Here is a 71,612-nt window from a genome sequence, read left to right as displayed (position 1 = left end):
CGAGACGTCGGAACTCCCGACCCATGCCGGGACTCTCGACCGTCGGAACTCCCGACCTACGTTGGAACTCCCAACGAACCAACCCGAGAACAACAACTTTATAGCTGCTGGTCAAATACCGGATAAGTCCGGTATGAATACCGGACATGTCCGGTATTACTAGACCAGCAAGAAATCAGTTAGCTCTTTTGTCGCTCAAATTCTCAAAACTCACATGGATTGGCTTGAGCACTTATGAAACATTATCTATCAACATGATGCATCCCTCTTAGTAGTACGGCATACCTATTAAACTCAAGATCAACACAAAAATGAATTTATACCACTTGAGTTGATTTCTTTTTGAATTGATGCCGTCCCTTCCAATCTTCATCAAGTAAAGGTGCTAACATGTTGATGTTGATCTTTTCACTTGAGCATAGCCATCTTGAGCATGTGACTTGATTCCATTCATCAAGTTTGAATAATCTCAAATATATCAAGTCACTTCCATCAAATACTTTATTATAGATTTGATCCTTCACATCAATATGACCATCTTAACTTGATTAGTACCTCAACTAAATGCAAGTACTTTCTTCTTCACCCTAGCTAGGTTCTTTGGCCGCCAAGCCGTCGCTTGCCCTTCACCCTTGCTTAGTACCTCGAAGCCTTTCCTTGCTATCTTCACCATCTCAAGCCATCAAGTCACATCTTGTGTTGAATCATCCATTCATATGTATTGTTATCTTTTTCATTTTAATTTAGGAAGCTTCAAATATGAGACCATTCCAAATGCAATCCCTCATGTCTCATTAACTAATAATCATGAGCTTGCTTTCACATAGTACAAGGAAATCCCATAAGAAATAAGCCTTCACATGAATTCCATTTGCATTGTTGTTTTATGCTTGAACTAGATTGTTTATACAACAACACATCATTTTGGCTTTCATTAAGCACCTGTGAGATAACCTATTACCTGTTCACACTTAGCAAATGGGTTAGTCCTTTAATCACGTTGTCATACAATCATCCAAAACTCACTAAAGGGCTAGATGCACTTTCAATCTCCCCCTTTTTGGTGATTGATGACAACTTGATTAAAGCTTACAAAATGATATAAACATTTAAACTTTTGGGTTCAATGATTTATGAGAGGCTCCCCCTTAATATGTGCTTATGATTAGAATTCACAAACTGACCTCAAATGTCAATTGCACATACTAAAACAAATAGGAGACTCCCCCTAAATCATTGCATCCTTGGGGTGCATGTGTGTGTGACAAAGAGAAACCGTGATGCATATGACAAGATATATCATACAAGAATAAATATAAAGGCATCACATCAAATATTTTCATTCTAGCATGCATAGTCCTTATGAAAATAAATATGACACATGTAATTCACACATAGTACTCATTACAAATTTTCTCAAGTCTAGAAACCACTGATATATAGATAAAGATCATGTCTCAAGAGATACATAGATAAAGCATAAGTCTCATCTCTCACAAGATATAATCAATGAAGCTCAAAAACAAACTACAGCCTGCAGTACATATCTTCAGGTACAAAGATAAGCAAACGAAACTAAAACTATCCTGAAGCTTTAATCAGTCTCTCTCCCCCTTTGTCATCTATCACCACAAAGGTCCAACAATGACATACTAAGGACAAAGGGGCTACAAGCTGTCACTAATCTCTGGCATCACTCAACATCATCATCATCATCATCTCTCCCAGCATCCTCATCATCTGAGCATGCAACACCGGCTGGACGAGAACCACCTGCACCAGACGGGTCATAGCCACCAGACCCATAGAAGCCACCACCACCTGTCAGGTCACTCCACCAATCTATAGCATAGTCGTTGGCAGTGCTGGGACGTGGCTGAGAGTGAGTAGGCACACGAGCCTGAAGTGGTAGAGTGTCAGGGTGCTCAGGTGCCTGCTGCTGCTGCTGTTGCTGTAAGAACTCAACATACTCTCTATCATATCTAGCCTGCTGCTGCTCCTCAGTCTCAGGCTCACTGGCTGCCTCATCTGATAGAGGAGACCTAGGAGGATCAAGCTCAAGATTAGAAGCAATTTGCTTCAAAGTCCGAGTGTCCTTCCTCCTAGCCTCCTTCTCCTTCTGCTGCCTAGTCTGGATGTCACGGCACATCCCAAATATGGAGCTGAAAAGCCTGCGGATAGGCGAAGGAGGACTGCCATGGCGTGAAGTAGAACATGAAGGAGCACATGGTGAAGGTGAAGCTCCTGCTGGTGCACCACTCCCAGGTGCATCTGCCTCTGGTGCTGCTGCTGCTCCTCCTGGTCCTGCTAGAGGTAACCCTGTCTCAGGCAGATCTGCAATAATCTTTAGGGCCTTGTGAATCTTATCATACTCAAATGTGTGCCCTATCACCTGCTCAATCATATGCATGATATAAGGAGCAAAACCATAGCCCTTGAGGGGTCTCTCTCCAACACTCCTATTCTCGGACCAAATAAAGTCAAACATGTTGAAGGGCCGAGCATCAGGTGCCATCCTGTGGAGTAGGTTCCTGGAATAATCTACAATGTTGCCCTTGTCTCTACCCTTGCAGTCAATAGTCTTCCTGAACATCCTGTCCAGGTATCTATAGGTAGGGTGAAGACCTAGAACCTTCCCCATAGCTCCTCTCTCACCACCTGGAGGATACATGTAGGCGAGCTGCTCAGGAGGTAACACCTGCTCGGTGTGGATCATGTCCCTCTGGAGATCATCCCCTGAGAAGCCAAGATGGGCAGCAAAAATATCATAGTCAACACTATACCACTGGCCCTCAAGCATCCAGTGCATCCGCCGCTCATCCTCCTCAACAAACAGAGTAGCATAGAACTGAGCTACTACCTCTGTGTTCTAGTCATGCTAGAACTCCATGATCTCGTAAACCCTAGTTCGCTAGCAAATGGCAATGGCATGATCAACTGAGGCCTTCTGCAACTCTGTAACGTACTGCCAGTCAATCCACTGAGACCTGGCAATCATAAGGTTCCTTGTGAGAATAACATTGGAGTAGAAATCCAGGTGAAAGGCTGTCTGGAAGCGGTGATCGTACTGAACCTTAGGTAAGCCTCTCGGATCAACCCTTCGCTCATCTCTAGCTCTCCTGGTCATACCCTTTCCTCTGTAATCAACCCTGGAAACATAGGAGGGTACATTGGGCAGACGTGTCTCAAGGAGACCATAGTGCATCCCCTGACCAGGCTGGTGCTGAACTAGAGGAACTGGCTCCTCCTCCTCAATCTCCTGCTCCTCATCTGAGCTATCACCATCTAATCCTCTGTCAGTGCTCTTCCTCTTTCTTTCATCTCTAGACTCCACTCTGAACTCATCAGTGTCTGTGTCAGAAAAAGAGCTCCCAGACCCCTCTGCATACTGAGCCGCTGCACTAGAGGCAGCCCTGGTGGACCTCCTGCTGGTCGGCTAAAATCTAGGATGCATATCCTGTCTCGCCTTCTTGTACTTCTCAAGTGCTAGATCATGCCTGTGCTTGGACCTCGGCTCCTGTCGTCCACTCATGGCTGCTGTCCTATATCCAAAGATTTCCAAAGAATTTTAGATACATGCCCATAGCTTATTCTTGAATTGTAATTAGACATAGATTCTTTTATCCAAGGTTTTACAATCACCTCGACACACCATTGTCACAAGGTTTGCAAAACATAGATACCAAAGAAATTGTGCCTAATAAACAATTCTAGGATAGCATTGAATCAAAGGAAGCAGAGAGCCTGCTCTGTTGGGTCATATCGGACACGTCCGGTAGCATACCGGACACGTCTGGTATGGGCGACCAGCAACCCTAACCAGGGTTCCTTGATTCAAACCAACATGGATTAAAACCAAACTTTGGGCATTGCTTCTTCATCACCAATGCAGCGCAATCACCGAAGGAATTTTAAAATCATGCATTGACTATGTAGATCAGACGAGGTTTGTGATTAGGGTACCTTGAGAGGAGAGAAGAGAGAGCGATGTGAAATCCAAATCCACGGGCCTTCAATCCTTGATCCAAGCCTTCTCCAATGCAATCTCCCTCTCTCTCTTTTCCTTGGTGAAATCCTTGGTCGCCCTAGGTGGGAAGAAGGGCGTCGGCTGGTTGATTTGGAGGAGGCAAGTCTATTTGGGCCGAAGGGGTATGCTCTGTTTTTATAGTCCCACTCATACCGGACACGTCCGGTATACACGGGCTGGCCCAAATAATTCCAAAATGTGTTCTCACTCTTCCAATCCCTTTCTCTGTTGTTGCTCAGTCCAAAAAGGTGTATGATCTTGATCCAAACCGAGTACTATCACTTTTCTTATCGAATGCCATCAATTTATTTTCTCTTTTCCAAATATATGGCATAATCAATAATTTGCTTGCTTGAGAGAGATAAAGTGAGACAAAGTAGATTGTGGACTTAAGAGAGCCATGTCATGTGTGATTAGCTGATCAAACAATCAAGGAGAGCTATAATCATCACATGGCAAGGCTAGGTCACAAAGACCAAGATTCAAATAGTTTTTCAAATTCACACTTCCTACTCATGCTAGTTAGGGGTTTTGAAAAACATCTCTCCTATGTCACACAAATGCACATTCTAACATATAAAGGGCCTTAGATGCACTTACAATGTATGTATGTAACCACATACCTTTGCCTTGAGCCCACAAGAATATCACTAAGAAGATACATGGCATGATAATCTTTATGTTGACCTTGATTGCCAAGTAATCAAGCTTGATACAAATTCAATTTTTCATCCAAAGGACTACAAAGAGTGCTAGATAAATTTGTTAGTTCACAATGGTGCAAAATAGAAATTTAGCTCCCCCTAAATAAGTGCTTCAAGTATTTTGACTGACTTTCAACAAGCACTTTTATTCTAATAAGAAATTGAGAGCCAATTTTCATTTTGACCATAAACCAAATAAGATTGCCATAGTTAAAAGTGAGTTTAAGAGATGCTCACAATCCACTTAGATTTGATAAAACACAAGCTTCTGAGTAAGTTAGGGATATATAAAAAAATGTATGGATCGAATACTCAGTTGCAACACAATTAGTGTTCTGGTCCATGCAATACCGAACATGTCCGGTAGTATACCGGACACGTCCGGAATACACAGAACAGGAACACTGACTTTCTGTCCCTAGCCATACCGGACACATCCGATAGTAATACCGGACACGTCCGATAGGTGCAAGACAGAACCAATTAATTTGCTGCTTGTGATTCTTCGTTTTAACTGTAATATTTATTTATTGTATACTTGCATCTCAACAAATAAATTACTCTACTAGAGAGCTAATAAAAGCATCATATGGCAAATATGATAAACATCAAGTAAAACTTATTAACCACTTTCAATATTTCACAAATATGTCTATTTGTGACCTTTTGTACACAAACCGAACAAAGTGGCTATGATATAAAGTTTAGGTACTTGTTACCAATGATGAGGATGAAATAGATGATATATTTATTGAATTATCTTCGGGTCAACCATATAAGAAATTATGATAAGAATTGGTTGATAGATTGAGTGAATATTATCAAATTGCTTGCTCAACCACTCCGAGGATTTCATCTCATCACCAAGTACCTACATCATTAACTTAAGCACACTTTGGTACCCAACTCTTGTTGGGTCCTTTTAAGTTAGTCAACAAGTGCTTAGGCACCCAAATGGTTTTAGCATTAGTTTGTGGTGAACACGTCACCTTACAAGTGCTAACTCCATTTGTGGTCTTCCTAAGCATATCATTATAAACAAATGTATTTGGCTTAGGAGTTTTACCATTTGGGAATTCATAGCTTAGATGCCCCTTTCTTCTACAAGCATAGCATATGCGGCCTTTGTGTGCTCTATGCTTGCTTTGCTTGTATGGACATCTATCAACCTTGTGGCCCATCTCATTGCACCCATAGCATCTTCTAGTTGCAACTTGGGCTTCCTTTCTTGCTTCTTTGTACATTGGGCATTTCTTGGTAGTATGCCCCAATTTCTTGCTCATGAGACAAGCACTTTGTCCATGACTCTTTACTTGCTTGGCCTCCTTGGTAGAAGCCTTTTCATTGGTGGCTTCAACCTTGTCAGCCCAACTCTTGTGTGGACACATAGCCCACTCATGTCCATACAATCCACAACCATAGCACATCCTTTTTCCATGTTTCTTGCTCTTGGTTGTGTTGGCCTTGCTTGAGATGTGATTCTTTTGTTGGGCTTTGGAGGAAGCAAGGTTTGAACCCTTCTCAAGCTTCTTCACCATGTTATCACGGTTATCTTGAGAAGGTTGTGCTTTCTTCTTACCCTTCAACCGAATCACATCTTTCTTTAATCTTTGCACTTCTTCTTTGAGCTCTATGTTTTCTATAAGATTTAGCTCAATCGAAGATTGGCTTGCTTGAGGAGCACACTCATTAGTACAAGAAATATTTAATTGAGATGGTGTACTAGTGAGCAGATGTGTGAGAGGTTGACAAAAATTTACCGATGTAATCACAACCTCATGAGCCACCTCAAGCATAATGCTTGATTCTACTACTTTCTCATGAGAGCACTTTAGATGAACATAATTTGCTTGTAGCACATTATACTTGCTTGATAGTTCATCTAGCCTTGCCTTGAGCTCGAAGTTTTCCTTCTCTAGTTGTGGAACACTAGAAGAGGATTTAGTAACTAAAGTATGCTCAATTGACAATTTTTCATACCTTTCACTTAGAGCCTTTAGTTCTTCCATCTTGGAGATGAGAAACTTTTCTTGATTTTGAAGCGATTGCTCTTGCTTCTCTATCTCTTCTTCAAGCTCATCATTCTTTTCAACTATCTTCATGATAATGAACTTGTCTTTATGGTTAAGATGATCAAGGTTGTAGTTGTCTTCAACTTCAACGTCACTCTTATCTTGATCATCTACTTGTGCTTTCTCCTTTTCTTGATCTTTCTTGTTATTCTTCTTCTTGCTTTTCTTGGCCATGAGACACAAGTGATGAGTATCATGAGATACTGAGGTTGACTCATCACTTGGTCGCCATCGGGCTTGAGCATCGCTGCAAATAGCTGCTTGCTGGTCTGCTGCCTCGGCCATACCGGACACGTCCGGTATGTGCAGGCAGATAGCACGTCATGTGCTGCTTGCACTTCTTGCTCCGGCTCGGTGCTCTTAAGGTCTTATGAGGCTTCTTTGCTGCATGAAGACACAATGGACATACTTTCCATTGACTCGACCTCAAGTGCATCATCGCATTTGGATTCTCCATATAACTCAACAAGTTTGGTCCAAATGAGATGAGCACTCTCTGGAGGTGGTTGTCCATTGAATATTGCCTCATCTTGAACCTCTGCACTCAATGTACTCAACATGATATTAATAGCTTGAGCATTGAGTTGCACGCATATCTCTTCCTCTTTTGATAAATTCTTATAGTTGCTCCAATCAACTATAGGAAGAGGTATGCTTGCAAACACAATATGCTCAACAATAGGACTAATATGTCTAAAAGCATTGAGTACATGAATTGACCAAGGTAGAAAGTTTGAACCATCATTTTGGAGAAGCACCGGCTCCAACTCGATAGGCGTCGACATCCTTTTCTCACGACGGTGAAGCTTTAGATGAGAACCTAGCTCTGATACCAATTGAAAGGACCTAGGATGCCGCCTAGAGGGGGGTGAATAGGCGTTTCTGAAAATTAACACCTTTAAATGCGGAAACAATTAGAAAGGGGAGTTTCCAAAATGGAAACTCCAAATTAAGAGTACTACCACCCCTCACAAGTTAGCCACAAAGTAAACAAGGTATAAAGAATATATCTAGAAGCTACAACCCTGCAACACCAAGTTAGCACAAAGAATAAATATTTTCAGTGCAGGCAGGAAATACCGGACGTGTCCGGTATGAATACCGGACATGTCCGGTATACATGATTTCTGCAGATCGGCCCCGAACTTGCTCCTTTCGATTTCTATCTTCAAACCAAACTGCAGGCACTTAATGGAGATGACAATATACACAGAGAACCTGTAGAATAGCTAGAGCAACACAAATATCAAATGAAATGCGAATTAAGACACGATATTTGTTTTACCGAAGTTCGGACTCGTTCGAGTCCTACTCTCCGTTGAGGGGGCTGCGGGTGACCCAGCGAAGGTTAGCCCTAGAGGGTACCACGAAGGTCACTCTAGCCAGAGTCTTTTCCAACTCCTTTTCCTCCTTCCACTAATTTGATTCCGAGGCGGCAGAATCGACCGTTACAAACTTTCCGAGGCACACCACAATCTCTTGGGTGCTCTCCGGCGACGCCTAACCGTCTAGGACCGAAGAGTCTAAGAGTAACAAATGCAAATCACGAGATTGACAATATGCATAAGTGCTCAAGTGGTGGCTTGCTCTCTTTTTTAAATTCTCTCTTAACCCACAAATTGATTTTGCAATTTGAATCACACACTCACTAAGAGAGGGTTTAGGAGAGTTGGCAAGGCTCAAAAACGTGTGTCTATCTCAGCAGAATCAGCAGCCTCCAAAGGTGTAGGCTTGGAGGTATTTATAGCCCCCTTAGAAAACTAGCCATTTTATAGCCGTTGCAATACCGGACACGTCCGGTATGACTCACACTGCACCAATGGTAACTAAGTTACAGTGATGTTGTGAAGCGTCGGAACTCCCGAAGAATGCTGGGACTTCCGACCGTCGGAACTCCCGACTCAAGTCGGAACCCCCGACCCTCAGCAATTTTGAAAAACATGTAACTGAGTTAAAGTTAGTGAGGTGTCAGAACTCCCGACGTATGTCGGAACTCCCGATGCTCAAGGCTTTTGAAAACTAGCCATTGGCTTCTGGTCATCCATACCGGACACGTCCGGTATGACCAGGACAGTGAAACCTCCAAGTCTGTTGAAGTGCAAGACGTCGGAACTCCCGACCCATGCCAGGACTCCCGACCGTTAGAACACCCGACCTACGTCGGAACTCCCGATGAACCAACCCGAGAACAACAACTTTACAACTGCTGGTCAAATACCAGACACGTCTGGTATGAATACCGGACATGTCCGGTATTGCCAGACCAGCAAGAAATCAGTTAGCTCTTTTGTCGCTCAAATTCTCAAAACTCACATGGGTTGGCTTGAGCACTTATGAAACATTATCTATCAACATGATGCATCCCTCTTAGTAGTACGGCATACCTATTAAACTCAAGATCAACACAAAAATGAATTTATACCACTTGAGTTGATTTCTTTTTGAATTGATGCCGTCCCTTCCAATCTTCATCAAGTAAGGGTGCTAACATGTTGGTGTTGATCTTTTCACTTGAGCATAGCCATCTTGAGCATGTGACTTGATTCCATTCATCAAGTTTGAACAATCCCAAATGTATCAAGTCACTTCCATCAAATACTTTATTATAGATTTGATCCTTCACATCAATATGACCATCTTAGCTTGATTAGTACCTCAACTAAATGCAAGTACTTTCTTCTTCACCCTAGCTGGGTTCTTCGGCCGCCAAGCCGTCGCTTGCCCTTCACCCTTGCTTAGTACCTCAAAGCCTTTCCTTGCTATCTTCACCATCTCAAGCCATCAAGTCACATCTTGTGTTGAATCATCCATTCATATGTATTGTTATCTTTTTCATTTTAATTTAGCAAGCTTCAAATATGAGACCATTCCATATGCAATCCCTCATGTCTCATTAACTAATAATCATGAGCTTGCTTTCACATAGTACAAGATAATCCCATAAGAAATAAGCCTTCACATGAATTCCATTTGCATTATTGTCTTGTGCTTGAACTAGATTATTTATACAACAACACATCATTTTGGCTTTCATTAAGCACCTGTGAGATAACCTATTACCTATTCACACTTAGCAAATGGGTTAGTCCTTTAATCACGTTGTCATACAATCATCCAAAACCCACTAAAGGGCTAGATGCACTTTCAAACACAATCAATAATAATAATTAAATGAATATATAGTGTATTTTTAATGTACTTTGAGTCTCTCTGTAGGAGTTCTTTGGGAGACCACCTTGATAAACTTGCAAACATAGTAACCACAGTAGTTGTTCCTCTGTTCCTGCATCAAACACCACTTTACGAGAAAAAGATTTGTCATCCAATCTGGTGATCCGATGAAAGCTATATGTTTAATTAATAAAGATGATGCGATTTAGGGGACTTACTTTCAAAGGGATTACATTTAGTGGCGCTTTGCATTTTCCCATGTGTTGCTTCTCAATAAAGGTTTTCCAAACACCGCCCAATAAAAAATTTGCCATGTCATCAAATATAGTTAATCATCATGTTTGTGTGTATATATAGTTGCTAGAGATACCAAAATTACCTCTGGATAATATCTATCATATCTTGGTAGTCTTATTGTGGTTTTCTCATCGAGTCATAGATTATTAAGTGATTTTCACCAGATCGATGTCCATCAATATCTAGTGATTGCTGCATGTGTTTATAGGATATAACGCATAACACTCATTAATTAACTAGAATCAACATATGAACCATTAAGGATGATCGACATTATTAACACTCACTTGAAGTTATAGGGAAAGAGTATATCCTTCTTGTGGCGTTGGTTCACTAAGAAGTTCATGAGGTTACTCTTTGACTCAGACTTCCAATTAGTCTTTGGAGTAACTGGGTCTTTGAATACTATATGGGGATCAACAAAACCAATTTCATTGCAGCCTTCCTTTCTGAGCTCTATCATTGTAAATCTGCATATATATAGTACTTGTTAGGATAATTTATATGCATATACACACATATGATGAGTTTAATAATAGATCAAAAGAATTATTACTTATAGGCAATAGCAGCTAATGATAACTTTGTCCAGAGAGGCCAGGTGGCATAGTTGGTGAAATTCTGCAAAGTCAACATACATAACATCATCGCCACGGAACCAATGTTCGTCTCTAATTCTAACACCAACGCAGAAGTCTCCATCGGTAGACGCCTGCATGTACCACTTGTTTAGCAGGTACATTTGCGTCCCCAGATCAGATAAGGCTTGAGGGTTGTATAGACTCTGGTCTAGTATAAATTTTTTCTTCCAAATATCAACCTCCACCGCACTCTCAATGTTTTCATCACCAAACATCTGGTAAAGGTCGAGACCAGTCTCATCAATAAATTTACCAAGGTGATCCAAATCGACATCCGGAGGTATGTTTGCTTGATGCATTAATCCTGAATTCGAACCATATTCATTACCAACAACTAGCGGGGGGACTGATTGGTGCGCTTGTTGTCCGAGTTGGGCAACTCCTTTCTTTGCCCGCTTCTTTTTCTGTACCATCTTAATTGACTTGGTGAGAGTGCGGTCATAGTCCGTTAACGTTGATTTAGACGGCTTACGAGATTCCCACAGTTGTTGCTGGTAAGAAGCCGCCCTTTTTCTTAGAATATTTGGAGCTACGAAGAAGTACGGTTTCTCCGGGTTTCTCCTTGCTTCTTGATTCTTTTTAAGTTTGTCATAGAATCTAGACATATCTTTTTTATATGCATCAGTTCCTTCTTCCTTCTCTTCAGATATTATTTTGGGAATAGCCCTTGGTTTCATGGTGGCTTTCTTTGCCGGTGGGGACTGGTTCTTCATTTGCGGGGCTAACCTCTTGCTAGGCTTCTTGGTAGGCGGGGGCGGGGGAGGCGTTGGAGACCTTCTTGGAGGTGTTGGCAGCGGCGTTGGAGACCTCCTTGGAGGTGGCGGCTGCGGCATTGGAGACCTCCTTGGAGATGGTGTGGATGCAGCCTCGCCTTCCAACACAATGTCATCGTACAGAGCACTATGATGATCTGGCGATTGAACAATTGGATTTAGGTTGGGTGAGGATCTGCTACAAAAAAAGGAATGACATATTATTATGAGCAGATTGTTAATTATTTAAGCCAATACAAATTAATGATGTAGTGTTTTCATCCGCACGTACCTATGGTGAGGTAGTTCAGGAGGAGGTGGAGCCAACATCCTGGGAATGATGATGTAGCGCTTGCGCCATAGAATGAATGTCTTCTCTGCTTCTCCTAGAGTCCTCTCACCATCACCTCCAGGAATGTCAAGAGGCAAATCACTAAAACCTTTTTCAGCTTTATCTACTGAGATGGTAGCATATCCTTCTTGGATTATATTCCTATGAATCCTTGGTGTCTTGGTTCGGTCGATAGGATTAACAAGACCGATAGCCACCTTGATTGTGGAATTCCCCTTCAGAATGTGTAGCTCACACGATGTACAAGGTTCAGTGATGTCATCCATAGGGAAGCGCAGTCCTATGTCCCCTTGATTTGGTATTTCCGTAGAAGCGCAGCTGCTTTTCAACTGAACAGATTGGCTAATGTTGATTCCTGGCTCTGATGCCTGCTTGCTTGCACTCACTGCTATTTGCACTTGCCTTCTGATTTTCTCCTGCATTCTCGCTTCAAGGTTTTTTTCCCGCTCCTGTGCTTCACGCACCGCTTCCTCCAACCTCTGGAGCCGCTGTGCCTCTTCTTCCTTCTTTCTCTAGTGGCTTCTGTAGGAAGGTCTGTCCTGAGGGAATCAATGCTCCCACGAGACACTTCCTTTGCCTCTAGTTTGGCCACCATGTTCAATAGTCCTAATGGCGTATGTCAGCTCATCCTTCTCTCTGTTGGGCCTGAACGCACCACTAGCAGTAGCTCTCTGAGCATAAAACAATCTTTCTGCTGCTTCTTGCAGTCTTGCACCATAAACGCACTTCCCTGTCTCCTGGTCCAGTGTTCTCCCATGAGCAAAAAACTAATTCTTTTCACGTTCTCCCCACTCGAGTGATTCTAGTGTGATACCCATGGCAAGAAGGTCTGCTTCCATTTTGTTCCACTTCTTAATGGCAGTCGGGTAGCCATCTGATCCCAAGTTATGGTGGTATGTCTTCTGCTGGGCATTACGTTGGTTCTTTATCACCCGACTCACACCCTCTTCCAAAGTTTTGTACTGTACAAACTCATCCTAATAGGGCCTCTGCTTTGAGATCGGGCCTAGGACAGTAAAATCTGGTGCTATGTTCTTCTTGATATACGTTGTGTATAGGTGTTTCTTCCAAGTCTGAAACTAGGTGGCCATCTTCTTCATTGCCCAATCCCTAACTTGCTCCTTCAATTCATCACCATATATTATATCATCATAACCATCTGTTTGGAGCGTGAAATGTACCAAGACATCTTTCCAAATTAACATCTTGTCACGATCGGAGACAAAACTGATATGAGGAGCATTGGTCTTCTTCTTCCATTCGCGGGTACTGATCGGGAGCTGGTCCCGTACAAGGTAACCACAGTGGTGCACGAATTTCATTTTATTCGCCCCCCCCCCGGTTCTCCTGTATCCACATTGAACTCCGAGATGATGAAGCGGCCCTCCAATGGCTTTTTGGGACCTCGAACATTTTTACTCTTTGTTGTAGTTGTTGATGTCGATCCAGAGGGCTACAAAACATAAACATTATTTTTAATGTCATGAGCACACATAAGACATGATAATATATATAGCTAATAATAAAAAATATATACTTGGCCAATATGTTGTTGCTCATTTTGTTCAAGAGCTAAGTATTGACTCCCGTCATCTGCATCCTGTTGCACGTTATTTTTAGCACCATCATCGTCGGCAACTTGAGTGCCAGTGTTGATCAAATTCATCATCAACTCCTCCTCATCCATGTTTCTCGGGTTGGCCATCTAGCTTCAAAAAACAAAACCAATATATAGTACGTCAAATCTTTGCTTACATGCATAAAATCTTCCGCCGTATAAACCCTAAACCCTAAATGAGTAGGTTTTGACGGGTGAAGGTTGGTTTGTATGATAAGAAGAATCAGGAAGCGAGTAGGTTTTGGCGGCGGTCCCGCCTGAAACAAAAGGGGGGCGTCGCTACGCATTAGGTTTTATTAAACGGAAAATAGCGAGCCTCGCCTGAAAGAAAGGGGGCATCGTTGCGCGTCAAGTTTTTGAGAACAATAAACGATGAGCCTCGCCTAAAAGGAAAGGGGGGCGTTGCTGCAAACCAACGTGATAACAAAATCGCACTGCATCCTGACTCGTCGAGTAAACAGCTCCAAATAATGTTTACAATGATTGGAACCCTCGAAGAGGTTCACAACAACACGCCAAATTTACAACAAATACAACAACACACGTTACATCGATAAAAAATAGACATCAAGTCGACCCTTGGCGTTGGAACTCCCAAACATCGGGAGCATCCTCTTCAAAACACACCTCGCATGCCATATCCCTCGCCATCTCCATAACTGTATTTTCAAGCACACTCTCAACCACTTCATCTGCTACACCCTTCATAGACTCAGCTATATCATCCACAACCACCTGCAAACCAACCTTCACCCACCAAAAATGATCGAATGAGGGCGGCATAAATCTAAACCCTAGGGCGAACGAGGGCGGCGGTGCTCCGCCGTATAAACCCTAAACCCTTGGGCAAACGAGGGCGACGGTGCTCCACCGTATAAACCCTAGGGCGAACGAGGGCAGCGGTGCTCCGCTGTATAAACCCTAGGGCGAACAAGGGCGGCGGTGCTCCGCCGTATACATAGAAACGCATGGCGCTTATAAATGGCGCGTATACACTGGAATTTTTTTTCGATCTGTTCCTTTGGCGCTTTCTTTCTTATAATAGTTAGCGCGATAGAGAATAATGCCTGTCTGAACATCGTGTGCGACATGCCATGAAAATTAGCTAAGTATACATTTGGGTTTGTGATCGATACACACATTTGTTGACGTATGTACGTATGCAAGTGACAACCAACAAAGTTTCGCTACTGTATCAAAGCATGCACATAGGAATAAAAGAAAACATGAACAACATGTACGTACGGTTACCATGATCGTTGCCTAAAACATATGTGTTTTCATGCATGGAGATCAATGGAATAGGATTGGAGCAAGCACAGCTAGCGTACCTCGATCGGGGTGGCCGGCGGTGTGGCCGCGCGTCTGGCCAGGGCGAGGGTACCGGCGTGGTGTGGCCACACGCGTGTCTGGCCACGTGAGAGTACCGGCGGTGTGGCCTTGCGTCTGGCCAGGGCGGCCGGGCGGCAGCTGGCACCGCGAGGTCGTCGGCGCGCGGGGTGGCGTGGGGACCGCGGACGCGCGCGAGGCGGTGGCGATGACCGACATCGGGTGGGGTGGCGACGGCGTCCTCGGTGTGGCAGGCCGAGTGGCGTGGGCGCAGGGGGAGAGGAATCGGCGAAGAACGCAAGGAAGAAGATGGCACTGGTATATATATGCCATGCCGCTTTACTCCCGGTGCCATCCCCCTACCGGGAGTAAAGGTCCTTTACTCCCGGTTGGTAATAAGCACCAGGAGTAGAGGTTTTTTGGCGGGCCACGAAACTATAGGCCACCTTTACTCGCAGGTGGGCTTCCAACCTGGGAGTAAAGGTGAGCTGTAGTTTCGTTTCCCGCGTGTTTTAAGCAATAGTCTTGTTAAATACAATAGAAATGCAATAGTTTTTGTTAAATACATAGTAAATTAAATAAAAGGCATAAAATTATTTTGTTAAAAATATAGATTTTCTTTTTCTTTATTGCACATAGGAAAAATCTATAACCTAACTTTTTTTATTTTTTGTTACAATTATAAAACATAATGTAACTAATATTTATTATTTCGTTAATGCAAAAATGTAGTGTTTAATTAAAATTATTAAAACTATTGGTTTTGGACAGGAAATTTGTTTTCACATCATTTTAACGTTAATATTTTAATTTTTCATCACTCAATATCCTAATTTACCTTTTTGAGAGAGAAATTCCACCAAATCAAACATTGATTTAATTTGAAACATGACATAATAAACATTTGAATTCACAATTATTACATAATATCTCAAACACACACTACATTAAATCACTATATCATCAAGTGGGCACAGCAGTGAACTCTTTCTTTACGTATGTCCCTTGGTTATGATCGCGTCGTAACTATGGAGTACCCTTATCATTTACCAAGATGCTAGGGTCTTTGTTCACTTTGAATGGCGGAATTCGGTCATCCTTTTCATAATCTTCTGACATGTCCGATTTGTCCTCAATTCCCACGATGACTCTTTTCCCTGAAAGAACTATGTGGCGCTTTGGCTCTTTGGTTGAGTCATTATCGTTTTTCCCTCTTTTTGGTTTGGTAGACATATCATTGACATAGAACACCTGATTCACATCCTTGGCAAGGACGAATGGTTCGTCTTTATACCCAATATAACTAAGGTCTACTATTGTTATTCCATACTCGGCGAGCATTTCTCCATCGGACGGCACCGTACTTGGCCACGGAAGAGCTCCAATTCTACGAGGAAGGGAACACGGTCTTCCACAACCGTTGCCGCTCTCCCTCGTAGAATCAAAGCTCCTCCTTGACGTTCGTTACCGCTCGGTAGAGAACATGCTCGCCGAAATGAACACGGTCCGCTAGTTCAACTAGTATGGATTTTCTATAATTTTCTAACTATTTTCTAAGTTTTTCATTTCATAAAAAGTTAAAATAAAAAGTACGGTGATTGACAGACTACTGCGACGATATCGGGACATGTGAATAAATAACCATCCGTACTAGTTGAACTTGCTTACGTGATCATCTCGGCGAGCATTTCTCCACCGGACGGCACCGTACTTGGTCAAGGAAGAGCTCCGATTCTACGAGGAAGGGAACACGGTCTTCCACGACCATTGTCGCTCTCCCTCATAGAATCAAAGCTCCTCCTTGATGTCTATTACCGCTCGACAGAGAACATGCTCGCCGAGCTGAACACGGTCCGCAAGTTCAACTAGTACGAATTTTCTATAATTTTCTAACTATTTTCTAAGTTTTTCATTTCATAAAAAGTTAAAATAAAAAGTACGGTGATTGATAGACTACTGCAACAATATCGGGACATGTGAATAAATAACCATCCGTACTAGTTGAACTTGCTTACGTGATCATCTCGGCGAGCATTTCTTCACCAGACGGCACCGTACTTGCCACGAAAGAGCTCTGATTCTATGAGGAAGGGAACACAGTCTTCCATGACCGTTGCCGCTCTCCCTCGTAGAATCAAAGCTCCTCCTTGACATCCGTTACCGCTCGGCAGAGAACATGGTCGCCAAGATGAACACGGTCCGCAAGTTCAACTAGCTACTTTAACCTTCTTTCATGTAAATATGCAAGCTTGAAGTGATTTTGGGCTCAAATTGCTTACAAATGAAAAAAACCACAATAAAGAACCATATATATATAGTGAACAAAATGAGATAAGACAATGGTGAAAAATGAGAGTATGAGATTGGTAACCTTTACAACTGAAGAATCGACAGAGAAATCGAAGAAATCGATGGAGGAATCAAAGAATGGATGAAGGAACAATGGAGGGAGGGAGGAAGCAAGAACACTACTGCAGTGAGCTTCAAAATGTGTTGAGCTCGGGCTCAGGGAGGAAGGAGACGGCCAGGATATAAAGGAGGGACCTTTAGTCCCGGTTGGTGGCTCCAACCGAGACTAAAGGTAACTTTCCAACCCCGGACGCAGCCACGGCCCGGAAGTAGACCTTTACTCCTGGTTGGAGCCACCAACCGGGAGTAAAAGTATACCTTTAGTCCCGGTTGGTGGCTCCAATTAGGACTAATGGTCCCTTCCACCTCTGTCTAGCGCAGTAGCCATTGGGCAGAGACCTTTAGTCCTAGTTGGAGCCACCAACCGAGACTAAAGGTATCTCTAGTCCCGGGCGCAAAAAATTCTGGGACTAGAGCCCATTTTGGCCAAGGATTAAAGGTCTGTTCTCTATTAGTGCTTGCCGCACCCACACAGCGCGGCCTCGCTGCCACCACTAGCCGCCCATGGTCATGGCCGTGTCACACCCACGGGTCCGCTAGAGGCCATGTAGCCTCTGAGCCGCCGTGGTCTTGCACGAACAGCACAGCAGTGACCTCGGTTTGCCTTGCCGCACAGCACTGCACTTTCACGAACACACGACGTGGCCCCGCCGCACCACTTGTGGGCACCACCAAGCCTTTGCCCTCAGCATGCTTCACGGAGGCCAAGGCGGAGCCTTTCCTGACCGCCCGCCGTTCCGGCGAGCTATCACCCGTACATCGGTAGCGCCTACATGCGGACGCCGCAACCAACCCGCTTAGCCTCGTAACCATGGCCGTCATTCCCCGGCAAGGCCAATAGTGCGGCACGCACGCCTTCTGACCTCACGGCCCTTGTCAACCCCGTTGCGAGCCCGTAGCACGCACGCTCACCACGGTGCCTGCGCACGCACACCTAGACACGGTGACGCATGGCCATGCCTTCGCACGCCGCCACACGAGCCTCGGCACACCACCACCATCGCGGACTGCTCACGGTCGCGACCACGCACTTGAGCATCGCTCGCACACGAGCAACGTCGAGCGTAGCCACCACAGTGGTATCCGCCATGGTTTGAACTTCGTGCCGCTCGGCCGAGACACCACCAGCACGCGTGCGCTCCATGCCACGCCCTTGGGCGATGCCACAGCATGGGCGTGCATGCACACAGACCGCCCTGACCTATCATGAGCCAAAGGCCTCACCTTTTGCTCGCCTTGTCGTTCACGGCTCCTAGCCATCGCCTCACTGTCGTCGCGCACCTCCGCCTAGCCGCAAATGCGCGCGTTGCGAGCAGCCCACGTCGTTGCACGAGCACAAAGCTGACCTTGACGTGCCCCAACGAACGTCGACGTCCTCGCCTCGACCCCAAGTGCCCTGCCTCGCCTTAGGCACCTTCTTCGCTGCCTAGAGCTTCGAGTGACTCCTGTTGCGCCCAAGACCACGCCTTTACCACTAGATCTGTCTCCTGCATCCCAAAGCCGATGCCTTGAGCCCTGTCTTCACTGAATCCGTGCCATGGCCGACCACCACCATGCCCTAGCCATCTTGTTGGACCATGCAGCCACCTCTGACCGCTTGTAGCTAGTCCATGGCCGGCCTAGCCACTGCTGGCTGGCTGCAGCCGCCCCTGGCTGGCCGCAGCTGGTCGTAGCCTGCTAGTAGCTAGCCACAGTAGGCTGTTGTTGGCTATAGATGGCCAAAGCAAGCCTCAGCTAGCCCCGTGAACCCTGTCCTGCCCGGACGCATCCCTAGGAGTTAGCCCTATTCGTGAAAAGCCTCTAGCACACCTTAGCACCGTCGCAGTGCACCCACAGCCGCCATACCCATAGCACTGTTGTGCCAACACCGATCCCACATGTCCCGACAGCCCCGCGTGTCAGAGATGAGCCAAAGGGCTTTGCCATTGCAAAGCACGGTTGCCAGCACGCATGCCTAACCATAGCACCCCCCTTAGCTACCTATCAACCGAGCCCTATGCCCTTGTTGTGCGGCAGCCGAGTACTCACTTATGATCTCGACTAATCTAGCCGGCCTGGCAAATGGGCACATGATGCCCTACCACCAACCTACACATGCGCCACCATGACTTGGCCACAGCATGATCGAGTAGAGCCCTGACCTATAGCTCGAGCAACCACATCGGCTTTCGAGTGTGGTAATGTGAGGACCAACCTAATCTCAACCCTTGGCATAGACAGACCTCCACTTGACTGCCTTGCTTTTACTCGAACCCTAGCTTGACATAACTTCGACAGTCCAACCCCTGTAGCCATGAGAACCTGACACCAACATAAGGGGCCCATCAACCATGTGCCCCATGTCGAACCTAGTCTCACCATGGCACCTAGCCTAGACTCGAAGCCACCTTGCACCTACCATGTTCCCTAGCCTCCCATCGAACCCTGGAAGTGACCAAAGCTTCGGTCAAGCCATAAGTCCATAGCCATGTATGAGTGAATTTGGTTCTTCTTCGTTCTTTTAGCTCTTTGTGATAATATGTAGCTTATAGGATTATCGGTTGGACGTGTGTCAGCTCTAGAGGAGGACCTATGGAGTGGAGCTGACCCTGGAGGTGGAGGTCCGCACCGATCGACTACATCGACCGATGAAGACTTGTACCACTACTACCTCGACATCGCAGGTGTCATGACAACACCTTTTACTTAGAGAATCCTATTAGGCATTGCAAAGTAGATCTGCTAGCGCTTTACATTTATTCCTTGCTAGAATATGTGATGTATGCTATTGCCTGAGCCTTGCTTGTCTTGATTAAAACCACTTAACCCTGATTACCTAGCTTCGCGCTCGCACTTATATATGCATGTCTGCTTGCTTGCATTTTACTCCATCATAATTACATATATTCCCTGTTATGTGATGTGTGATGGATGTTTGGATGACGTGGATGGTGGATGGGGTTTCGCCGCGAGGCACCCCCATGTGGTGTGGTTTGATACGCGACGGGAGCGGTGAATCCCGAGTGGGTGGTGGTGATGTGAGGAGTTCTAGAGGTCTTCTGTCCTTGACCTGATTCTTGGAGATACTAGCCAGAGTGAGAGGATTGCCGGGGGTGTACGGAGTGCACCTAGTGTGGTTCCTGTGGCAGGAACACGGGTCCTAAAGGGACGATGGTCCTCCAGGGACATTGGGATGAGGAGTTTGGGGATGGATAGATCACCTCTGTGGGGGTGAATCTAGTGCTCTGAGGGCACACGGATTGGTGGAAGGTGCTCGCTCTGGCCAAATTAAGGACTAAGTAGGTTGCAGCCATAAATCACGGGTTATTTCCGTGCACACCACATGCTTACATGGGTGCGGCCTGTTGCCCAAACTAGTGCAAGCGACCATCAGTCTCTGTGGGAGATAGTAGGCACGCGGTCTGTGGCCCTGTGCAATTAGTGTCAGGAGGGCGGAGGTTACTCCGTGCTACCTCAACAACACGTTCCCAGCTTATATAGTGGCGTCTATATATCTTCGCTCCGGTTGGTGGGGCAGGACTGGTGTTAGTCGGCCTAGTTTATGGTGGCGGTGTTCATCGTTTGACGGTGATACGTCGACGGTGTTCATGTGGGAGAAAATCTATACGTATAGCCGCGGTCTTGGATATGACCACTTACCTATGTGCAGGGTTCAGCTCACTAGCTTCTCTTGTGCTTTGCTTTTTTCCCTGAAGCTAAGGTACGGCTTGAGGCCGATTAGACGAGTGACGTGCGGAGGCTGCCTCGTCGACTAGACTGAGAGATTGAGGGTATTATGAGAGATGATGAGTGATGACTTGTGATGATGATGAGTGGATGGTGAGAATGAGATTGTGGCGTGGGATTAGAGAAGTTTATACACTACTTTTGATGCTTTTTGTATGCGCTAAGAATGCAAACCACAGTCAAACTATTAGGATCGTTAGATCCCTTTATTTTCTATTTTCCACTAAAGCTCATCGGTGCTGACCATGGCCTGCACACATCTGGTGGTGTGTAGATTTCTTAACTTGCAGTGATGCTGAGATTAGTAGTTGGTTTCATTCTACACTCAATGATGTCTCTGGATGGGAGATTGTCAAGCTTAGCTTCCACAAAAGAATAATGGTGTTCAGCTTGTTGCTAGCTGTATCTAAATTATTGTAATATATTATTTATGTATTCTGATGTTGTATGACTCTGTAATTATTTATAATATGAACGTCCATGATAGTTGAGGTATTCTGGAACATCACAGACAGGCAAGAAGATCTTAATTTCTGCTAGGAAGTCCCGGTCTGCCACAAACCAGTGCTGGTGCTTTCTCTCGTGCCCACTGTCCACTCCATTAAAATCACCATGGAAGCATCCGGAGTAGTACAACACACTGTAGGCTGGGAACGGCTGTACTATACACGAGACCAGATCTGAAACAAACAAGGGATCACAGTCATTTACTACATTGACTGACCAACGGCGATCCGCCGATCTGATCCAAGGAAGAAATGAACAAGGAATGTGACTGTGGGTGAACAGGCACACAGGTAAAACCACCAGAGTTCATTCGGAGTTTCCTGCACTGTCATAGTGCCTGTAAAGACTGTAGCACAGAATTCGATCCGGGTGAGATCTGGATCTAATCAGTCCTCGGTTTCACAAGTCACAACCACCGGAAGGTGAAAAACAAAAACTGGATCCCCACCCCACAGCGTGAGGTCGTGGTACACTGGTACGCCCGCAGCCAAGTCAGAATTGCAGCGGCAGGAGCACAAGGCGGTGGTGGACTGGTGGGTACAATCTGTCATGCGCCGGTGCTCGCCCAGCCTTGGCAGTTTTTATTGCAAGGTAGTACTTCCTCTATTTCATATTATCTGTAATTTTCGGTTTTCGTGTCACAAATTTAATTTGATTTGTAGAAAATACGTATAACATTTGTATCTTCAAATAAATTTATTAAAAAATTAGATTCAAAGATCTTTTTAATGATACTAATTATGTACCATAAATATTAATATTTTGTAATATATATTTTATCAAAGTTGTTTCTCGGATAACGAAAGCGACAGATATTTTGGGACGGAGGGAGTACATTAGTGCTACAGGACGATCAGTAATTCAGGACTGTACTGTACTATTCCAATGAATGCAAATCATTGTTCTTGCGTGGAAGGAACAACAGTTGTGTGTGCGTCCTTCACTACTCGTTACTCTCACTCCAATTCCTAGCTCGATTTCACCAGCCGACAATCGCTTTTCAAAAACTACAGCGGTACGAACTAACACTCTAGGTACATTGTACGATCCAGACAGTTCATAGATGGTAGGAACGTCTCTAACAGATGCAGTCTCGCATCTTTAATTTTGCCTCTGTGAATCCATTTCGCTTTCCACCTTCCCAACAGGTTTACAGGATCGTCGGATAGACGACGAATTGCTAAAAGATTAAAAAATTACACAGAAGAAACTCATTGTCTCATGCTGAACCTTTATGATCAGTTCATTCGATTCGGTGATTACTGAAAAGAACACTTGTAAATGGTGCAATGTTTTCATAGCATTATGCAACTACAAGGGCATGGAGTGTCTAGCAATTGCTCTTCTCCTAGTATTTCATAAACTTTTTTTACAGCAATTCCCTATTTTCCGGTACTACAAACTGAATGAATAAGTTCAGATGTACTGTTTTTTTTATGAAACAGTTCAGCTGTACTGTACGAGATTGTTTTAGCATTATAGATCCTTCTTAAATAACTGAGAAATTGTATCTTCCCCGATGCCCACAACACGCTAACGACGTGCCAAACAACACACTAACGACGAGCAAGCAGATTTTCGGCGGAACAGTGTTAGGATCGGGGATATATACAGAACGCCATTGATCGATCGTCCATCCTTCAGAGAAATGATGTGTCAGCATACGCGCATCCGTGCGTGCTGTTGTGTTACGACTGCACTGACACACTTGCTTTTCAGGCGAGCACCTCGGGGCCGAACCTTTGCTGCCGTAACTGAGCCCCGAGCTCCGGGGGGAGAAGCTGCTCGTCGGCGCCAACTTCGCGTCGGCCGGCGTCGGGATCCTCAACGACACAGGAATACAGTTTGTACGGGAGGATAGATGCTAGCTAGCTACTCATTTCACTGCATGACCTCTCTGTCACACACTCACGTACGCAAACTGTAGCTCCGAATTCTGACGTCCTGCCATGCATCGTACGCTCGCAGGTGAACATCATCAGGATCGGCGACCAGCTGCAGTACTTCCGGCAGTACCAGCGGAAGCTGAGAGCCCTCATCGGCGAGCCGCAGGCGACGCAGCTCGTGAACCAGGCCCTGGTGGGTGCTCATCACGTTGGGCGGCAACGACTTCGTGAACTACTACCTGGTGCCCATGTCCGTGCGCTCGCGCCAGTACGCGCTCCCGGACTACGTCCGCTTCATCATCTCCGAGTACAGGAAGATCCTCTCGGTAATTAAAGTGTACCGAACGACTCTCTACACTCTAGCAACCACCACCAGCTACAGCTACCAATCCACAAGAGACCATGCCGTGCACACCACCGCTGCACACGCACTCAAACTCAGTCGGTGACTCACTTGAATGTCCGCCAACAACTAGCACATGGTGGTCGTCGTATGTAGGATTCGCTCCTGGGTCACCGCAACATGTGTGACCAACGCATGCATACGCATTGTGCAGAGGCTGTACGAGCTGGGCGCGCGGCGCGTGATCGTGATCGTGACGGGGACGGGGCCTCTGGGGTGCGTCCCGGCGGAGCTGGCGCTGCACAGCCAGAACGGTGAGTGCGCGGCGGAGCTGACGCGCGCCGTGAACCTCTTCAACCCGCAGATGGTGGACATGGTGCGCGGCCTCAACCGCGCCATCGGCGCCGACGTCTTCGTCACCGCCAACACCTACCGCATGAACTTCGACTACCTCGCAAACCCGGAGGACTTCGGTGAGCGAGATCAGACACGGTGCCGACGGTCTTTCCATGGGAAACCAATCAAGCGGGTCGATCGGTGACAATTGGATCTCTCGTGCTGCTTTCTTTTGCAGGGTTCACGAACGTGAAGGTGGCGTGCTGCCGGCAGGGCCCGTACAACGGGATCGGGCTGTGCACGGCGGCGTCGAACGTGTGCGCCAACCGGGACGTGTTCGCGTTCTGGGACGCGTTCCACCCCACGGAGAGGGCCAACCGCATCATCGTCTCCCAGTTCATGCACGGCGACACGGACTACATGCACCCCATGAACCTCAGCACTATCCTCGCCACGGACGAGGAGGGCCTGTAGAGTGGAGTGTATAGCTTGATCAGCCGGCCACGAGTCGTACGTACATGTGTGATGTGTCACCGTACCTAGCACGCTAGCCCTATGTGCTGGATGATGGCAGCTCAGTTTGCCAAGATTCGTGCCTAATCAAAGTGAGAGTGTTTCCCTGATGTGTTATGTTATAAACAGAATTAGTAATTGGTTAAGATCGATCGATCTGTGTCATATATGCTCTGTGCATTTGTTTTGGTGTTCTTGGTTCGTTCTTACTAAATGACCATTTGCAGCCGTGGCCTCAGTTGTCACGGTGTCGGCGTGCTCTCCTCTGTTCTCCCTACGACCCTGCCTTCCTGGACGGCCGGACGGCCAGAGCTGACCTTTTGGCACGAACACGGCACACGGGAGTAGTGGAGACCAGGAAGCCGTGCCAAACAACGAGTCCCCCGCCTGCAAAATCCACGGCACAATTTGAATCTCTTCTTCCTCCGCACGACGACTCAGCTCCTTCTCTTCCACCCCACAACTCCACCAGACCACCACAACACCACAAGACACCCGCGCGCTGCGCTCCTCCCGCTCAAGCCCCTCTCGAAGCTAGCAGACGCTCCTCTCCTCTGATCCTCTCTCTCCCTCTCTTCTCTCCGCCGTCTCGTCAACAGCCTCTCCCGCCTCTCGCTGCAGTCTCCTCCGGTCCGATTCCACTAGCGAGTAAGTTCCCGCTCTCCCACTCGTCTCCTACACTACACTCCAACCTCGCTCCGCAATTCAGTTCGGCAGAGAGATCATCCAGCCGACTCGGCTCGAAGCGACGCCGCGCGCAAGGTGTTCGACGATACTCCTCGCGATGGATTCCTCGCTACAGATCGCTTGGATTTTTTTTTTTACCCTCGATCGCTCGGGCTTCTCCGCTAGTCGATTGCTCACCGCGATCGTTCGGATTCTGCAGGAGGCGGACTCTGTGCGGCATCGATCTCAAGTGACACCCGCTTGCGGTCAGGTCGCCCGACCGAGGATGGGTTCTCTCGCCGATCCGTACGCGCTACGCTGTGTCTCCGACCTGCCCCCGCCATTCCGCTCCGTGTTCAGGTTCAGGTGCGACCCGTGCGCTGATTATCAAGCTACACGTTCGAATTTTGCTGTTCATACGCCGTGTTTCTGCACTATTGTCTTTGTTCAGTTGCGTGACTGCAGCACCCTCATGTAGATGGTTCGAATTGAGTAGTAGCCTCGCGTATTGCATGAGATTATAATGCTAGGTTAATGAAATTTGGAATTATGGGGAATATAAAGTAATATTGAGATACTGTGGTGTAGAGGTGGGATTTAGTAAAGTAACGTTTTGGTTTCTCTGCAGATACTTCAATTCCTTGCAGAGCGAGTGCTTTCATGTGTGCTTCTTCTCGGATGTGAACATGGTTATCTCGGCACCCACGGGGAGTGGGAAGACCGTACTCTTTGAACTCTGCATTCTGAGGCTCCTCTCAAGGTTCCTTTCACCAGATTGGAGGTTCAATTTGAATAAAGGAACTCTGAAAACAGTATGTGCCGATTCTGGATGCCATTCCTCAAAAAACTGGGAGTTTAGGATTCGGGTATTTTATTGTTACCGTGTGGTTCACTGGATTTATGTGGCAGATCTACATTGCACCCTCCAAGGCATTGGTGCAGGAAAAGCTGCGGGACTGGAACATGAAGTTGGGCCCATTGGGGATAAATTGCTTGGAGATGACTGGTGACAGTGAATTTTACGACAATAAAGCCATACATGATGCTGATTTAATCCTCACCACTCCTGAGGTCCATGTCACTACTTACTTTCATCTGCAGAAGTTAAGATGATTGCCTGCTAACCAATATCTTGCTTTCTCACTGGAATTGTAATACATGCAGAAGTTTGATTCTATGAGTCGACATGGTATAAAAAGTGGTAGATTGGGTTTCTTCTGTGATATTGCTCTCGTCCTTATTGATGAAGTTCACCTTCTTAATGATCCACGTGGAGCTGCATTAGAAGCAGTTGTCAGTAGGATAAAAATGCTTTCGCGACATGACAACATGAAATCTTTTCCTCTGGCTAATGTTCGATTCATAGCTGTTTCTGCTACTATCCCTAATATTGAGGACATAGGTTTGTAACTCTACACAGTAAATTCTCAACATACCATTTACATTGCCATATCACGCTCCAGCAAAGAAAGTTATGTTTCTCATTAATATTACAAAATTTCAGCGCAGTGGCTCCTAGCACCCCCAGAAGGAATCAAAAGGTGACTAACACAATTTATTTTGAGGATTTTGTGGAGTAATCCCAATAAATTTACCTTATCTGTGGTATCCTCCTTTTCCAGATTTGGAGAAGAAATGAGGCCAGTGAAGTTGACAACCAAGGTCTTTGGTATGATTGAGACTTCTTATATATTAGAATCAAACTGACCACATGTCAAGGGCTCATTTCTGTAACAAACACTGATGCAATACATTGCCAACCCTTAAGATTAGGGCCTCGTTTAGTTCGTGGCAAAGTTGGCGTTTGTACAGTGTTCGATGTGACGGCGAACACTGTAGCACTTTCGTTTGTATTTGTGAATTATTGTCCAAACATTGACTAATTAGGCTCAAAAGATTCGTCTCGTAAAGTTCAACCAAACTGTATAATTAGTTTTTTGATTGCATCTACATTTAGTACTCCATGCATGTACCGCAAGTTTGATATGACGGAAAATCTTCTTTTTGCATAGTGTCAAAGTTGGGAGTTTTGGAGTAACTAAACATGGCCTAGCTTATCAAGAAGCTGTTCTAACTTAGTTATGCTGCAGCAAACTTTTTGTGCTAATCTGGCAGTAAATGCTCTCCTATCATATGTTGCTTGAAGGATCAACACCAAGTCATTAAAGTGTTTCAGTTTTTATCAATAATGATTTGACTGTTTTTCTATGCCATTTAAGTTACATTTGATTTACTTATGTAAAACACCTCTTGTACAAAATAACCACAATTTTCCTTTCTCTAGATAAACCTGTGTTTTTCGTGCTACTAGGTAAAATTTATGAACATATATACACATGGTACAAATTGCTAGCATCTTCCCAATGATCTTTCAGCTTCCACTTTGTCAGCCATTTGTGTGCCGCTAATTCTTTCCTTTTTCTTTGTGTGCTATTTAGGTTATGCTCCAGCTAAAAATGACTTCCTTTTTGAGAGGGTATGCATTTTTACTATCCAAAATCTTCCTTCTTCACAGTTAGAATAAAAATTAGCCGGGAGGTTTTAAGTCAGAACTGCATCTCCCTGAGTTGTATCATATTGTTTCAAATAGTTGTACTTTATATAATGCTAACTACTTAATTCTTTTTGTTTGTTTCAACTTGTAGAGGTTGCAAAGTTTTATTTATGGTAAGTAAAATCCCCACATCACTCAATAGCATTGCACATCATGTAAATTACAGTTCTAAAAATCAGTACTAGATATATAAATGAAATATTTATTACAGATATACTGATGCAACATTCAAGAGGGAAGTCTGCACTTATTTTCTGTTCTACAAGAAAAGGTGCACAAGAAGCAGCACAGTGCCTTTCACAAACTGGAGCATCACTTGGCTATTCGAATCCATTTATGAAATCGATGCAGCAGTATGAACATCTAAAGGAGGCTTCCCTAACCTGTAGTGACAAGCAACTGCAGGCTTGCATTGTACATGGAGGTTATATGGAATCTTGTTCCCTGGGCACCCATAATACCTTCCTTAACTTTGCAACCTCCATTTTTTTAGTAATGTCTTTTTAGGTGCCCATGTTAGTTGATACACTTAGCCTAAAAACTTTAATTGATTGCTTAACTGATGCCATCCTGTTCCATTTTCAGTTGGTTTTCATAATGGTGGTCTTTGCTTAAAAGACCGAGGTCTTGTTGAGGGGCTTTTCCTCAAGGGTGATCTTCAAGTCCTTTGCACAACGAATACGTTGGCACATGGCATCAACTTACCTGCACATACAGTTGTGATAAAGTCAACACAGTTTTTGTAAGAATGAATTTTTAGATATGGCGTCAATTAAATTGAGCTTCTAGTTTTTGACATAGATTCTATTATGCAGCAACAAGGAGAAGGGCCTATATGTTGAATATGAGAGGTCCATGGTGCTTCAGGTGTACTACTAAGTCTATATGTCCTAGAAAACTCTTCACCTAAAAAAAATCCTATAAAACTATTATCTTTGATATTCAGGAAGAGATACTCCATCTTGTTTCACATCTTACTGTGATTTTGTATGGTTAACATGTAGCTTCATTGTTGTTTGTTCATTGCTTAATTTCTTTTACTTCTTTCTGAATTAATAGGTCAGATTTGATAATTTGAGGCATACAAACTACTGAATTTGTTTAAAATTATAACTTATATACAGACATGTGCTAAACCTTTAGCAAAAGATGGTTCTGGAATATATCATTGGCACTTTTGTTTAAGAAAGCAGGATTGCTGGATATCTTACCTTATCTTATATATATAGGTTGAATTTTACTTATACTGAAATACTTCAATATTTATATCTCTTCTTCCTGGGAATAAAGGGTTTCTCTTATGAAGTAACCCTACATTTGCACAGGGTTCAACAAGGCTTTTAGCAACAACAACAACAACAACAAAGCCTTTAAGTCCCAAACAAGTTAGGGTAGGCTAGAGTTGAAACCCAGCAGAAGCAATCAAGGTTCAGGCACGTGAATAACTGTTTTCTAAGCACTTCTATCTAAGGCTAAGTCTTTGGGTATATTCCATCCTTTCAAGTCTCCTTTTATTGCCTCTACCCAAGTCAACTTCGGTCTTCCTCTGCCTCTCTTCATGTTACTATCCTGGCTTAGGATTCCACTACGCACCGGTGCCTCTGGAGGTCTCCGTTGGACATGTCCAAACCATCTCAACCGGTGTTGGACAAGTTTTTCTTCAATTGGTGCTACCCGTTCCGAACTCGATCCCTTCTTGTATGACCGCAAATCTAACGCAACATACGCATTTTCGCGACACTTATGTGTTGAACATGTCGTCTTTTCGTAGGCCAACATTCTGCACCATACAACATAGCAGGTCTAATCGTTGTCCTATAAAACTTGCCTTTTAGTTTCTGTGGTACCCTTTTGTCACATAGGACACCAGATGTTTGGAGCCACTTCATCCACCCTGCTTTAATTCTATGCCTAACATCTTCATCAATATCCCCGTCTCTCTGTAGCATTGATCCTAAATATCGAAAGATATCCTTCCTAGGCACTACTTGACCTTCCAAACTAATATCTTCCTCCTCCCTATTTAATTGACTGGACTCAGTAGTTTAGTCTGCTAGTGGCTCTGCCTATGCTTGTACTGTTTTTGAGCGAAAAATACAGTAGGGGAGGTCCCCACTGTGAAAAAGGGGCGTACCTAGTGCAGAGAGCTCCCACTCTGTGCAGGGTCTAGGGAAGGGTGTTAGTGGCAAGTCTTACCCTCTCATGTGCAATGCGAGGAGACCGCGACTCGAACCCGGGACCTTCCGGTCACAGGCGGTAAGACTCTACCGCTTGCACCAGGCACCAGGCCTCCACTGTGAGATTTTATTAAAAAGCAAAAGCCAAAAACTGTACAGAGGAGAAAGAACAACAAAAACAAAAACCACCCAAGAGGCTGAGGGAGCCACTGGTCAGCTAAGAACTAAGAAAAGGAGTCTATACGAAGGAGGACCTATGCTTGTACTGTAGTTATTTTCTTTGTACTCTGTTGTTATAGAGTACACATATCACCAATAGTAGGGTCCTCTCCTAGGCATTTCCCTAAAATATATAGAAATTTATATTTAAATGTATACCAAATTTAACAGTTCAACTTAACGCATTTAGTGATTTCAATTTTAAATATAAAATGTATTATATGACTATCCTCTTGTTTTTGAGAAAGCTTCTGTTTGGGGTGATCCGCAGATGTGTGGAAGGGCTGGACGTCCACCATTCGATGATACTGGAACAATTATAATCATGACAAGAAAAGAGACAGTAATCATCATGTGTTTCCACTCTTATTAATTTTGTCAGTTGTGCAATAATTTTACAGGATCTATTTCCTGGCTTATTGAACTAACATGTTTAAGTTTTCCTTTTAGGTTCATATCTATGAGAACCTTCTAAATGGTTGTGAAATGGTGGAGTCTCAGTAAGTGCTTGATGTCTAATCAGAAACTAGTGTCTCATGTGATATTTCACCTAAAAGAAGACCGTGATATGCACTACATATAATTTTGTACTTCTGATCAAGTATATATACTACATAACTACCACCAGGTTGCTGCCATGTGCAGTGGAGCATCTAAATGCAGAAATCGTTCAGCTGACAGTATCTGACATTATTCTGGCAGTTGAGTGGATCAAGTGCTCGTATTTGTACACCAGAATAAGGAAGGTATGTATGCATACTCTTGTTTAGCATTTAAATTTAATGCATGGAATAACTTCTGTTTGAGAAAAATGCATGGAATAACTTCTGTTTGAGAAAAATGCATGGAATAACTTTAATGAAATAAATTGCTAGAATCCTGAGAACTATGGAGTTAAGGGGGGGACTCCTCAAGATCTCCTTGAAAAGCAAATTCAAGGTACCTTCTTTTGGCATGATGGTTCTGTTATGATGCCTTATGCTTTGATCCTAAGCAACCGAATATACAGATATATGTGTCCAGAAGATTCATGAGTTGGTGGACTATGGACTGATTTGGACAGATGAAGGAGCTTTCGTTCTACAACCACTAGGTAAAGTTTTCTTCTCTCTACCAAAATGAAAATGCAGAAATCACAATTACAAGATGTCATATGGTCCAGCTCTCAATCTGCAGGGATAAAACACTGTTTTTTGGTTGCAATGTACTCCCCTCCATTCCAAATTTTAAGACATTTTGGCTTTTCTTGATACATTGCTTTTATTATGTATCTAGACATAGTGTAGCCTAAAATCATATGTTACAAATATCAACCAACCAGATCCTGAGATCCATGAAGATTAACTCATCATATTGGTCTGGATACGCTCTCCCTACCCCCTGTTCAACATTTTAGGATTGTCGAACAATAAATAGTATTCCGTGAGCTGGGTTTATTGGATTTGTATGGTCCCTAGGGTTCTGATCTGCAAATGTTGCCCCCTATTTCAGGATTTGCATTGTGTTACTGTATGTATCATCTAGCTTTAAACAGTGCATGGATCAATTTCGCATAGGCATCATGCATTGTATTTGTGAATCTGTGCCAAGCTCACTATATTTTCTGCAATGACTGCCATGTTTCTTGAGGCCCTAATACCTTGGCAGACTTACAGTAAGATCCAGATCTGATGGTTTGTCAAAAGGACTCCTTTAAGATCTAATTGTTTTTCAATTGTTTGTCAAAAGGACTCCTTTAAGATCTAATTGTTCATTCTCAGAACCAGGGAGGCTGATGGCAAAATTCTACCTGAAGTTTGATACAATGAAGCTTATCGTGAAAGCTTCTGCCTGTTGCAGTTTGGAAAATTTATTGCATGTCATCTGTCACTCTGCAGAAATAACTTGTAGGTAGATGTACATATTTTGAATTGATTATTGAGTGTCAAGCATTTTATTTTATTTTTATTTTTTGGTGTATCAAGGGATCCAACTACGCCGAAAGGACAAGAAGATTCTAAATGACATAAATGCCGACAAAGATGGTAGACTCCTATTTCATATTGTCATGGAGAATGGAAAAAGGAAGAAGCGTGTTCAGACAAGAGAAGAGAAAATATTCTTGCTAGCAAATGACTGCTTAACTGGAGACCCCCTAATCCATGATTTATCCCTCAACCAGGTTGCTTGCTTGTCTAGTTGCAAACACCCCTTGATTTTCTCCCCTACTATGTTGACTTGGACTCCCATGCAGGAAACAAATTCAATATGCTCAAATGGATGTAGGATTGCCAAATGCATGCGAGAATATTTTATATACAAAAAGAACTACAGATCCGCCATAAATTCTATGATCCTTGCAAATAGTCTACATCAAAAGCTTTGGGAGAGCAGTCCATTTCTGCTGAAACAACTGCCTGGGATTGGAATTGTAACAGCAAAGGTTATTAATTTTGTGATTGTTATGTAGCCACTGCTGTATCTGCAGCCAGCATACTTAATTCTTGAGTTGATCACTTGCCACCTTAGGCTCTGAAGACTGCTGGAATTTATAGCTTTGAGACCTTGGCAACTGCTGATGCGAGAAAGATAGAATCGGCCACAGGACGCAATTATCCATTTGGGAATCATATCAAAGATTCAATGTCATCATTACCACCCAAAATTGACATAGACATAGAAGAAACTGGAAACAGACTTGGGAAAGCGACCATTACTGTAACATTAACTCGTCTATCACAGGCAGTTCGATCCAGTAAACGCAGTTGCGCTGACATGGTACCTTATTTAACTTTGCTTCGGGTCATTGAGTGCTTTTAAAACCAACTAAATGTTATAACATTATTTTTCAGGTTGTGGCCTCAGAGGAAGACAATGTGATCCTCTTTCATGAGAATATAAGGTCAGTGCCTCTCCTCTCAAACCGATCTAATGCCTTTGACAATCTATTTTTCATCTGCTGATGTGGATGGTTGTTTGTTGTTCTTTTGGTTCTTTCTTCCAGGACTCGAGAATTCCACAGGTAACACTTTTCAACTTTTGTTATTTTAGGATATGTTAATCCATTCTTCTTCACCAGCATATCTTATTCCAGAATTGCTCACTGGCCAATTTTTTAAAATGCAGCCCATATTCTGTAAAAGTTTTTGTGCCATGCCCCCAGAATGCACGGGTCACTCTGAAGGTTGATCTAATATTTGAAGAATATGGTAATATCACTATCCGAAAATACTTTCTTTCGATGTTGGGTCTCAATAGAGGTTGTGGTTAAGGTTGTTTTTCTTTTAGCATTGGCGAGTCTGTAACCTTTTAAACCAGTGTACTCGGGATTCCCCCCCCCCCCCCCCCCCCCCCCCCCCCCTCATTTCTTCTTCTATAATATAATGAATTAATGATACACAGTCCTCCTGTATGTTTTACAAAAAAAGAGAGAATACTTTCCTTCAAAAATATTATGCACATATCACTTATATGCTCACATAGTTTATGTTTTCAATGCTATGGTGAAGTTGGTCTTGATGTGCACAAGAAGCATGTAGTAAGCAGGGAAGATGGTTTGTACGTGACCAAAGAGCATGTGATAGATAAGCTTGAACCTGCATACAATCTCCCTTCAGAGATTTGTTTGGTTAGCTCCAGGACAACTCAAACAAGCCGATCTCAATCTCACACTGAACAGAGCCCTCTTTCCAAAGAGGTTTATGTCATAGAAGATGATGGCATTGCTGTCAGTGCTCTAGAGAAAGCTGATAATGTACTGGGAACCAGAAAATTTAACAACTTGGCTTCACTGTGAGTTCTTAATCTTTTTTTTTTTGGCTGGCTAATAATATATGAATTGATTGCCATCCACCAGCATAACCTTAAATACTGATCAGACTAGGGATTATCCAACCTTCAGCATGTGGCAGATCCGCATACACCACAACTTTATACTGAATGGTTTTGGTCCCTAGATGGTTTTCTTGGGGGATTTGTTACTGGATCCTTTGGTCTTTGGGATCAACCTGTTTTGAACACTCTTTTCTCTCATAATTGAATGGCAGAGCTCCTGCTATTTTTGTTCCAAAAAAAACTTTGTACTTAATCTATTGACTCAAGTCATGTTTTCTGAACCTTGGTCAGTATTTTTGTAACGTGCTATTTTCATGATTATAGGGAGGTCCCAAGCTTTGATCTACTGCCTGAAGAAGAGTATGGAGGTAAGACAATCCTGCAAACAGTATACAGTTATATGTGCTTTATGCTTCATTTGTGCTCCTTCAATTGAAATCTGGAAATTTATTATTAGCTAGCTGAAATGTGCATTATCTTGTTTACAAGCTGCATCAGCTCCTGGACCAGAACAGGCAGAATGCAAAAGTGCCACAGACAACACAATTTTCGATCACATACGCAAGAAATCCAAAGAGTTCCCCACTCTGATGGTATCGAAATCCATGGATAGCTCTTATGAACCTCTTATACTGAAGAAGATGAAGATATCAAGGGACCAGTTTGAAGTAGAGCATGGCTGTCTGCATGCGGATGAGGCCACCACAATGGATTTTGAGCCTGTTGAGCCTAGGGTCTCTCCAACCAATACTGCTGAGAAGTGTCGCGGGATCCTGGGTAGAAGTTCAGAAAAGAGCCACATGCTGTTTGGAATAATGGATAGCCCATCTGAGAAGAGCAAGATGCTGAGCACGACACCAGACAAAAGCTCTCTTCAGAATGCGGGTGGAAAGGAGAGCCCATTGGAGAAGAGCAAGGTACTGAGCACTTCAGCTGAAAACTCTCTCCAATTTGCAGCTAGGCGTGTCAGCTCATCTGAGAAGAGCAAGATGTTGACAACTCCAGATAAAAGCTCTCTTGTGTTTGCGGGTGGAAAGGAGAGCCCATTGGAGAAGAGCGAGGTACTGAGCACTTCAGCTGAAAACTCTCTCCAATTTGCAGCTAGGCGTGTCAGCTCATCTGAGAAGAGCAAGATGCTGACAACTCCAGATGAAAGCTCTCCAGGGTTTGTGGGCGGAAAGGATAGCTCGCTGGAGAAAAGCAAGATCCGTATTAGTACTCCAGTTGAGTATCCTTTAAAGAAAGGAAATCCAGGTGAAAATCCTTTCAAAACAGGAACTCCGGTTGAAAACTCCCCCCAATTTGCAGCTCAACGTGACAGCCCATCTAAGAAGAGGAAATCCTGCATCAGCAGTCCCCTTCCGTGCTTCCAGGCTGTTCAATGCACAGAGCAAGTCAGAGTTGCAGCTCAACCCTTCGATATTCAGGAATATGTCAAGGAGATATCGAGAAGCAGAAGGAACAGTCAAGGAGGCGATCCTTTTGCTGGTTACAAGAGTATCTTTTCCTTCCTATACTAGATCTGCTGAAGATCAATGTACAGTCAGTTCAATATCCTGCCCATAACGTGCACTGTAACATGGAAAAGCATATTCTTTTCTGGCATCAGTTTGGTTACGATTGCTATTCTGTGGTTTGCACTCTGTACACATGACTGGAGTGTGCTTATGTATGGTGTATGTACAAGTTACTATTGGCTGCACAAACTATGAAGTTTTCTGCCGGGTGCCATGCTAGATGCTTCACCTTTGATGCCATGTTGCATGAAACTTCCTGCTTGCCGTCTTACCTCGGACCATCCTGCTTGCACGACAAGAGATTTTCCAGAGCACGCTATGAGGAGCTTCAGTGTGGTTGAGTCGTTGAGACATAGCTCAAAGCACACATGAAAAACTAATAGATCCTCCCTAACCTTTTCTATTAACTCCAAGAGAGAATTTTTAAGCAGCGCTGGAATCTTTGTAGGAGCTTGTAATTGTATCCTGCGGTGCCGCCAAAGTGCAAGGTACAGTAGGCGCCAAAACTCTATTCATGTATTAGTCATGAACTTTGGACTTTGATGTTATTTGGCAGCAAACCACAGCCATATAAAACTTGAGAAAAAGTCTACATAACCCCCAAACTATTCAAGTGGATTACTTCACCCCAAAACTATAAAACTAGATTTTCTACCCTTGAACTTTCCAAAACCAGTCAAATAACCCCCCAAACGGTTTTGAACGGTAGTCGCTACAGTGAGTGATGGTGGTTTTGTTTTTTTTTCGCTGAATCTTTGAAAAATCATAGTAATCATAGAAAAATCGTAAAATGAAAATCTAATTTTGTTGGACTCCACATGAATAGATCTACATAGAGAACATATAATATGATATGCTTTAGTACAAAGTTTTTGCTGTAGCTTTAAATCTATGATTTTCTGTAATTAAATGGAATAATTCATAGCTACAACTTCTATGGTTCAATTGTGGTGAAATTTTTATGGTGGACGAATTATTATATGCTTAAATTATAGTAAAAATTTCATACTCATTGAATCATGTATAACTTAGTTATAGATAAAACATAGATATAACAAGCATAAACATAAATAAATCTATAATTAAGTTATACATGATCCAATGAGTATGGAATTTTTACTATAGTTCAAGCATACCATAAAAATTTCACCACAATTGAACCATAGAAGCTACAGCTATGAATTATTTCAATTAATTAAAGAAATGCATAAATCTAAAGCTACAACAAAAACTTTGTACCAAAGCATGCCATATTATATACTCACTGTGTAGATCTACTCATGTGGAGTCCAACGAAATTGTATTTTCTATTTTATGATTTTTCTTTGATTTACTATGATTTTTCAAAGATTCAGCGAAAATAAATAAAAAAGAAAAAAACAAAAACCACCGTCACTGTAGCAAAACCACCGTCTAAAACCGTTTGGGGGTTATTTGACTGGTTTTTAAAAGTTCAGGGGTAGAAAATCCGGTTTTATAGTTTGGGAGTAAAGTAGTCCACCCTGAATAGTTTGGGGGTTATGTAGTTTTTTTTTTCTAAAAACTTGGCACGGCGTGAAAACGTTGGAGCTTTATCTTAATTCAGATAAACAGCACGTTAGATTGTTCTCCCAAAATGAAGAGAAAAAACAGTATTCTTTGATGCAATGAACCTGTAAGGGTTGGTGCTAACTTTCGTCTAAACGCGTTTTTTAAACGTTACAGAACAAGAACATAAGACACAACTAGCACAAGTGCATTCAACATCAATGTACATTCATGCTAGTTGCATCTTGTATTTTTGCCATGCAGAGTTTTTTAAAACACTTATAGACATCGATTATAATTGTAATGTTTTGAGGATTGTTCAATATATTTTGGGTATTTTCTCATTTCCTAGATATAAATATATATTTTGAAACTTCCAGAGATATTTTTATGAGCTTGAACTATTTTATTTGGGTTTGTCGTGCCCCAACTTATCTCTAGGATTTTTCTTGGGCCTTTTAGAAGTTTAGAGACATTGATTTAAAAAGCTTATAATACATTTAGTGGATTTTCATATTAACTAAAAAGGTGATGAAATCGTCTCCAGAACCACTTAAATCTAGGTTAAGGAGATAATTTAAATGGTTTTGCGAGTTTAGAAACAATGATCCGTGGTTTTGAAGTTTGAACTTTTTATCTTTTCTATATCTATATTCTAATTCTAATATTCTATGTCCGGTGAGCTGTGACCCTGCCCATCCCGTACACCCCGAGTGGCCCAACTAGCCCACGTATATACTCCAAAAACCTAACCCTAGCAATACATTTCGCTCCCCAGCGGCGGCGGCCACAGTCACACGGTCTCGCGCGGGATCTAATAATTCGAAACAGCACTGCCCTTTCTTCTACCGTTCCCCAAGGGCACGCTCTCTCTCTCTCTCTCCCTCGCGGCGACGACTGGGCGACCGCTGCCGCTGCCCAGGTGCGCATCGGTCCGTTCGCCAGGTCTTCTTCGGGCTCTTCGCGGCCGACAAGCTCCGCCAGGTACGCCCACCCTTCTCTTCCGTTCCTGCTGTGCGAAGCTGAGAACCCAAACCCTAACCCTAACTTGAGCTATTTGTCTCCGGATCTGATCAAACTGGAAATGTATACTGTATTCTGTCTGCTAACTTCGTTTTTTTTTTTTTTGCAAAAATTATCGGCTGCACAATTATGTCCTTTACTGCATTAGTTTTGTTCCTCCAGGAGACCGGGAAATACAATTTAGTTGGTTCATATTGTTGGTTTATTCTTGTGTTTTTTGCTACTGCGATATCTTATGTTATCAAAGCAAGTCTAGTAAGTCATGTTCTGCTATTACAGGTTGCTGTGTTAAGTCCAGGCTTATCACATGGATTCAACACAAGATTTCCAACCCAGGACATTCTCTATAAAGTTGTGGCCGCCAAGTGAAAGCACACGGCTCATGCTTGTTGAGAGGATGACAGAGAATCTGTCCACAGAGTCCATTTTCTCTCGCAAGTATGGTCTTTTGGGCAAGCGAGAGGCTCATGAGAATGCAAAAAGGATTGAAGAACTTTGCTTTGCCTCGGCTGATGAGCATTTCAAAAGGGAGCCAGATGGTGATGGGAGTTCTGCTGTCCAGCTGTATGCAAAGGAAACGAGTAAGCTGATGTTGGAAGTTCTGAAAAAAGGCCCAAGGACTACTGCAGAACTGGAGGCACCTGTAGCTGATACACCTATTGTGCCTGCTGATACACCTCTTGTGCCTGCTGATACTGTACTGGATATATCTGGCGGCAAGCGTGCTTTTATTGAGGCAGATGAAGCAAAGGAACTGCTGAGTCCACTCACCAAACCAGGAAATTCGTATAAAAGAATTTGCTTGAGCAACAGGAGCTTTGGTATTGGTGCTGCTAATGTTGCAGGGCCAATTCTTGAGGCAGTTAAGAATCAGCTCACAGAGGTTGATATCTCAGATTTTGTGGCAGGAAGGCCTGAGGATGAAGCACTTGATGTGATGCGCATATTCTCCAAAGCATTAGAGGGTTCTGTCCTGAGATATCTGAATATATCTGACAATGCTTTGGGTGAGAAGGGTGTCAGGGCATTCAGTGAGCTCCTGAAATCACAGGAATCCCTGGAAGAACTCTATGTGATGAATGATGGCATATCAGAGGAAGCTGCAAAAGCTCTATCTGAGCTTATTCCTGCAACTGAGAAGCTCAAGGTTCTTCACTTCCACAACAATATGACTGGAGATGAAGGTGCTATCTATATCGCTGAGATGGTTAAGCGTTCCCCAAATGTAGAGAGTTTCAGGTGCTCAGCAACAAGGATAGGATCTGATGGTGGAGTCGCATTGTCTGAGGCATTAGGGACATGCACTCGTCTGAAGAAACTTGATCTCAGGGACAACTTGTTTGGTGTTGATGCGGGGTTAGCTCTCAGCGAAACCCTTCCAAAGCTTCCTGATCTTGTTGAGCTTTATCTCAGTGATCTCAATCTTGAGAACGAGGGTACAAAAGCAATTGCCAATGCCCTCAAACAGTCAGCGCCACAGTTGGAGGTCCTTGAAATGGCAGGAAATGAAATAAATGCCAGAGCAGCCCCAAATTTGGCAGAATGCCTAACAGCAATGCAGTCACTGAAGAAGCTGACCTTGGCTGAAAATGAACTGAAGGATCACGGTGCTGTGATTATTGCAAAATCATTGGAAGATGGCCACACAGATCTCAAGGAACTTGATGTGAGCACGAACATGCTGCAGAGGGTTGGAGCTCGGTGCTTTGCGCGGGCAGTTGCAAATAAACCAGCTTTTGTACAACTGAACATCAATGGAAATTTCATCTCCGATGAAGGGATTGATGAGGTGAAGGAAATTCTGAAGGCTGGTAAGAAATCCCTGGATGTTCTGGGCTCACTAGATGAGAATGAACCTGACGGGGAGCCTGATGATGAGGAAGAGGACGAGGATGCTGAGGGCAACGAGGACGAGCTGGATTCGAAGCTGCAGAGTGTGAAGGTTGAGCAGGATGATTGACCATTCTTAGGTTAAATAGCGCTCACTGTTTTTTGTTGCAATGTACTGTAGAACTTATGTGCTGGATGCACCCAACCCAACTAGACTGTAGCCTCAAATTGTATGTTATAAATATCAACCCGCCAGATCCTGAGATCCATGAAGACTAACTAATTGTATTGGTCTGGATACGCTCTCCCTACCCCCTTTCAACATTTTAGAATTGTGGAACAATAAATAGTATTCTGTGAGCTGGGTTTTGTTGGATTTGTATGTCTAAGTTCTTATCTGGAAATGTTGCCCCCCCCCCCCCCCCCCCACCCCCAAATATGATTTGCATTGCGTCACTGTACATATCATGTAGCTTTAAACAGTGCATGGATCCATTTTGCATAGACATCATGCATTGTATTTGTGAATCTGTGCCAAGCTCACTATATTTTCTGCAATGACTGCCATGTTTCTTGAGGTTCTAATACCTTGGCAGACTTACAGTAAGCATTGCTTATTCAAACAACAGCTATAGCATATTAGCATTCATCCTAACAGACACACTGCTGCAGTACAGGATTCCCCTACAGTTTCATCAAAACAAACATCAGCCTAACAGTCCAAGCAAGTAAGTCTAAAAGTATGTCAGGTTTGTATCATGTGTTTAGCTTGATAATATAGCAAAGAAGCAATACTAGAGAAATGGCGTTGCGTAGGGTCCACTGCTAAGATATTACAGTGAACATTCATCATAGGAAATATTACTGTGTTGATTCCTTCAGATCATTTCGGTAATGACACAAATACACATTATCTCTTTTTCATCCCAACTCAAGGGTTGGGCATGCAGGTATGATACTTGGAGCCTGGCATTACTTGATAACTGAGAATATTATTCTACTATTTTCAATCCATGTGCTCTCATATATTCCATTTTCCTACTAGGAGATGGTAGTACGCAAATCAGTTGCTTCATCCTCATGTTTCTGTTTTGCACCTGTTCGTCAAAAAGGACTCCTTTAAGATCTAATTGTTCATTCTCAGAACCTGGGAGGCTGATGGTAAAATTCTAGCTGAAGTTTGATACAATGAAGCTTATCGTCAAAGCTTCCGCCTGTTGCAGTTGGGAAGATTTATCCCTCAACCAGGTTGTTGGCTTGTCTAGTTTCAAACACCCCTTGATTTTCTCTCCTACTATGTTGACTTAAATGGTCCCAATGTCCCATGCTGGAAACAAATTCAATATGCTCAAATGGATGTAGGATTGCCAAATGCATGCGAGAATATTTTATATACAAAAAGAACTACAGATCCGCCATAAATTCTATGATCCTTGCAAATAGTCTACATCAAAAATTTTGGGAGAGCAGTCCATTTCTGCTGAAACAACTGCCTGGGATTGGAATTGTAACAGCAAAGGTTATTAATTTTGTGATTGTTATGTAGCCACTGCTGTATCTGCAGCCAGCATAATTAATTCTTGAGTTGATCACTTGCCACCTTAGGCTCTGAAGACTGCTGGAATTTATAGCTTTGAGACCTTGGCAACTGCTGATGCGAGAAAGATAGAATCGGCCACAGGACGCAATTATCCATTTGGGAATCATATCAAAGATTCAATGTCATCATTACCACCCAAAATTGACATAGACATAGAAGAAACTGGAAACAGACTTGGGAAAGCGACCATTACTGTAACATTAACTCGTCTATCACAGGCAGTTCGATCCAGTAAACGCAGTTGCGCTGACATGGTACCTTATTTAACTTTGCTTCGGGTCATTGAGTGCTTTTAAAACCAACTAAATGTTATAACATTATTTTTCAGTTTGTGGCCTCAGAGGAAGACAATGTGATCCTCTTTCATGAGAATATAAGGTCAGTGCCTCTCCTCTCAAACCGATCTAATGCCTTTGACAATCTATTTTTCATCTGCTGATGTGGATGGTTGTTCGTTGTTCTTTTGGTTCTTTCTTCCAGGACTTGAGAATTCCACAGGTAACACTTTTCAACTTTTGTTATTTTAGGATATGTTAATCCATTCTTCTTCACCAACATATGTTATTCCAGAATTGCTCACTGGCCAATTTTTTAAAATGCAGCCCATATTCTGTAAAAGTTTTTGTGCCATGCCCCCAGAATGCACGGGTCACTCTGAAGGTTGATCTGATATTTGAAGAATATGGTAATATAATATCAACAACAATAACAACAAAGCCTTTAAGTCCCAAACAAGTTGGGGTAGGCTAGAGTTGAAACCCAGCAGAAACAATCAAGGTTCAGGCACGTGAATAGCTGTCTTCCAAGCACTCCTATCTAAGGCTAAGTCTTTGGGTATATTTCATCCTTTCAAGTCTCCTTTTATTGCCTCTACCCAAGTCAACTGTGGTCTTCCTCTGCCTCTCTTCACGTTACTATCCTGGCTTATGATTCCACTACGCACCGGTGCCTCTGGAGGTCTCCGTTGGACATGTCTAAACCATCTCAACCGGTGTTGGACAAGTTTTTCTTCAATTGGTGCTACCCCTAATTTATTGCGTATATCATCGTTCCGAACTCGACCCCTTCTTGTATGACCGCAAATCCAACGCAACATACGCATTTTCGCGACACTTATTTGTTGAACATGTCGTCTTTTCGTAGGCCAATATTCTGCACGATACAACATAGCAGGTCTAATCGTCGTCCTATAAAACTTGCCTTTTAGCTTCTGTGGTACCCTTTTGTCACATAGGACACCAGATGCTTGCCGCCACTTCATCCACCCTGCTTTGATTCTATGGCTAACATCTTCATCAATATCCCCGTCTCTCTGTAGCATTGATCCTAAATATCGAAAGGTATCCTTCCTAGGCACTACTTGACCTTCCAAACTAATATCTTCCTCCTCCCGAATAGTAGTGCCGAAGTCACATCTCATATATTCAGTTTTAGTTCTACTGAGTCTAAAACTTTTGGACTCCAAAGTTTCCCGCCATAACTCCAGTTTCTGATTCACTCTTGTTCGGCTTTCATCAACTAGCATTACATCGTCTGCGAAAAGCATATACCAAGGGATGTCCCCTTATATGTCCCTTGTAGCCTCATCTATCACTAAGACAAACAAATAAGGGCTCAAAGCTGATCCTTGATGTAGTTCTATCCTAATCGGGAAGTCATCCTTGTCTCCATCACTTGTTCGAACTCTAGTCACAACATTGTTGTACATGTCCTTAATGAGCCCAACGTACTTCGTTGGGACTTTATGTTTGTCCAAAGCCCACCACATTCTTGGTATTTTATCATAAGCCTTCTCCAAGTCAATAAAAACCATGTGTAGGTCCTTCTTCTTTTCCCGATACCGCTCCATAACTTGTCTTATTAACAAAATGGCTTCCATGGTTGACCTTCCGGGCATGAAACCAAACTGGTTCATAGAGACCCACGTTATTGCTCTCAAGCGATGCTCGATAACTCTCTCCCATAGCTTCATAGTATGGCTCATCAACTTAATTCCCCGGTAATTAGTACAACTTTGAATATCTCCTTTATTCTTGTAGATCGGTACCAATATACTTCTCCTCCACTCATCTCAGATGGTAATATAATATCACCATCCGAGAATACTTACCTTCGATGTTGAGTCTCAGTAGAGGTTGTGGTTAAGATTGTTTTTCTTTTAGCATCGGCAAGTCTGTAACCATTTAAACCAGTGTACTCAATAGACAAGCTTGTGGTTAAGTATGTGGTTATGTGTACTCAGTGGAGGTTGTGGTTAAGTATGTGACCAAAGAGCATGCAATAGATAAGCTTGAAACTGCGTACAATCTCCCTTCGAGATTTGTTTGGTTAGCTCCAGGACAACTCGAACAAGCCGATCTCATTCTCACACTGAACAGAGCCCTCTTTCCAAAGAGGTTTATGTCATAGAAGATGCTGCTGCTGCTATCAGTGCTCTTGAGAAAGCTGATAATGCACTGAGAACCAGAAAATTTAACAACTTGGCTTCACTGTGAGTGCTTAATCTTTTTTTTTGGTTGGACAATAGTATATGAATTGATTGCCATCCACCAGCATAACCTGAAATACCGATCAGACTAGGGATTATCCAACCTTTAGCATGTGTCAGATCAGCATACAACACAACTTTGTACTGGATGGTTTTGGTCCCTAGATTATTTTCTTGGGGGATTTGTTACTAGATCCTTTGGTCTTTGGGATCAACTTGTAATATGTGTTTTGAACACTCTTTTCTCTTATAATTGAATGGCAGAGCTCCTGCCGTTTTTGTTCCAGAAAAAAACTTTGTACTCAAGTCATGTTTTCTGAACCTTGGTCAGTATTTTTGTAACGTGCTATTTTCATGATTATAGGAAGGTCCCAAGCTTTGAACTACTGCCTGAAGAAGAGTATGGAGGTAAGACAATGCTGCAAACAGTATACTGTTATATGCACTTTATGCTTCATCTATGCTTCTTCAATTGAAATCTGGAAATTTATTATTAGCTAGCTGAAATTTGCATTATCTTGCTTACATGTGCAAGCTGCATCAGCTCGTGGACCAGCAGAGGCAGAATGCAAAGGTGCCACAGACAACACAATTTTCTTTTATTTTCTTTTCTTTTTTTGCGAAAAGACAACACAATTTTCGATCACGTAGGCAAGAAATCCAAAGACTTTCCCACTCTGATGCTATCAAAATCCATGGATAGCTCTTATGAACCTCGTATACTGAAGAAGATGAAGATATCAAGGGACCAGTTTGGAGTAGAGCATGGTTCTCTGCATGTGGGTGAGGCCACCACAATAGATTCTGATCCTGTTGAGCCTAGGTTCATGGAATCCTGGGTAGAAGCCAGAAAAGAGCCGCATGCTTTTTGGAAAAATGGATAGCCCATCTGAGGAATGCAAGATGCTGAGCACGACACCAGCCAAAAGCTCTCTGCGGTTCGAGCGTGAAAAAGATAGCCCACTGGAGAAAAACAAGATCCTGATCAGAACTCCAGCTGGAAACTCTCTGCAATTTGCAGCTAGGCGTGTCAGCTCATCCGAGAAGAGCAAGATGCTGACAACTCCAGATGAAAGCTCTCCACCGTTTGTGGGCGGAAAGGATAGCCCACTGGAGAAAAGCAAGATCCTTATTAGTCTTCCAGTTGAGTATCCTTTAAAGAAAGGAAATCCAGGTGAAAATCCTTTCAAAACAGGAACTCCAGTTGAAAACTCCCCCAATTTGCAGCTCAACGTGACAGCCCATCTAAGAAGAGGAAATCCTGCATCAGCATTCCCCTTCCGTGCTTCCAGGCTGTTCAATGCACAAAGCAAGTCGGAGTTGCAGGTCAACCCTTCGATATTCAGGAATATTGCAAGGATATATTGAGGAGCAGAAAGGACAGTCAAGGAGGTGACCCTTTTGTTCGGTGCAAGAGTATCTTTTCCTTTCTATGATCTGAAGATCCTGAACAATGTACAGTCAGTTCAATATCCTGCTCATGACATGCACTGTAACATGGAAAAGCATCTTCTTTTCTGGCATCATTTTAGGTACAAATGCTATTCTGTGGTTTGTACTCTGTACACATGACTGGAGTGTGCTTATGTATGGTACATGTACAAGCTGTTATTGGCTGCACAAACTATGAAGTTTTCTGCCGGGTGCCATGCTAGATGCTTCACCTTTGATGCCATGTTGCATGCAACTTCCTCCTTGCCGTCTGACCTCGGACCATCCTGACCTGCGCGACGAGATTTTCCAGAGCACGCTATGAGGAGCTCAAAGCCTCAAAGCACACATGAAAAACTTGGCAAATAGATCTTCCCTAACCTTTTCTATTAACTCCAAGAGAGAAATTGCCGAGCAGCGCTGGAATCTTTGTAGGAGCTTGTAATTGTATCCTGTGGTCAAAGTGCAAGGTTCAGTAGTCGCCAAAACTGTATTCATAAGTCATGGACTTTGGACCTTTGGAGTTTGATGTTATTTGGCAGCAAACCATAGCCATATGCCCATATAATAACTCGGTATGGCATAAAAAACTTTTGGAGTTTGATCTTGTTCATATAAACAGCACGCTAGATTGTTGTCTCGAAATGAGGAGAAAAAAACAGCAGTAATCTTCGATGCAATGTACCTGTAAGGGTTGGTGCTAGCTTCCAACGTAGTGCCGCTAGTCTGCGCAGCAGCACGGGAGAAAACTTTGAAGGTATTGCTGCTCATCATAAGAACCATAAGGAAAAAAAAGGTGAGTGTCCAAGACCGATCACCACCATAGACTGGTGTTGATGCGTTTCAGTAGTAGAAACCTGTAAGATCCAGTAGCGAAGTAGGCCCCGTCCTTGCTGGCGCAGCAGCTGAACCTGTCGAAAATGTAGTCGTCGGTGTACAGCTCCGACAGCTGCAGCACCAGCAGACAAGCAACATTTTTTTTTCTGAAAATTGTCATCTTTTCTTTGATGCTACCAAAAGGTGGTTCTGAAATCTGGATAGATTTGACCCGGATAGGAGTATAGTATGCTACTAGGATAAGTTGTGAACGTACCTTTGGGCGAAGGAACTCGTGCACTTTGTATGTTGCGACGGGTGAGGTTTCCACGCGCAGGTCCCAGAGCTGCAACACAGTGAGTGAGGCTGCATAGTTGGTACTTGGCACAAATGGAGTAATACCTTGAGGTTCATGTAGTCGCGAGTTAAAAGGTATTTTCCGTCGCCTGTGAACTTTAGATCGGTGGTGCAAGATATGATCTCAGTGAAAAATGTGCTGGGCTGAGGGCGGTTCTCGCGGTCCTGGAATCTGTTCAGTAAGCGACAGTTCAATTAAAAAAAAAACAAGCATAAGCGAACTGATATTTTCAGGCTTTGCAAGAAGAGGAGTGCAGAAGTCACCCACATTCTCACGCTGTAGTCGCACAGCGCCGATCGACGCAGGTCGACCAGCCGGACGAGGCCGCTGGAGCTGCCGTAGGCCAACAGGCTGCAGGACGACGGGTGGAACTCGGCCGTGGTGATCACCTCTGCTTCATCACCCAACCAACACTCAGACGTGTAAGTGCCAGTGCTTGCTTACGGTTAAGTTGCCTTTCACAAACTAGACATATTTGCTACTAGTATAGTACTTGGGTGTAGTAAGAAAAAAATAACGAAATCACCTACGAGATCCTCCATGTCCGCGGGCTTCGTGTCCACGATGTTGAAGCACTGGCTCGTCACCTCCAGGTGCCACAGGTTGATCCTCACGTCATCCGCGGACACGAACGTCTCCCCGTCGCTGTACATTAACAAGCAATAACCTTGATCGCTTTGCCAAGAATAGAATCAGCAGGGTTTCAGGCAGAATGAACCAGCGATTAAACAAAGCTAGCCAACCAGTTATTCGAGATGGAGTGGATGTTGAACTCGTGAGCGCGACCGAAGACTCTCCGGCATTTCGCAGAGTACCCATCTCCGACATCACCTCCCTGGCCATAAAATCACACACGACAGCAAACAATCAACAAAGTCGTAAACATAGTGCTAGCACATCGATCAAATTAACTGAGCTCGATCGGCAGATCGAACATTGCGATCGACCAGCAATGCTAGCTGCAGAGATCGAGTAAACCTTTTCAGGACGTTCGTCAGGGTCTCCAGACGAACCCCTCGGCTTCGTGGCTGCCCATTCAGATTCAGAATAATAGGGTTCTTTCAGAGAACGCCACCGTGGTGCCCCCCCAACGCGACCGATCGTTCCCTTTCTTCGGCGCCTTGTTGTATTCGGAGACCTGTCCTGGAGCTACAGGATCCGTTATACTCAATCCATTTCGCATGGACACGGGTCATATGTTACAGTCATTCGGTAATACCTTCCAGAGCTTGACCGTACGGTCATTGGCGGCGAGCATGAGCAGGGAGCTATTGGGCCGCGCGCACCACCTCACCCTCTTAATCTTCTCGCTGATCTCCAAGCTGTGCATCACGTCAAACTGCACCGGCACTCCGGCAGGAATCAAGGTCAACAACAGAGAATGAATGCGTGCACTAGCTAGGATATACGCTTCGATCACCCTGCTCGTCTGAAACTAAAACAACAATACGATCGGTGGCAGGCTCACCTCCGGCTCGTGGCTCTGGAACTCCGTCGCGTAGCTGTACCTCGGCGGCGGAGCTCCGGCACGGTCGGCGCGCTCAAGCTCCGCGCGAGGCCGCGCCTGCAGACGTACGTAGTACAGAAACCCCGCGTCAGTCAGTCACCCCGTGGCCGCAACAAGCGCGTACGAATTAGCACCGGGAGAGCAGGGACGCTTACGCCGTCGCCGTCGTCGTCGTCGGTCATCCGGAAGAGGATGACGCGCCCGGCGTTGTCACCGGCGGCCAGGTACTCGCCGCGGCCGTCGAACTCGACGGCCGAGATTTCGTCCGCTGAAGCACGAGTGCGAAAGCACCGATCAGTCCAGCAACCAACAAAAATGCGGCGGCTAGCTCTGAGGTTTGAGTTTGCAGACATTAATTGATAGATACCGTCGTCATCCTGGGGACGGGGAGCGCCGTCGCGGTGGGCTTCGGCGGCGGGCGGCAGTTCGCCGAGGACCTGGGAGAACTTCCACTGGGGAAGCCGGGACGGCGGCTGCGGTTCTCGGCGGCCAGAAGGCGACGGAGAGGTGGTCCGCGAAGGGGCTACGGACCTCGTGCTCCTCCGCCTCCGGCCGGTGTTGCTCATCGGCATCGCTGTGTCTAGCTAGCCATCCTCTGCTACGATTACGCACGGGCACGGGGAATGCATTTGTGGCGCTGCACATTTTTGCGCGGCCGTGCAGTGATACGGTGCTAGTCCGGGTTCTCAAGCATCCGTGTCCACTCACCTGTTGTTATCGTCATCTTCTGTTCGTTCTCGCACTTTCTTTTTCTTTTTTTTCCCTTCTATTATGCCCATAGCCGCACATATCGCCGTCGCAATGGACCATCCAATGATCCAACGAATGTCTCACATATTTTTTTAAAAAAAAATCAGATAAATTACGCATCACATCCAGGCAAATCGCCGGAATGTCTCACATAATTGACATGATATGCAAATGTGTTGGGTGTGGACCTGTTGGGTAAAGTTTTCCAAACGAGCCAAGCCCGCTGTCCCGACATGAGCACGGTACGAATTGGCCCGGTACGAAAACGGCCCAGCCCGGTAGCTACCGTGCCCGTGCCAAGCATGGCACAGCCCTGAGCCCGTGCCTGGGCCGCGATGCCAGCACGATGGCACGGCACGGGCACGGCCCGCTTCAACGGCCGGCACGGGGGCGGCACGGCCTCGAGCTGTTGGATGGAGCCCCCCGCCTGCTGACCGTTGGATCTAGGGGTCGGGTGGGACGGCTTTATAAGCCAGCCGCCGCTCCTGGCTCCCCGCCTTTTCAAACCCTAGCTCATTCCGTCCCCATTCTAGCCGCATGGCTGCATCGAGCTCTCCCATCGACTGAAACCCTAGCCGCTCTCTTCTCTTCTTCCCGTCGTCCGGTGGCTGGTTAAGGCGGCGGTTGCTGGCACGGGCACACGGCACGGCCTTCTACACCACTCTTCCTTCTCCCTGACCGTCGATGTAGCTTTCTCGTCGAGATCCACCACCGTTCGTCTTCGTCTCTGTCTCGTCGCTCTCATCGACCTCGCGCGGAGTCCGGCATCATTGGGGCTCCGCTCTGATGCGTTGAGGTACCAAGGTATCGGGTCTCCACGACGTCGTCGTCGCCGTTGTCTCTAGTGCTCCGTCAAGAGAGGTGAGCCGTAACCCTAGATCTGTTCGTTTTTGTTCTTCTTCTTGATTTCTTCATGATCTTCTATTAACCCTAGGTGTTCTTGTTGTTTTTGATTTTGGTAGGTGTTGGCGTTGAGGGACCGGAGGCTGGCGACGACGAGATGTCGGACGAGCAGGAGGACATCGGTCTCTCCATTACCATCAACGATGAGCTGCGCCTCTGCGGGATGACCGGAGACGACGAGGACGATGTCGCTGGGGATGCCGAGGAGCTCTTCGGTCGTCGTGCTGCCGAGGAACTCTACGGCCGTACTGCTGCTGACCCACTTCCCGTCGATGACACTGACGCCCCCAACACCGACGGCGCCGTCCAGGACAACGCCGCTGCTGATGACGGCTCCAGCAGCAGGCCTAACCGTCCTTCTACCTCAGTATGCTGGGAAGATTTCGAGAAGCTCACCAAGAAGGTAAATGGTAAGGTTGTCAGGTATGGCGCTCGGTGTCTTCACTGCCGTAAGGAGTATTCTGCGTACTCTAGATTTGGGACTGGCCACCTTCTCCTTCATCAAGACTCTTGCCCTAAGAAGCGTGAGAAATGTCACATGGCTCAGTCCCACATTACTTTCAATAAGGACGGTACTATGCGTAATTGGGAGTATTCAGCTGAGGTTGCTCGTGTTCAGCTTGTTCGTTTGCTTGCTAGGTTAGATCTTCCCCTCCGTCTTGGGGAAACTGAGGCCTGGGAAGATTACATAAAAACTGCTCATAACCCTAGGTACACAAATGTTTCTAAGCAAACTATAGCTAGAGATCTTTTTAAGTACTTCAATGAAAAGCGTGATCGTTTGATTGATGATTTGAAGAGTAATGTCATTTCATCTGTTGCTATTACCTTCGGTATCTGGTCTAATTATCCTAGAAAAAGAGGCGACCCCTTTCTTTTGACTCATGAGCATTGGGCTATGACAACTAAAATACTGGAATTCCTTGAACTGTTTTATGACTTAACAGTTGCTTTGTCTGGTGTGTACTATCCTACTGCCCCACTTATGGTTCATCATATTGTTAAGATTGCTATACACCTGCATAGGTATCAAAATGATGAGCATATTAGAACTGTTGTCCAACCTATGATTGATAAGTACAATAAATATTGGAGAACCATACCTGAACTTTACTGCATTGCATTTATCTTGAATCCCAGAGCTAAAATTAAAGGTTTTAACAAAGTTCTTAAGAAGTTAAATTTGCTTACTGATGCTGATTATTCTAATAAGATGGTGGAAACTAGAACTCTTCTTTTCAAACTGTATCATAAGTATGATGATTTGTATGGCTCTGTTAGGACGAAAAGGCCTGACCCTCCAAGCCTATCTGGTAAGAAAAGAACAGCTTGGGCTGAAATATATGATGATGATGATGATGGTGGTGGTGGTTTGCTTGGAGCTGATTGTTCTTCTCTTCCTCCTAATCTTGATATGTCCAGGACTATTCCTGCTACTACTTTGTTACACGCAGCAAGTTCATCTAACACTGGTTCTGAACTTTCAGCTTATCTGGACTGTGACACAGTTAGACAGATGGATGATGACTTCAACATCTTGAACTGGTGGCATCAGCATAAACTAACATATCCAGTTCTTTCTACCCTTGCTAGAAATGTTTTCAGTGTGCCTGTTTCTATCATTTCTTCTGAAGCTACTTTTAGTACCACTGGCAGGATCATTGAAGACTGGCGGCGGAGGATGAACCCTGAAACTGTGGAGGCACTCACATGCATCAAGGACTGGGAAGCTACAGAGACAAGGCTACAACATATGGTGGAGGATAAGGAGCTCGAGGAGACATTTGAACAACTTTATCTTGATTAGTCATTTATGTAATGGTTCTGTAATCTTAAGACTTGGATGCTTTGGACCTTTAGTTGTTGATGTAATGAACAATTGAACTTATGGAGCTGGTTGCACTCTTTTTTCATGTCTAGGGTTTTTCACAAGGGTGTATTTTACCTAGACATGTTTTTAATGAGGCAGCCATTGCATAGCTCCTTTAATTTGGTATTTTGTTATCTCTGTCTTGTATTTTCTTCTTTGTGATTTCAAATTCATCAGATTTCAAGTTTGTTTTTAAACTATTTTTTTTATTCTGATCTGTTGAAGTGGTGATGTGGTTTTAGTGCCAAGGCACGGCACTAGTCCACTGGGCTGCCGTGTCCTGTGGCACGACACGGCACTATCTGAGGGCTTTAGTGCCGTGCCTGAGCCAGAGTCTGGGCACGGTGGTACTACACGGCACGGCAGTGACACCGTGCCTGATAGTGTCGTGCCGTGTAGTGCTAGTGCCAGTGCCGCCCGTTTGGAAAACTATACTGTTGGGTAGCAAACTAGCAATCAGAAGAGCGGCGTGTGGGCAAGCCATGGATATTCTAGCTGAGGCCACTTTCATCTGGGTTTTCAAAGTTCCCCTATGTAGGGCCCGTTCGGTTTGCTAAAACTTAACTGAATTGACTGAAAAACACTGTCCTGACTGAATTGTTGTGAAAAAAAAACATGGTTCCGACTAAAAGGATTATAAGGTAAGCCGAACGGGACTGTAATACTGCAATGTAATCTGAGCCCGCATTCTACACTTCTCCTTAAATATAGCAGTGCTCCTACTAACTTTTCAAAACTAAAAAAATTGACAATCTAATTTTGTGAACAGCCGCCTGCAGTTCTGTCAAGGTTTAACTCGTACCTGTGATGGAATCATACGATCATGAGTTCATGACACCAAAAGAAAAAATAAAGGTACAGCTGAACATTCTCTGGTAAAGAAACCACAAACTGGAACTGGATTCCTGTGAGGCTGTGACCGAGTTGGGGACACTGCTTAGTGCGTCTTACAAAGAATGATATTCATCGTCTATATTATTTCCAATAGATAGATAAGTAACGTAATCCTAATAATATACAATTGCTGCAGCAGGTTCGGGTCGGATGGTTCGTACACAGTCCCGTGCGCTCTACACTTACATGTCATGGACCTAATTTTACCTCCATTCTATTCATGGTTGCATGTTTCAGAACAATGCTCAACCACGGGGAAAGAACAAAACTTTGCTAGCCCTGTGTTGCTCTAGTTGATTGATTAGCTGCTAGGCTGTTACACGTATACATGTGTCTCTAACACCGTAAATCCTCCAGCGAAAGGCCCTTGTCGACTACCCAAACGGTGGCATTACTAGTCCAGCAATGAGAATACAGGAATCCCCTTAGCGTTGAAACTAGAACATTTCACTAGTAGTTCCTGTCCAACTTCAAATTCCTTTTGGCCATTTGCCTGCAACAGATGCTCCAGAATTTCAGTTACCAATTTCATTGGGAGTATTGGGGGAAGGGATGCAAGGGTTAAGAATCTACTAATATAGTGTGGCCATTGAAAGGGTGGAGTACAGGGATGAAAAAACTGTGTTGCTAATAGCAGTATGAACAAAAAAGACGGGTTTTTTTTTTCCACAAGAGTTTGTACGAAGTTACCTCAAATTTATGCATTCCACGCGCACCATCACTCAACTCAAGTACTAGTCCAAAGGCTCGAATCTGGTAGACCTTTGCTGTAACTACATCACCCAACTTCATTGCCCCAGATTGGAAGTTCGTGGGACTCTGATTCAGGTCCAAAGTGTTGTCAGCAGTCTGTTCTGGAACATCTGAACCACTGGTTTGCAGTCCATTACTTCCAGATTCCTCAATCTTTACTTTCTTAGTTTTCTTGGTAGTAGCACCTGTGGCTTTCTTAGCAGTAGCTTTCCTAACCTCATGACATTCGCTAGCTGGTTTATATGGTCTAGGAGATGACTTTGCAGCCTTTGCCCGCTTCTTAGGACCATTTGCATAATCTTGAGCATCACAGTCAGCAGCACTTCGAATTATAACTGAAGGAGCCGAAAACGCAGGTGCCTCCTCAGTTGTGCCATTTTCATGTTCGGTACTGGATGGCTCAGCATCAGCATCCACACTACTCACGTTCTCTACAGCAGCCCAACCGCTAACTTGACTTGGCAAAGGATCCTTACTTTTCAAATCCTTCTTGCTACGTGGTTGGGGTAAGGTTGCTTTAAGTGAAAGTTTAATGTTACCCCGCACATCCTGTCCAATACATCTCAGAGAGAGAGATTGGCCAACAGTTACAACATCTGAGACTTTCGCTACCTGCACAAAGAAAATAGAAAAAATATATAGTAATTAAAAACTGGTGAAAAGCTGGTATGTTAGTATTCAATCTAATAAGTTATAATGGGGTTGATAAAACGGACTCTCACTCAATATAATGCAAGACACAACAAAAATTCGGCCTGTAGCTCTACAAAGGAAACTTTAAACTATTTGCGAACAAATATTCAACTGCCTTTAACAAGAAACCAACAAATGTAGACTAAAATGTACTGGGAGATAGTACTGACAATCTATTTCCAGATATCATTCGGAACAATCTTAGTAAATAGAGCATGAACCCTATTCAACCTCAATCCCTCTATTACAGAATTTCAAGAGAAATACCGGTTCATGTGACAACTCTGAAATGTGAAGTAAGCCTTGCTGTCCACCATTGAACTCCACAAAAGCGCCAAACTCCTTAATTGAGGAAACAATTCCTTTGTATGTACGACCAACTTCAATTTCACGTCCCACGAGGAACTCAATCTACAGCGAAGAAAAGTTAAGAATTCGTTAAATGAATATTATTTTTTCCTCCGAAGCACTTGCACTTTTGACATTCTAACCAGCACAAACTGACATCATGTGTACATTAATGATTAAGAAATTACTATTGAGGCTCTCATGATTAGGTGTCATAGGCACTTGTACCTTCTCAATAGCTTTATCCATAATTTCTTGAGTTTTAGCAACAATAGTGACCGTACCATCACTGACTGATACTCGTGCACCTAAGAAAATGGAAGAGAGAGATTAACTACAACACCCAGTAGCTAACAAAATATAACCCAGCATAATTATATGAAAAATGTTCAACCATTTAAATATACAAGTCAACTAAAAGGAAACTACATTTTGACAGATTGAAGACCGCTCTTAGACAGCCTCTTCAATTGGCTAAACAGCCTGTTGTAGAGTTTCCTAGTATACCCTTGATGGTTTTTTTGTACAGCTTTGCCTACTCTTTATATATTCATATATTTTGCCATAGTAGGGCTTTTCCCTACTACTGTACAACCCCTCAAAGAAAAAACTAAAAGGAAACTAGTGATGAACCATGTTAATATTCTCAGTGATTTTCACAGAAATGCAAACCCATAACCCACATGAGTAGATAGCTAATGCACAAAAAACAAAAGGCCACACCTTAAAAACAAAATGAAACCATCTCAACCATGTTTTCCAGTGCATATGAAGTCCTATTGAAGTACATAACCATGTAATCACCTAATGCTAGAAGATGAACTAATGTTGTCATCACAGATACCCACTGGCTTTCTCCCTTCATCTGTCTGAGCTATTGAAATATATGTTTATATTTTACTCACAAATTTGCTTTTAGATTCACGAAAACACTTCTTTTCGGAAAAAAAACACCTCTAGTTCATCACTCATTAGCATGATTTTTAGTACAACAAGTAATGACCAAACTATCAATAAACATCTTATCAAATGAAATTAGTTGCTCCTAAACCAGAGGACAAAGAAAGACCATGAACAAAAGGCAGGTATGTAGACAGCTTGGTACCTGTTTCTTGCTCAATTTTTTTCCTGTGGAAAAGCAATTTCCTAAGAGAATCGCTGCTGAAGCTCAGTGTAGCTGCAAATGGAGGGTCAGTTCAAACCTTAATCATATCATGCTAGAAACAAAAACAACAAAGCAAGTACATCAACAAACCTAATCGAGGGGAACTTCCATCGTTAATAGCACGTGCAGTACTTATTTCCTGGTCCATGCGGTCAAGGATTTGATTTCGAGCCTTACGTGCAGGCTCTAAACTTTCACATATTATGTCCAATGGTATTCCAGCAGGTTTTATATCCAGCTGAATAGCAGTAATACCTTTCCTTGTTCCTGCAATTTTGAAGTCCATGTCACCCAAGTGATCCTCAAGGCCCTGAAAAATATTGATTATCATGTTCACTTAAAGGATCAATATATTTCCATTTGTGGAAACAACAAATACAATTGACTGAAAAATCTTTGAATGAAGTGCAGCAAAACACTCACCAGAATATCCGTTAATATGCGATAATTAGAAATTTCTCCAGTAGCTGGGTCCACTTGACTTACAAGACCCACTGAAACTCCAGCAACATGTTCTCTTACAGGTATCCCAGCATCCATTAAGGCCATACTTCCTGCGAGTCACCATTTCGAATAGCAGAACATTAAAGAACACAAAATAATAATTTACTAGCTGTTCAAGGATACCACAGTAACAATGAAAAGGTAGTTTACATTAAAATTCACGCATCAACCCAAGAACCTATACGAAATGAATAAAAACTATATAAATTATCTTATATAAAGCATATTATCGCTGCGTGTATGTCAGAAATGACAAAGGTGGTGCAAAAAACAAGTTTCGTTATGCTAGAAGGATAAAACTAGACAGTCAATCTATTTCTTATCACAGTGAAGTACATAGTCTTGCAAATGAAAGAATCACACCATGTTGCCAACCTAGAGTTAAGTTCCACAAAACAAAAAAACTGTAGGCCATAGAGAAATATCAATAAATAGCATAGCTCTCACAAAACGCATCTCCAAGCCACAACTGAAAGATGGAGTTTTATAAGAATAGCACCATTATAAGAGAAAAATGGTTTGTGGTATACCTCCACATACTGATGCCATTGATGTTGAACCATCCGATGCCATGACTTCTGAATTTACCCGAACGGTGTATGGAAAATCACTTTCTGCAGGAAGCACAGCAAGCAATGCTTTCTCCGCAAGAGTGCCTACACAATGGTATAAAATAAATGGCTGCAATATTGGTTTTCATTTTGCTTCATCCAAATCTAAATCAGGACAGGATTAAATCTAGAAGAACTGAAGGGGAAAATGGCATCCAGCGTATCATAGTACTCCATGCATGCCCAAACAACAGCAAATTGTCAAGCTTTCATCCACTATTTGATAGTTCCCAAGCTTTTATATGCTAGGATAATACTAGTAGACTATCACAGGTACCATTGTAAGGCTAATTCCATCACGTTGGTAAGCCTCTATATGAACCAAACTAGGTGAGGATACAAGAAATCCATTTAACTAGATTTCAGGACAATTCATTTAGCATATGGAAAAAAAAGTGCTACCATGTCCAACTTCTCGTCGATTCAGGCCTCCACGCTTGGCAACTTCATTTATTGAAAATGGGGGAAAGCTATAGTGAAGCATGAAACGTTTTGTTGGAGGGCCAACAATTGAATCCAGCCGCTGAGCATCGCCAGGAGCACCAAGGGTAACTGTACAAAGAACCTACAACCATAGTACTGGTTATTTGCATGGGTATATATCTACAATAACAACAAAAAACAACAACAACATAGCCTTTCAGTCCCAAGCAAGTTGGGGTAGGCTAAAGTTGAAACCCACCAAGAGCCCCAAGTCACGGTTCAGGCACTTCAATAGCTGCTTTCCAAGTACTCCTATTCAAACATAGATCTCTAGGTATATCCCAAGCTTTCAAATCTCTTTTTATTGCCTCCCCCCATATCAATTTCGGTCTTCCTCTACCTAAAAAGGGCGTACCCAGTGCAGAGAGCTCCCGCTCTGTGCGGGGTCTGGGGAAGGGTGTCAGTGGCAAGCCTTACCCTCGCCTGTGCAATGCAAGGAGACCGCGACTCGAACCCGGGACATTTCGGTCACAGGCGGTAAGACTCTACCGCTTGCACCAGGCCCGCCCTTCATATTATTAGCTTGGCTTAGGCCTCCACAACCAGGCCTACCCTAACTTATTTGGGACTTAAAGGCTTTGTTGTTGTTGTTGTAGGACTCCACAATGTACTGGTGTCTCTGGAGGTCTCCTTTGGACATGGCCAAACCGATGTTGGACAAGCTTTTCTTCAATTGGTGCTACCTCTAGGCGATCACGTATATCATCGTTCCGAACTCGGTCCATTCTTCTGTGACCGCAAATCCATCGCAACATACGTATTTCTGCAACACTCAATTGTTGAACATGTCGAATCTTTGTAGGCCAACATTCTGCTCCATACAACATAGCCGATCTAATCGCCGTTCTATAGAACTTGCCTTTTAGCTTTTGTAGTACCCTCTTATCATAGAGAATGCCAGAAGCTTGTCGCCACTTGATCCACCCTACTTTGATTTTATGGCTAACGTCCGCTTCAATATCTCCATCCCTCTATAACATCGATCCCAGATACCGAACGGTATCCTTCTTAGGCACTACTTGACCTTCCAAACTCACATCTCCCTCCTCATATACAACTCCGCCAAAGTCGCATCTCATGTATTCGGTTTTAGTTCTGCTCAATCTAAAATCTTTAGACTCAAGGGTCTGCCGCCATAACTCTAGTTTTCTATTTACTCCTGCCTGGCTTTCGTCCACTAACACTACATCATCAGCGAACAACATACACCAAGAGATATCCCCTTGTATGTTCCCGGTAACCTCATCCATTACCAAGGCAAAGAGATACGGGCTTAAGGCTGACCCTTGATGAAGTCCAATTTTAATCGGGAAGTAATCTCTGTTACCATCGTTTATTCGAACACTAGTCACAACATTGTTGTACATGTCCTTGATGAGGGTCACGTACTTTGATGGGACTTTATGTTTGTCCTAAGACCACCACATAACATTTCTTGGTATCTTGTCATAAGCCTTCTCCAAGTCAACATTTCGTTAAGTCCATCCAAATTCAGACAAATAATACTATGTGAATGTGTGGTTGTATACTTGTAGCATTTCGTACTGTGCACTGTAGAGAGAGAGCAAGCGATAGAGCGCACCTGTGTGTCTCCACGAGAAAACAGGGCAGACCCATGTAATACTGGATATGTGTTGGATTCACAATGCAATGGTCTCACTTCATCAAGTTGTCTACCATCTACTCTAAGTCCCTCTTCAATTATTCTTTTACGTATAACCTGCACAATCGGACACCAAGCCAGTGTCAAGACACAGTAGCACAGGTGATTTAATAAGATTATAGCAATGAGCCAATGAATGAAGTGGCATCAAGTGGTGTCATTGTGTCAAGTATAGTTGGGAGATGCAGATCTCAGTCTATTAAGAACCATAAACAAATTGCACAGATATTCAGAAATTCCCATAACTAATGGATAGCAGTATCTTCAGAAATCATGGCGGAATAATTTAGACTAACATTATATCCATGCATTTATTTTATGCTCAAAGCTATTTGTTTTCCTTGCCAAATTTGGCCGAAGAAATTAATGTGGGCTACCTGTTTTCTCACTGTGTCAACTGCCTTATGAAGAAACTTCAAGCTGTCCTCATCATTTTCTTCCTCAAGCTTTGCCTTCACAGATTGTGTGATCTTTTCTAAAGCTTCCCCCCGTTGAAACTGAAATGAAAACATCCAATAAGTTCACGCCCTGAAGACTTCAAGGCATTTGCTGGTGGCCCTAAAACAAATGTGTGTGTAAAGAAATGATCAACACTGAATATTTTGGCTTCTCTTGACCTTGCCATATGATGAATCAGTGAAGACTTCCTCAATGGGTGCTTCTGAGAATGTTCTAATTTTCTCATAGGATGTATCTGAAATCAGTGATATCTTGTATTCTTTCTTCTCTTTGCCAGTTCGCTTAGCCAACCTTATTTGAGGGTCGATACATTTAATTGCCTGAGCATAATAACGAACACATGAGAATACGCATCCAATATATCAAGAAGCAGAAGACAAAAGAAAATACCTCAGAGTGTGCAAGCTTCATTCCTGCCTGAAGATCCCTCTCAGTTATTTCACGAGCTTGTACATCTATCATTAAAGTTTTATCCCGTGAACATGCATAAACAAGATTGAGATCACTCAAACCTAGCTGCAAAGCACCGTACAACATACACAAAATATGAGTCAACCAGACAAATTTCTAGTAGTGTAGAATATACATGGTCAAAAATAATTGAGACGTTCAGATATGCTATGAAATGGTGAGAAATATCAAGTCCACAAGCAGTATAAATGTACAATATCATGGAAACAATACATGCACAACTCAGGGTAGAACACAATGATTCCTATGTCAGTAAACCGATCCAATTTACCTCATCCACTGTAGGATTTAAGACGAAAGTCCCATTAATTCTCCCTACACGTATTACTCCAATCGGCCCATTCCAAGGAATGTCAGATAGCATTAGTGCAGCTGAAGAGGCATTTGCAGCCATTACATCTGGATCTTGCTTTCCATCTGATGAAAGAACATTTACCATGATCTAAAAAAGCAGGATATAATGTTAGCTATGAGTTCTGATGGTTTAGCCAACTTTGAGAATTTGACGCATCATGAGAAGAATACCTGAACTTCATGGTAAAAGCCAGGAGGAAACAATGGTCTTATTGGTCGATCAATTATACGCCCACACAGGAGTTCTCTTTCCTTAGGAGCACCTTCCCTGCGCATATATGTTGTGGGGATAACACCTTGAGCATATTGTTTCTCTTGATAGTCAACCTACAGCCACCCAGAAACAAAAAACTTTGCTGAGGCAAAGAAACACGAAAATAGTACTCACAAGATACAGAACGAATGTTCAATTAAAAATGCAAGGACAAATAAAACTTCAATTTTCCATTTTGAATGTAACACAAAAGATCATTTTCTTTCTTGGACAATGACATCCTAACATTCAGTATTTTTATAATTTAGAATCATAATAAATAACACACCATACACGACACAGCTAGTTGACCACATAACCAGATGGGGCTTTTGCAGTTTTGCAATCATTTCAAACTCAATATGCATCGAATTGACAACTAGCATCAGTTTTTAGTTTCATTAATATTAAAAAAAAAGCCAGTTGGGCCCCTATTTGCACAGTTAAGAACAGTTATTAATCTGCAATATAAAACAGGCTTGTGAAATGTGAACCAAATTCAATATAAAACCTCGAAAGCTAAAATGTGAGCATGGAATGGGGGTAAATTACGGCAGTATAGAACCATATCAAATTGCAAGATTCATAAGTTGCGGTACATGAATTGGGCATTCCTTGTAGAACTCAAAGCTCTCCACAAACTCACATAACGATCACATTAAAAGAAAAAATACAGGAGGTTATCCGTACAGTTAGTGGGAGGAAGTCCCGAACGGGCTCAGAGGACTTGGCGGCGGCGACGGTTGAGAGGACGTGGGTGTCTTCCATGGAGATCACCACGGAGCCGTTGGCGAAGCGCGCCATCTTTCCCGTCTCGAAGGCGATGGAGCGCCCCCCGATCTCGAACTCCTCCCGGAAGCTCTCCAGCACCTTCCGACCCGGGGCAGGCGCCGCCGCCGCCGCCGCTTCCAGCGGCGCCGCCTCCTCGGCCGCGCCGGAGAGTAATGCCGCCCGGCCGCCGGGGACGACGAGCGGCGCAGCGGGCAAGCGTAGGCGGGGTCGGCGGCGCGCCAGGGAGCGGAGGGAGGAGGCCACCGCCATCGACATGGCGGCGGGCGGCGAGCGGGGAAGCAGGAGGGGTTTTGGCTAGGGTTTAAGGGAAAGAAATGGTTTGGTTTGGTTTGGTTTGGCCTGTGAATTTTTTTTTTATTTTGGTCCCTTTTTAAAACATTTTTTTTTTCATATAACCCCCGGTGAAATATTTTCTGAAAATAGACTAAACACTCGTCGTGTTAGGACACAACGCCGTGGTCTGTAGCTCGGTGCAGTGTCAGTTGACGCCGAGGTACCGCCACATCAGCGCCGACTCCGATCGTAGTATTTACCGTGGCACTGGGGCCCACAGAGCTCGACGTGGGTTAACGCTGAACCACATACCTCGGCGCGGCACGATTCAACGCCGAAGTCTGGGCACAAAAGGCCGCGTCGCGGCCCCTTTCTTCCTTCATCCTCCATTCTCTCCTTTCCTTGGTGCATTCTTTCGTGTCCCTCTATTCCCACGAACCATAAACCCTAAATGCAGGTATAGGGAGGCCAAAACGAGGTTTTGGATGCTTCCCCAAGGTGGTCCTTCTTGACCTCTTTCATTTTATCTAGTTAGATTCGGTTGCATTTGTTGTTTTTGTTTTGGATAGTAGGTTTTGATTGGTTGGTTGATGTCATTTGAGGCAACTATGTCTTAGGCCTTGTTTAAATTCAGAGTGTAAAGTTTTAGAGTGTCACATGAGGGTGTCGTATAGGGTGTTCGCATACTAATAAAAAACAAATTACAGAATCCGTCAGTAATCCGGGAGACGAATTTATTAAGCCTAATTAATCCATCATTAGCACGTGTGTTACTGTAGCACCACATTATCAAATCATAGATTAATTAGGCTTAAAAGATTCGTCTCGCAAATTAGTCGCAAATTATGCAATTAGTTATTTTTTTAGTTTATATTTAATACTCCATACATATTTCCAAACATTCGATAGGATAAGAAGTAAACTTTAGAGTAAAAAACTAAACAAGACCTTAATTGATTCTAGGCCTCAAATGTATGTTTATTGTGGTATACTAACTTTGTTTCCTTTGCTGAGTGAGTTGTTCATTGGTGGATTAGGGTTAGTTTTTTATTGATGGCATTAGGGTTAGTTGTAATGTAAATGGTTCATCTTTAGTTTGCTTTAGTATTTATTTTTGTTTAATATAATCAGCATCTTTTTATTGGTGTTTAATTACAACCGTTTTGTTAGATGCAAGACATGTATCAGAAGCAGTTATGGTGAAAACAGGGTCGTCCTAGAGAATTATACTCCGACGTGTGTAGCAAAGATGCCCTCATCCCTCTTGACATCTCTATCCCTAACTGTGACTATGGTTTCTTGGGCGACGTGTTTCAATTGAGACATCCGGACACAGCGGCGCGTTGCTTCTACACATACAGTTGTTTTAATGTAAGTAATATTTCCGTACCTTTTTTCTTCATTTGTGTTAGTAGGTTACTAATATTTTTTGGAATCTTGTTGTGTAGGGCTAACGTGTTTTTTCTTTCAATAGATCGATGGTCCATACAAGTTTAATCCAAAGTACCTTCTTTTCGACTATTGGTGGAGAGGGAGACACCCACGTGAGCACTTCGAGTGGTGGGTTCCACCTCCCCCTAACCCCCCGCCAATGACAGCTAAGGAGAAGCACTTAGCCGTAGTTAGACGACTCGAGAAATTTCCTCTGTGCGATTGCGAAGATCGAGCTATGATAAACCCTAAGAATACATTGGAGTTTATGTGTCCCAACAAGCATGAAGTAAGTGGAAAGTGTATTTGTTTAAATTATTAGCTCTATGTGTGCATGTACTAATGTCTCCTCTTTTAGACGTATAGATTTGCGAAGTGTCATTTCAAGAAGTGGTTCTATGGTCCTAAGAATCATTGGTCGGAGCCGCCAAAAGCAATGAAAAAGAAAAAAGAAAGGATAATCATCAAAGCACCTCCTGTGACGTGTGAATGTGGTGTTAAAGCCAACTACGGTCTAGTCCCTTCAGAGCTTAAAATTGACCATTAGTGTGGCCATATGATTGACTATGATGAGATTGGTTATTGTTGTGCAAAACATGAAGTCGTATCTTATTCTTCTGTAAAGACGTGTGATCTAATTTTTCGTTTGAACATAGCGTTAGAAAATGCAAGTGGGAATCTTATGATGGTCAAGCTAAGTTCTTAGATGACTTGAACGTGAGGTAAGTAATTGTACGGAAGAGGGGATATGTGTAACACCTCCAGTGTTACATGAGCCCCTTAGAACTAAACCTATAATTATTAACTTGTTAGTAATAAAGTAGAGCAAGATTAGAGTAGCAGAGAACTCAAAAATAGAATGAAATAAAATACATTATTAAATAGAACGATATATATATATAGCTTTTGAATCAAATTTGAATTCGAGCTTTGTTGAATTTTTTTTTGTGCCTAGGCGTTGCTAATTGTCTAAATTAGTAAACCGATAGAGATATATATAGGTATACATACACTCACGTATTTAGTTTTGGTAAGCATGTTGCTATATTAATTAAAGTAGTGTACAAACTTATTTCTTCTCGAGTGTATCTCTATAGATAAGTATACGTTTAAACATATAATAAATATATGCATGGTGTATGGATGTTAGTGATAAAGAAATAATGACATATTTGCAATTACATTATTATTTATATATTTTGGTAAAACACATGTACGTACACAACGCACTAATAGACGCATGTGTGCACACCTAGACTTGTCGCTGCCTTGCTGCGCGCTGACCTCGTTGCCAGTCTCGCCTCTGCGGCCGCGCTGCCGACGCCGCTTCTCAGCGGGCTATTCCGCTACCGCTACCGTGACCTAATCTCATTTTGGTTAGCCGCGTCGGGACGTGGGCTACGCGTAGGGTCTTGCCGCCACTGGGACGTCGCCGTTGGTGATCGTGGCGCATTCCTCGCCTCTTAAATCCATCTACCCCATCATACATCCGTGCTGCTTCACAGTCGTAGCGTAGTGGCCATCGGTTCCAGCTTCTGGGGTGACAGGACACCTCACTGCTATCCTGTTCGCTAGACAACATGGTGTGTTTCACCCGCTCGGAGTCAGTCATCTAATTTATTTGCGTTGCACCGCGTTGTCGAGTCGCTGTTTGCTCTTTCTTTTTCTCTGCTTGCTTGCCTCTACGTGTCTCTTCTCTACTGGGTACTCCTGCTATACTGGACGAGCATAGTAGGCCATGTAAGCTTGCTTTCTCGCGGTCATGCTTGGGAATGCCCTATAGGAAGATTGCCGAGTCGCTCCTTGCTTTCCCTCCCTCTCAAGCGCCTTCTCCGCTCCACGAACCGCTCCCATCGCATGCTGCTTTGCGCGAGCACCAGCCCTAACTGCGCCGCCATCGCCTGGCACCGCACGTGCGCTCTCGGACCCACATTGGACCTACTGCTCCACGGCGTTGCTCTTCCTGCAAGCACCTATGGTCGCTCCCATCGCCGGCCTCCACACGCGCAAGCGCACCCGAGCCGCCGCGCTGCCCCACGCCGCGTCCCCATCGTGGCTGCGCCACCGCCTCGGACCGTGTCGAGCTCCGCACCGCCTCACTGCCCGGCTGTCACATGAGCTCTGGCCGTTGTGCAGCTGCCGCCTTGCCTTCGCGTTACGGACGCCATGGACGTCGTAGCCTCGCCATCACGTCACCGGAAAACACCGCGGCCCCTGCTCAGGCCTTTGCTGTGCTGCTCGCATGTGGCTAGGCCGCTGCGCCCTGCCCCGGCACGAGCAAGGTCTAGCCGGGGTGCGCCTTATCCACCCGATGCCTGGGAGCCCGGCCTCGCCAGCCACTATGCCCTGCAGCACCATCGCCGCAAGCTGTCGGCCGTCGCACCCGCCGCTGCGCACGACCGCGTCTTTGCGGGCCACGGTGGGGAGAGCTTTGGCCACACCCATGCGTGTCTAGGACCGCCGCTGCCCCACGCTGTCTCCCTACCACCGGTGGGTGCGTAGGATGGTCGGGATTTGGTCGGTTGGAGCCACCATCCTCTGCTCCTCTGCTTCACCGTAGGAAGGAGAAGGTGAGAATGTGTAATTAGAAGTTTTTTGGGGGTTAGGTGTAAAAACTGTGACTCACGTGAATAGTAGAATACTAAATAGATAGAAGCGTAGGGACGTTTTTGCATAACCGCCAAGCTGGTTTGGGTAGGCCGCGCGTGGACCGGCTTGCTAGGCCACTCACGCCCGCGCGCTGGGCCGACCTGCGGTCGCCGCGCCTGGGCCTCTGGCCGCACCCCCCCCCCGCCTGGGCCTCGCGCTGTGCGCCTACGGGCCAAGCCGACTCATCGGTCGTGGGTCGCGCTGGAGCCGCGCTCGCCGTGGGCCATTTGGGCCGCAGTGTTCTTTTCTTTTTTCAAGGAATTAGGAAAGATTTCCTAATATAAATTCTGAACTAATTTTGTTATTTAAATATAAAATCATTTAGGAGTCCAAAAATTATGGAACAAATTTCGTTGAGTTCCTAAAATCATGATCTATCTATTAGCGTAATTGGTTCATCTAGTTGGTGCTGTTTTTAGGGTTGCTCTAATTATTTAAAAATGCTTAGTATTGTTAAAAATGTGAACTTGTATGAATTTACGTGATAAATCGGTGATAGTGTTGACTCTAAAAAATTTACAGTAAATTACTAATATTAACTCCACAATAATTAGTTTGCTAGATAGGTAATGATGCCCTATGTCGAATAAAGATTAACTCGATAGAACGGAATAACGAAATAACTTGGGTTTGTATAACTAAAGCACTTATTGGGAAATGACACCTTTCTCGATGATGTTGATACGAAGATTAGTACGTTAGTCATTAGAGCTATCTTGTTAGTTCATAGCATGTGCTCTATTCTAAGAGTTGTTGTGCCTGGTTAATTAACTATTGTATCATCTCTGCATCGCATTGCATATCATAATAGGAACGATGGTGGATCGATGGTATCAACTGGAGTAGCTAAAAAGATGGTGCCAGGGATCAGGACACAAAGATGGAATGCTAACTTTTGATTATATCTTACCTAGGCAAGCTCCGGTGCATAACTCCTACTTTTCTACACTTTAAATTATATTTGTATATTAAGTTTTAAGGAGTTGAATGAAACCCACTTGCATATATAAATCTTTATCCTATGAGTCTTACTAATATAATAGCATCATGTAGATTACTATGCTACAGGACTCCGGTAGAAGTCAAGTGATTGCCTATCACTCGTGAGAGATAGAAAATATATTACTGTATTATTATCACTTGAAAAATATAAATGATGGAAAGAAAAAATGGTGATCGGGCAGGAATATGGTTTGGGTATTGGTGGGTGTAAGAGGTTGTGTCCTGTGGCCAATGAGATATAGCTTGGTTACACTATTTTCCCTGTCTGTGTCGGTTAAGGACCGACCGTTGCATTGGGTTCTAGGCAGGTCACAGACTTATTATTCTGAGCATATACTTGGGTATGGGCGTAGGGAAGACTTGTTACTCTCTTGTTATGGGTTCCGGCTCTTTTTGGACCGACTGTCAAGGTAGTTTTTGGGTGGAGGTCCTTGCACCACACTGAGTCCGGGACTCAGGGGTAGGGGCTTGGAGTCCCAGTTTGGACGGGGACCTGGACCTCGTGATAGGAGGGTAGTGGGTTGGTCCTGCTTGTGCCCAAGGTACAAGTGGGGCGTGTGTTTTCGGGGTGCCCAGCTGAGCACATTGATTTGCGAATCATCGGGCAATCCGGTACGACTTGTCTATACTCTAGCACTATAGTAAAAACTAGAAGATAAAGATGGTAAAATAATTCTGATTGCTTACCACTTGCTTGAAAGTAGCACTGGTGCTTACATAGAATGGTTAGTTAATGAACTAATGATGACTGCTAATAAAATCGAATATAAGGACGCACGCTTAGTAATGCTTCCTGTAGATGCAATAAACCTACAAGCCAGATAGCCTTGCATATCCTTAGAGTCTTTTCTTTCCTCCTGTCGGGTAAGTCTTGCTGAGTACAATTGAGTACTTAGGGTTTTATTTCTCCCTATTGCATGTGACAGGTGGATGCTAGAGCTAACCATTTTGTGTGGATCTCTCCTAGTGGGCTTAGAGAGGATTCCTTTACGCTATGATTATAGTCTTTATTTATAACACTTACGAAATATTTTTATAAATGAAAGTTTTATAATCTATTGTCATAGTTTATATATATCAATACTTCATCATGTCATAAATAGATGTTTAATTCCACTGTAACTCTGTTCACAAGTTTATATTCCGCTGTTAAATTAAATTGTTCATACCTCTGATAACATGTTCATGTTCCGCTATTATAAATAATAAATATTATACTCTAATGCCGCATATAAAGTGATATAAGAAATGAGTTAATAATGATGTAAGCTTTATTCTCTCATTTGTGATCCTGATGAAAAAATATGGATTTTCGAGTTCTCCCTTAGGGTGTGCTTGACGAAACTGTGTAATTTGGTGTTCTTTCTTGAGTGCTTAGTGTCTAATGGAAGACAAGCACTCTTAGAAGGCATTAGAGTATGCGGTTCTGCCACAGGTGGTATCAGAGCATAAATAAGGAAATAAGGCTTCGAAAACCTTTTCTAAAATAAAATTTGATAACAAATTCTTTTCAAAGAATAGGATGTTTTTATGAGAAGCTATATAAGTAGCCCTATTACTATGGTTATGTATCCAGGATAGATGGCACTCTGCTGACTTAGGTAGGCTTAATCAATTTTTCTACATGTACACTAACCCCGAGCATAGTTCGATAGTATCGACCAGCTATAGGGAGAGAATAATGTGCCAAAAATCTGATAACGGTTGTACTATATGTTAGCAACAGTGGAAGGAGGTATAGGACGTGCATTCATGCATATCCTATTTATGCATTGTAGTGCCTGTATTGCTTGTGGATACACCATCCATAGGTGTCATGCGTGTCGTATTGTGCACAACTGACTCGTTCCTGTTCTGGAGTTATTTCTGCACTGTGGCTTCATGCTCCGCGTTCGCCCATGGTTCACGCCGGTCGTGACCCACGTCTCCCCATACTCTTTTTTGTGCTCTTTTCGGATACTTGCCCTACCATCATACTAGTCAGTAATGGCCTCGGACATAGCTCACCTCGAACGTGTGAAAAAAAATGGTTGATTCATTCGTAGCGATCCCACGCTAGAACCGTGGGTGGACTACGCCAGGACCACTGAACGCTCTGCCTTTATAAGTAGAGCCTAGCTTAGCCATTGGTACCATCATTTGGTGCACTTTAGCTCGTCTAGCTTTTCTTTTGAGCAAGCTTTTCGCTCGGTCCTTCCTTGCCCCCATCACCAGGAATGGCAAGAGTTTGGGTTAGTAGTTACTACCTGAACGTTGAGGGTTTTTCTAGAATCCTACATATGCCACCCTGCAAAAGCTCAAAGTCAAAGATTGTCCCAAGTATGAGGGCCATGAGTATGAGAAGCATGGCACCGAGCAGTGTGAGGTTACCATCTACATCGGGACCAGTGAAGAGTTCCCTGACCTCACTAAAGCCTAGAATATGACCACAATCAGGTTTCGCTTCAATGACATCTACCAGGTTGTGGCCCATAAAGCCTTGCGGTACCTTTGCCAGATCTATAAAGAGCCATTGCCCGTACTCCCATGAGGTTCTTTCCACCTTTGGACAAGAATCGACGGGCATGGAGGGCTCGCATGGAGGCTTTGCAAGGGCGGGATGCACAAGAAGATAGTCCTACCATGGTGCACCTGACCACGTACCTACTTGCTCTGGATGAGCAGTATTATCATCAAGCCTTGGAGCTAAGGACGTGCCTCCGGTGAGCCAAGGAAGCCAAGATCTTCTCTAGGATGCTCCAGGTGTAACTGGCCGAAGCACATGCCAGTGCGGCAGCCGCTGAGAGTCAGAAGACTACCATATCGGAAGCCTTAAAGGAGGCTGAAGATCGGTATGTCCATCACTTGGGGGAGGCCTTCCTTGTCACTAGGGTCAAGCGAAGGACGCTAGCTGCTGAAAGGTAGGATTCCTCGATCTTGGAGGGGATCCCTGTCCACCTACTAGAAAGAAGGAGAACCGGTGTTGCAGTACTACCAGCACCTCCACCCTTAGAAGTGTCAGAAGTAGAACCCTTGATTCCTCTCACTCAGCCACTACCCAGAGAGGAGGCAGATCCATAGCTAGGGCGGTAGAAGAATCCATCGAGCCCAAGAATGAAGATGCTTGGTCCAGAGTAGATTAGTTGCCTTGGAATGCTGTACCCGTAGTACTAATGCCTTTCATCACGGTTCTCTAGTATTGTACTCTTGCCGTTGTTTTTCGTCCGTATTTGTTGAGGTAGTCTGACCATAGGGAAGGTGAATGATGGATTGAGAATAGGAGAGTGAATGTCTGTATGTTGTACCTATATAAGTCCATTGGAATGTGCATTTGTTTATTTTCGCTGTGTTTATTGCGTCCATATACCCTTAAGTTTCATGAGATGTGCTTAGGTCTTCGAAGATGATGTAAAGTGGGTTACAAGAGAAATTACCATTCGGATGCCAGCAAACCAGCCGTGATTGGATAACATAGGACACGGTATTGACTAATTGTGGATGTTCTAGCAGAACACTTGACTCTCTTTAAATCAAATCTGTCATTGGATTTGAATTCCTTGTCCCTTGTTGTGAAGGGAACCCTTGTTTGAATCTTCCCTTGCAATACTCCTCTTATTCTATGGTCTATGACCCACCGCCTTCATTGCATGTAAATTGATAGTAGTTGCCTAGTTAATAGCTTATGATGCTACGATGAAACCGAGGGCCCCTATGGAATAGTTGCCACATGGTGACGCTGCTCGGCATACGCTGGTATCGTGGTTGTTGACCAAGTACCTTTACCAAGTTACACTGCCATACTGCTTTTGATACAAAAGATTCCTTGAAAATATTCGGGTGTTCAAACGGGAAATCCACAACGGGTTGATGAAATATTAGTCTCTCAAGGTAAGCAAGAGAACGTGGTTTTGGAGGAAGAACGTACGACATGGTCCTAGTTACATGAACGATAGGTGTGGTCAAGGAAGGGAAAGAAAAAGAAGAGTAGTAAGAAAAGTTAGTCGTGGATAGTCGAGAGTGATTGTAAAAGCCTGAGTGGACGTCATGTCCCAAATCCTGTGTTTAGTTTGACTGCACTACGCATGCTGGGTTTTCACTGTGGGTCCTACGAACACTGTTTGTGTCAGGCCCTTTAGCACCCTGTTCTCACGTGGCCACAGCATCATGCCACGCTCACCGTCTTCGTGCATTGTGCGTTTCTCTTTTCCTCGGCATCCGGTCGGCTCTCGACCCCATGCCTTGTCCCTGTACCAGACCCCCCTTCCCCCTCCCTCCTTTCTTCTTTTGGGGACACAACTGCCCACATGCCTGCCTCATCGAGCGAACCCCCTCTCCTCTCCTTTATTTCCCCTCTGCCGCTCGCGTAGGAAGCGCACCATGGCTGACCTTATCCCCACAACATGAACCATCTGTGTATTCCATCCACGCCATCTCCACTTCTGGTGCATTGCTTTCCACCTCTGTTCGCCACTATAAGATACCCTTGGTCCTTGTTTTTTGTCTTCATCCCCATTCCCCTCGCATCCAAAGTAGAGCTATGAGATCCAGTCATCATCCAAAGAACTAGGTTCGTTAGTCTGTGGTGATTGTGTAATCTGAGAAGAAGAAAGGATCTGGTTTCGTTGAAGAAGTTCAAGTCTACCGTTGGTTAGTTCGATCTTAGGGTTCACAATGTTTGACTTTCTCAGTCTCCTGTTTCTGGATATGTTGGTCATACGCCATGTTTTGGATAATCATTATCTTGTTGTTTCTCCATTACCCTCATCTATCTCGCCTTCTAGATTAAGTCTTGGTTGTATTAGGTTGCTCTTAACCATGTATCCCTAAATTCCTGTGTGGTTTAGCATTCGAAGTTATGTAATCTTTTGTGTGATCTCTAATCTATGTAATGTAATCGCGTTTCCCCTCTCTAGTTCTTGCTTCAAATCTCAGGACGAGATTCTTTTTAGGGGGGTTGATTATAACACCTCCAGTGTTACATGAGCCCCTTAGCACTAAACCTATAATTATTAACTTGTTAGGAATAAAGTAGAGCAAGATTAGAGTAGTAGAGAACTCAAAAATAGAATGAAAAAATACATTATTAAATAGAACGATATATAT

General features: G+C 43.8%; 3 protein-coding genes and 2 pseudogenes across 5 annotated transcripts; 3 read left to right on the top strand and 2 right to left on the bottom strand.

Annotated features, from left to right (window-relative positions):
* Positions 1-21,578: 21,578 nt before the first annotated feature.
* On the top strand, positions 21,579-24,693 carry LOC136465895 (GDSL esterase/lipase LTL1-like; annotated as a pseudogene).
* A 320-nt stretch (positions 24,694-25,013) lies between these two features.
* Positions 25,014-35,931, top strand: LOC136467357 (ATP-dependent DNA helicase MER3 homolog). 3 transcript variants are annotated; one of them, XM_066466040.1, is made up of 27 exons: positions 25,014-25,331; positions 25,570-25,715; positions 25,978-26,161; positions 26,259-26,420; positions 26,514-26,751; positions 26,854-26,890; positions 26,972-27,018; positions 27,788-27,825; positions 27,995-28,016; positions 28,115-28,327; positions 28,489-28,645; positions 28,719-28,770; positions 30,571-30,642; positions 30,750-30,799; positions 30,928-31,045; positions 31,175-31,238; positions 31,309-31,392; positions 32,060-32,185; positions 32,264-32,460; positions 32,533-32,721; positions 32,808-33,056; positions 33,131-33,180; positions 33,283-33,300; positions 33,405-33,487; positions 33,788-34,070; positions 34,437-34,480; positions 34,611-35,931. In XM_066466040.1, exons 2-27 carry the CDS (start codon positions 25,636-25,638, stop codon positions 35,630-35,632), a joined length of 3,879 nt encoding a protein of 1,292 aa, XP_066322137.1. In that variant the 5' UTR covers positions 25,014-25,331; positions 25,570-25,635; the 3' UTR covers positions 35,633-35,931. The 3 variants fall into 3 exon arrangements, with proteins under 3 accessions (XP_066322137.1, XP_066322135.1, XP_066322136.1); XM_066466038.1 differs by having other exon boundaries at positions 34,602-35,931; XM_066466039.1 differs by lacking the exon at positions 25,014-25,331 and adding an exon at positions 25,352-25,445 and having other exon boundaries at positions 34,602-35,931.
* Positions 35,932-37,948: 2,017 nt separating this feature from the next.
* On the top strand, positions 37,949-40,404 carry LOC136467358 (RAN GTPase-activating protein 2-like). The gene is made up of 2 exons (XM_066466041.1): positions 37,949-38,140; positions 38,459-40,404. The coding sequence occupies exon 2, from the start codon at positions 38,487-38,489 to the stop codon at positions 40,137-40,139; it is 1,653 nt and encodes a 550-aa protein (XP_066322138.1). The 5' UTR covers positions 37,949-38,140; positions 38,459-38,486; the 3' UTR covers positions 40,140-40,404.
* Positions 40,405-45,595: 5,191 nt separating this feature from the next.
* LOC136467360 (serine/threonine protein phosphatase 2A 55 kDa regulatory subunit B beta isoform-like) lies at positions 45,596-48,917 on the bottom strand (annotated as a pseudogene).
* Positions 48,918-52,629: 3,712 nt separating this feature from the next.
* On the bottom strand, positions 52,630-61,493 carry LOC136463874 (polyribonucleotide nucleotidyltransferase 2, mitochondrial-like). Its single transcript, XM_066462846.1, has 16 exons — positions 61,074-61,493; positions 60,302-60,457; positions 60,048-60,218; positions 59,696-59,821; positions 59,464-59,625; positions 59,224-59,343; positions 58,766-58,903; positions 57,103-57,265; positions 56,620-56,745; positions 56,009-56,139; positions 55,676-55,895; positions 55,526-55,597; positions 54,649-54,728; positions 54,340-54,483; positions 53,317-53,991; positions 52,630-53,119 (listed from the first exon to the last, which is right to left on the bottom strand). The coding sequence occupies exons 1-16, from the start codon at positions 61,428-61,430 to the stop codon at positions 53,021-53,023; spliced, it is 2,940 nt and encodes a 979-aa protein (XP_066318943.1). The 5' UTR covers positions 61,431-61,493; the 3' UTR covers positions 52,630-53,020.
* Between the last annotated feature and the right edge of the window lie 10,119 nt (positions 61,494-71,612).

This window comes from Miscanthus floridulus, chromosome 7, assembly GCF_019320115.1.
Source record: "Miscanthus floridulus cultivar M001 chromosome 7, ASM1932011v1, whole genome shotgun sequence".
Classification (NCBI taxonomy): Eukaryota; Viridiplantae; Streptophyta; class Magnoliopsida; order Poales; family Poaceae; genus Miscanthus; species Miscanthus floridulus.
This window is presented reverse-complemented; position numbering and strand designations above follow the sequence as displayed.

Excerpts from the sequence above, each read along its gene's own strand:
- LOC136467358 (XM_066466041.1), top strand. The coding sequence starts at position 38,487 with ATGGATTCAACACAAGATTTCCAACCCAGGACATTCTCTATAAAGTTG.
- LOC136467357 (XM_066466038.1), top strand. The coding sequence starts at position 25,636 with ATGGGTTCTCTCGCCGATCCGTACGCGCTACGCTGTGTCTCCGACCTG. Across the intron at positions 27,019-27,787 it reads GTTGACAACCAAGGTCTTTG|GTTATGCTCCAGCTAAAAAT; the intron begins GTATGATTGAGA and ends TGTGCTATTTAG. Across the intron at positions 34,071-34,436 it reads TTTAACAACTTGGCTTCACT|GGAGGTCCCAAGCTTTGATC; the intron begins GTGAGTTCTTAA and ends TCATGATTATAG.
- LOC136463874 (XM_066462846.1), bottom strand. The coding sequence starts at position 61,430 with ATGTCGATGGCGGTGGCCTCCTCCCTCCGCTCCCTGGCGCGCCGCCGA. Across the intron at positions 58,904-59,223 it reads TTGACACAGTGAGAAAACAG|GTTATACGTAAAAGAATAAT; the intron begins GTAGCCCACATT and ends CCGATTGTGCAG. Across the intron at positions 54,484-54,648 it reads TGGATAAAGCTATTGAGAAG|ATTGAGTTCCTCGTGGGACG; the intron begins GTACAAGTGCCT and ends TCTTCGCTGTAG.